The 72,089-nt window shown below is 34.2% G+C and overlaps 4 protein-coding genes across 4 annotated transcripts; 2 read left to right on the plus strand and 2 right to left on the minus strand.

Annotated features, from left to right (window-relative positions):
* Positions 1-5,009: 5,009 nt before the first annotated feature.
* Positions 5,010-8,921, minus strand: LOC122607056. Its single transcript, XM_043779977.1, has 7 exons — positions 8,642-8,921; positions 7,968-8,275; positions 7,072-7,737; positions 6,818-6,946; positions 6,360-6,563; positions 5,858-6,058; positions 5,010-5,126 (listed from the first exon to the last, which is right to left on the minus strand). The coding sequence occupies exons 1-7, from the start codon at positions 8,919-8,921 to the stop codon at positions 5,010-5,012; spliced, it is 1,905 nt and encodes a 634-aa protein (XP_043635912.1).
* Positions 8,922-12,701: 3,780 nt separating this feature from the next.
* LOC122607336 (caffeoylshikimate esterase) lies at positions 12,702-15,695 on the plus strand. Its single transcript, XM_043780291.1, has 2 exons — positions 12,702-13,330; positions 15,080-15,695. The coding sequence occupies exons 1-2, from the start codon at positions 12,785-12,787 to the stop codon at positions 15,527-15,529; spliced, it is 996 nt and encodes a 331-aa protein (XP_043636226.1). The 5' UTR covers positions 12,702-12,784; the 3' UTR covers positions 15,530-15,695.
* Positions 15,696-47,221: 31,526 nt separating this feature from the next.
* On the plus strand, positions 47,222-51,904 carry LOC122607193 (plastidic ATP/ADP-transporter-like). The gene is made up of 5 exons (XM_043780119.1): positions 47,222-48,189; positions 49,266-49,520; positions 49,875-50,018; positions 50,792-51,139; positions 51,286-51,904. Exons 1-5 carry the CDS (start codon positions 47,380-47,382, stop codon positions 51,625-51,627), a joined length of 1,899 nt encoding a protein of 632 aa, XP_043636054.1. The 5' UTR covers positions 47,222-47,379; the 3' UTR covers positions 51,628-51,904.
* A 2,224-nt stretch (positions 51,905-54,128) lies between these two features.
* Positions 54,129-59,199, minus strand: LOC122607797. The gene is made up of 7 exons (XM_043780847.1): positions 58,999-59,199; positions 58,243-58,358; positions 58,000-58,118; positions 57,515-57,677; positions 56,955-57,178; positions 56,487-56,805; positions 54,129-55,610 (listed from the first exon to the last, which is right to left on the minus strand). Exons 1-7 carry the CDS (start codon positions 59,155-59,157, stop codon positions 54,362-54,364), a joined length of 2,349 nt encoding a protein of 782 aa, XP_043636782.1. The 5' UTR covers positions 59,158-59,199; the 3' UTR covers positions 54,129-54,361.
* Positions 59,200-72,089: the final 12,890 nt, after the last annotated feature.

Raw genomic sequence — 72,089 nt, forward strand, 5'->3', positions numbered from 1 at the left:
TGACTTTTCATGTTGTTTAATTCAACCAAAACTGTTTCTAAATATCTTTCACAGTCAGTTCTCATGGTTTCAACAAATAACAAGTCATCATTCAATGATTCAGCAATATCCAATTTCAGTTCTGAATCAATTTCGATATCATAATCCCTTACCTTCTTTAAAATGATATCAACCCATCTTCCAGATACAACATCATCCTTCACCACTGGTTGTTGACTCTCCAATGCCATGAAACACATATCTCTAATCTCTTCTTCATCATCAGATGAGTCATCAGAGAGTTCCCATTTCCCTTCAGTTTGAGCCATCATGCACTTGTTCTTTTCTTTCTCATTATTTTGTTCAAGAGACATGAGAGCAATCTGGGCCTTAAGTTTCTTGTATTTGGCCTTATAATCATCAGTTTTAACAAAGTTTGGGACAATAGGACCAGTTTGGTAGTTCATCTGACTAGATCTGCATTCCTTCATGAAATGGCCTTTCTTACCACATTTATAGCAGGTAAGATTAGCCTTATCCATTGAGATTGAATTGGAAGCATTATTGGACCCATTAAATCGATTAGATTTATGCTTAAACCTATTAAAGGTTTTAGCAATCATGGCAACCAGATCATCATCGTCAGTTTCCTCACAACCATCACTGAGATTAGTGGTTAGACCAGAGTTCAAAAAGTTGTTTAACATTTCCTTCATAGAATGTGACTGGACATTCTCAGTAGATATTAAAGCAGCACAAGGTTGCCCAGAAAAGTTGGCAGCCTTGGAACTCTGAGCATGGTTTAAAGCATCTTGTTCAGCGAGTAATCTTGCTGCATCATTATCTTCAGTAAATCTGAAGGCTCCATAAAGAGAGGCAAGAGTATGGCTATGCAAGGTCTTTCCTTGTCTTAAGACAAGAACCATGTGTGCCCATTTGGATGGCAAAACATCACAGAATTTTTCAAGAAGAATATCCTTATCCTTCTCCACTCCCAAGCCTCTAAGTTGATTAATTAGGCCAGTAAATCTGGTATAAGTACCAGTTAAACTTTCATTGGGAAGAGCAAAGAAGGATTCATACTTCTTGTTGAGAGCAACCTTTCTAGTGACAATGGTGTCATTTCCTCCTTCAAACTGGAGAACTAATTCATCCCACATAGATTTTGCACTTGGAAATAGCACAAGAGTAGGAATTAGTTCCTCAGGTATAGCAGAAAGAATCATGTTTTTCAGTTTGGTATCAAGATCAACCAATCTGCGATCCTCATCTGACCAATGTTCCTCAGATTTTTCCCTGGTGCCTCTTCTCCCAGTGGGGTCGAGAAGAGGGCTAACACCACTGGACATGGGTGTATATGGCCCATCCTTAAGGATTTTCAACATATACCTCTCTATCCCACCAAAATGCAAGAGCATTCTAGCCTTCCATGTACCAAATGTCTCACCATTCCCATCGAATTTGGGAACAGGAGAGTTGGAGTAATGTACATGAACGTGGTTAGCTCCAGGAGTAGGAGGAGGAGGAGGAGGGTTAGTATTTAAAGGAGTAGCAATATTAGGATTAGATTCATTTGGACCAGAACCATTCTCACCTTCAGCAGCCATCGAAGCAGACCTAGGTTATAGAATTGAAACAATTCAACCTGCCTGCTCTGATACCACTTATTAGTCCCAACTATCACTAGATGGGTGCTGAAGACACCTCTATGTCGATGGTGAGTGAACTTTGCAACACGATCAATTAATCTGGATGTGACCAGTTTAGTTTGATCGTGTACCAGGTTAACTGGAATTAAGTATTAAAGTGACAGAATGTTAATACATGCAATAATATAAATGACGAGCATATAAACTGGTGAGACAATATGTAATTTTCAAGTGTATTTTATTTATTACTGTTTAAATAAAATACAAGGTTGTTGCGGAACCAAGATAATACAAGAATGTAAATATCCTAACAACCCATGAATTACAATTGATCTAAACTTGGAAATTCTCCTAAACAATCGAAACACTTAGAGTTGTGAAATGTTTCTTTTTGCGATTGAGAGAATATTGCACAAGTTCACCAATATTGCAGAATATTTGTATTTGCAAAGTTATTGAAACAGCTTGTGCAAGGACCTCTATTTATAGTCGAAGATTGAGCATGGGGATCTCAACTTCGATGTACAAATATGGTTGACAGCACACAAAAGTATTGTTTAAATAATCCTTTGTGTGTGTTAAATAAAGTAAGACAAAAGGTTACTTTATTCAACCACTCTACATCTTTGTATCTTTATCCAAAGACAATATCATTGTCCGGTTAAAAGGATGTAGAGTAAAAAGGTCCTCCTCGTAATCAGTGTAAAGCTTTGTAAGAGCATTTACACTGGAGGATTCTCCAGTTGATTGATCTGGTAGATTGTCAACTGGGCTTCGCTGCCATTGCCAATCTCTATTTTCCATTTGTTGTCTTTGACTTCAACTGGAAGGTCTTCAGATTCTAGTCGTCTGATCTCAACTGGAGGAAGTCATCAGTTGCTAAACCTGTACAATGCAACTGGACTTCTAATATTTCGGACAATTCCTCATGCTCTCCAGATGTCACTGGAGAGCTCCAGTTTAGTTAAAACTGGACCTAACACTTATGTAAAGATGAAATTTAGTGCAGGCACTACAATAAAAATCGAAATTTGGTGAAGAACATTTTTCGCGATGAAATTTCGTTGCCTGAACGGTATGAAGCGGTATAGATGGAGGCATCCCTCCAAGATACCACTAAGCCGCCTGCTACACCACCCCCCTTAGGCATCTTGGCAAAAAGTCTTGGTTAAACATCTTGTACAAGACGCTTTTATGTTACCAAGGCAAGATGCCTTCAAGATGTCATGAACAACCCCCCCCCCCCCCCTTCATTTTTGGATAGCATCTTAAGGTGTCGCATGGCACAAGTCTTCCTCTCCTATTCCGCTTAATTCATACCTCTTAACCTAAAGGTGCATGAAACGACAAAAAGAAAAGAAAAAATCTAGTTTTTGACTTTGATTGATATGTTATCCTTCAATTAGCGATTTAGCGTCAACAATAGGCGTCGATCAAAAGCCATGAAGTTCTATTATTGAAATTTGAAGTCATTAAGTACGTCACATCAATTCCTTGGATCGAAAGTCACTTGTACAAGCTAGATTGACCTAGTTCTCACTAGAGTAGTTATAGAAGTGACATAAAGTATTATAAAAGTGACGGTAAATAATTTGCTTTTACCTAGCTATGTCGATCTTACCCATATTTTTTATATGTAGGCACGACATTTTTCATCTTCCCGTGACACGTTTTTATCTTAAAAATGACCAAGATGAAAATTTATTCCTCTAACCTATACTTTTTAAATTAAGTGTTACTAAAACTCGGATAATTGGATGTTGGTGTGTGTAACGCCAGTTTTTATGTTTGTGTACCTTTTACAACTTACAAATGTGACTTTCGGTTGAATAATAAATGTAAACACTCATATATATATATATCAATGTCTTTTACAGGTTATAGGACCCAATATTGTCTTCGATGGTGTATGGGGTGGTGGTAAGATGTAGATAGATTTACACAGACTACGACATATATGGGCGTATCATAAATGTATGAAGCAGCCAAGCTAGGGATGTAATTCATACACATGTTTTCATAAGTACTTCACGATTCCTGTATATATATGGTGGGAAAACATGTGATATACAGTTTTTTACAATTAAATCAACAATATCTTTCCCAAATAAGATGGTGATTCAAGTTGTTTCATGGGCGGCCTAAGTTGTAATGATATATAGGCTTACTGTCAAGATAAGCTGATTAGTGTTATAAGGTTCATTTGATGGATCGGGTTGCCATCGGATTGATTGGTCCTCATGGTGCAGATTTAATTTTACATCACTTTTTTATTTTTTAGATTTTTAATTTAATATGAATGATGACGTGGTACAGGCAAATTGAGTTTCAGTATACTGGGTTGGGGGCAAAATGAGTCCATTGTGTTGGTTTAGTATATTGGAATATATAGTTTGTTTGGGATCGGTGTGTTTGGGCAAATTGACAATACGGGGCTTAAATGCTGGCACATGCATCCTATATATATATGACAGGTTTAGGTACCTTATGGTAGAAATTGTGGTCCATGGTAATCTTTATCAACACTTTCATCATCGTTTGTTAACATGGTCCAAGTGTTCTTGATCATGCTACTAGTACTACACTGCTTTACTGATTTTTTATTTATTACAATTTCAACATTTAGAAACCGCAAGTCGTTGAGCAACACTTCAGTTTTTAGTTTCTTTTTCCATTTATAATATGCATGTTTGAATTGGGATTTTGATCATGCATTTAACAATTTTGAGACTTGATTATGACTGTTTCTGTCGTCTTTATGTCATTGTTGATTGCAGGTAGCCATCAACGTCATTGTTTCATCGATACAAACAAGTGAGAAAGGAATACAAAACACCGAAAGGCTAGTCTATTAAAATCTAGCTTAAGCTGACAAACTGCTTTCACTGTGGTGAAACAATAAGATTCAAGATCGAATTAAAACGATCATATGTATATAACTAGTGAAGAAAGAGGTGGCAGAAAATATTGGCGTTCATCTGAGGAAATGTGGATAACTGAAAGATTATGCTTATATATGATCAAACCGAATATTATAAGAAATTTCAAAAACACATCATAAAATCCACTGCTGGACGTCGTTTTGCACCTTCTGTTACAACTATGTTATTAATTCTACAAAGAAAACAATATAGTTTATCTAATAATCTAAAAGTATGTGTACAAATGTTGTTTCCTCTTCAAACCAGTATAAAAAAGGGCTAAACCATACGATTAAACGAACTCTGAGACTTACTTACGAATCGGAGTGTGAGCCCTAACTAGCATACTACAATTAACATGGACAGAACCATAATTTACAGGTGATTTTTAGTTAAACACCATAATATAACCCCTAAAACTCATCACCTATATATACAAAACTTTATGAGAAAAAAATAACTATTTATGATCATCCTTACTTGACAGTTTACGTATGAAAGGTAAGATTGCTGCTAGCAACACCTTGGGGCACTCTTCATGAGGCAGATGGCCACAACTAGATATTGCAACTAGTGTCTGCAAAAAAAAGTACATTTTCAGGGTCAGAACTAGCACAATTTATCAGAGGCCAAGTTTCATTGCTATATCATATCCTTGTTGTTTTAACAGTAGTAGAAAGGACATATCTTGTCAGCGTTTCATTTTTCATGATGTGAGCAAAGAAACCTAAGATAATGACCAGAGTTTTATCCTATCACATTACGCTAATAATTACTATTTCTTAGACCTCTTATATAGATGTTTGGCTAACGGGTCAAAATAACTTCGTTTGAAACATGTCATTTTTAGTGTTCGGGTCTAATAAACAATATTGTTCTATCAGACAATATTGTTTACTAGGGTCGGCCTGCAAACACTTTATGTCTATATTTTCTATACAAACCAATAATTAATAAAGCACTAGTTGTAACCACAATAGGAATATCATGATAATAATGTTCTAAACCTTTTTATACAATTAGAAAAGCTAGGCACATTATAAATTGATTTTCGTTGACTTTCATCCGTTTGACCATTCACAAGTAAGTGGTGGAATGAAATTTGGCCTCTGAATATGATTAATTAGGATGTGATTGTGGTTCAATTTACTTGGATCGGGTAGAAATGTAAACCATGACCCAAAAATCCAAAATACAGAATAAAGAGCAGAGCAAAATAATTATTAAAAAAGAAAGAGAAAAAGGAAATGGGAACCTTAAGACTTCTAAATTTTGGTGTGAAATAAAATAGGGATCAAATATACTCACAGAATTTATAAATTTAGATGCCATGGCTTGAACAGATTTTAGAGGAACAAAGGCATCTTCGGCTCCTGCAATGACCATAACCGGAGTATCTTCCACTGACTTCACCAATAAGGATGCATTTTGTTCAGAGAGACACGTATCAGACCATAGTTTCCCAATCTCATACAATGCTTCATCCCAGCCTTCTACATATAGTGGGGCCTACACCATGGAAAAGCGTCAATAAGATCTTATAACTGCGGATCTAATGTCCATGAAAGGTAGAGATGACAAATGTTGCTGGTCAGATGGGTTGTGTAACGGGTCAAAATGGGCGAGTAACAGATAATACTTTTTATGGGGTGGGTCGGGTCGCCCAGAATGTTTTTTCCTTGTCTTTCTTCTAAGTAGTTAGAATGTGAAATATGATTCAATTATTATATTGATCTAATTAAATGATTTAGGAGGTTCCATGGATTAAGAATACACTTTCGTCTACTCTAAATATGTTTGACTATCATACCTTGTAGAGGCTTAACACATCCGTTGTTAGCTTGGTAGCATCATGCCATGCTCTTCGGTTAACAACTTGACAAATTTCCGTTCGGAGTAGAGAATGAACCAAGTGCTTCTTCCCTAAAGAAGTACGCATGAGTATTCTAACCAACCCGGGCACCACTTCTCTTGACAAGCTTACTGTGAGCAATACTACCCCCTTAATATTAACCTGAAAAACATATGTTCTTTTAGTATGTATATAATAATAAAAACTTACATATGTGTACACAAGTAAAAACTAAAGAAGTGAGTTTCAATTTTCACATGATCACAGCCCCATTAGAGGGTGTTTGTGTACTCAATTTAAAAGTGATTATGCCAAATCAATTGAATGCTAAGAATCAGATAGTTGTAACAAAATGGGTTGTAGAATATAATTTATTAGCTTGCAAAAGTACCACTTTTTGGAACAGATTTCCTTACATTAACCGAGTTTGATGATGAGCGGACTCTTTGTGCAGCCTTTAACGCAAGCAGGCCTCCATCGTCATGACCAACAAGTACTACAGAAGAGAGTCCCATCTCTTTACAGAAAGAAATGAGCATGTCTACCTGGTAATTTTTTGCTAAATGTTAATTCCATGTATGTTCTGTTAGTTATGTTACTTTTCACCTTCAGCTGTGATTAAAATAAAAAGACGTATGCTAACTTGCTTAAAAGGCTATAAAAACATTACCTGTGTATCAAGTCTGTAAGGATTAGGCAGTTTATTTGCCTCCCAATCCTCTCGGCTTGGCCTAGAAGTCAATCCCCAACCAGGTCGATCAAAAGATGCTACAATACAATTAACTTGTCGAGACAGCACTGCCATTACATGTCTCCACGAGAACACCCCACCTCCAAAACCGTGTACTAAAACAACCCCAAATTGCCCATTAACATCCGAAACTTTTTGGGCCCATTTACTAGTAATGTACTCATTATGACCTTCATCAACATTACTAACCGGCATTTGTTCAGAAAACGGAGAGGAACTACTTCCATCCAATAATGGAGTGTAAAGAGATGAATCTTGAATTTGAATACTAAAACTCCTACGAAGATGTTGTGGGGTTTTTGGAGGAGAGTTTAAACAAGGATTATCGAGTAGAGTTGTAGAAGATAGTGTACGTGAAGGCGGATTGGGTACGTGAAGTTTGTAGTGAATTGTGAGACCATTCCATACCATAAATAAACTATCAACATCAGCTAGTAGTCTGACAGGAAGTTCACTGTGATTATGACTTATCCGAAGAGGCTTTCGTTTAATTTCATTATCACTTTTATGTGCCCTTTCAGCAGGAGTTGAAGATCGTGGGAGCTTAGCATAGCCGAATGAAAATAAAAATTGGCTCAAACCAACCTGCAGAGTAGTAAGAAATAATGAGACTTTAAATCCAGTTATGATTGCATATAACACATACCAAACCATGTTTCAGAAAGCTAAAAGGCCTCATTTATAAAGTTCCTTTTAGGCCTCATATGTAAAGTTCCTTTTAAGCTAAATTTGATTTGCCTATTTAGAGAAAAACATAATCTGAACCAACCCATTTGCAATATAACCAACTCTAACAACTAAGTTATTGAACATACCGAATCGGGACCAACTCGATTAAACATAAGCTTCCTCCGTGCTCTACAACTTGTTCGGTAAGCAATAACAGTATGCCCAAGAGCAAAAACCACAGATGACAGATACAATACATTCATCCCCCATGATTTCTTCTGAAAAACCCGTTGATTCGAAAGAGAAGATGAAGCATCAGCCTCATGTTGAGAATTTACACTAAAAACACATGCTTTAACCGATAAAACAAGAATTGAAAAAATGGAGCACAATGTCACTGTTCCAAGATATTGCCCATGTGAGAACAAAGGCCCCTCATACATCATATATACACCTACAAAATCATATAAACAAAAAGTTTGATATAATAATACTCAAACAACAAAAGGTTAAAAAAGCAAACTTGATATGTTTCACAAAGTTTACACATAGATAGATTACTGTCATAAGTCATAACATATATGGGTCTAGGGTCTTGGAATGTAATAAACTGAAACTGTTCACGAATATTTATGTTGTTTAATGAACTACTCAGGTTTTCATCTGATGTAATGAAGCATGTAAACAAAAAGCCTATATTGTATATATAATAACTTTCAAAGTGCACATCCAAGCTACAAAACACAATATAATGCATGCTTTTTTCATATGATCATGCACCATTTAAGACTCTAAAGCAAATAATAAAATGTATACATACATGTAATCACGAGAGACCTGGCCACCGAAACGATAGGCACATCCGTCAACGAGCTTCTAAAATCGTATCTACGTAAATGCTCATCAAAACTATAACATCTAATACACGTAAAACTTGAAGTCAAAACATAAGAAACCAATACATCACCAACCGAAACCAAAACCGGTAGCCATAATATCAATAACGAAGCGAACATTACAATTAAAAAATGTAATGTTCGTATAAATCTACGTATCTTTTCATATATTCCTCCTTTTACAGGCCTTCCGCTGGCCGGCATTATGGTTGTTTGTTTTTTAAACTAATTATAAACTTTTTTGCACAATATATATCTAGATAATCTTTTGTATATATTTTTTTCAGGTGGGTGTTGGAAATATAATAGATTGAAGAATGTGAATATATGTGATAATGATGATAATGACAACTTGATAAAAGATGCATGCATGGAAGAAGAAACGACGTCGTACGTATCCACCATGCAAGAGAATATGTAGCTAGATATTGATCAACATGTGGGTGTTGGAGATATAATAAGAGATTGAAGAATAATTAAGAAGGTGAAAATACAGAACAATGAAAGAAACGACGGCGGCGTAATGGCCATATATACGAAATGATTAGTATGATATTAATTGCCGGTAGTCAAATATGTATAGATATATTTTAATTTATTTGTGTTATTGTGTATGTATATTTGGTGGTTCCGAAAGGGATCGAGATATGTATTATGTTTTGGAAAATTTTGAACAAAATGGAATGTGTTTGAACTTTGAAACATGAAGAAGAATTGAAGAAGAAGAGGTCTGGTATATTTTGACGAAGGGGTCGTTTGTTGGATTAAAAGTAGAATTAGATATGTTTGTCAAAATTAGCTTAAGTTAGGAATTGGGGCTAAAATTAAGGCTGAAGCCGGATATATTAAGTTAGGAATTGGTTATGATATTATGATAAAATAGTTCCTTTTCATAATTAAATTTTTCATGTATAACTAGTTTAACTAGATCTATACCCGGTCGTTGACCGAGTTCGAAACAATAAAGTATATTGATAGGCATACAAAACACGATCAGCTTTATCTCATAAAAAAACTTAAACAAATAATCTAAAATTAAAATCGTCATTGGTATAGGACGATATTGTAAAATCTGCAAATAGATTTAAATTTAATTGTCCTAACCAGATCCTCCTTAGTGAGTTACTCGAATTTAATGATTTTGATATATATTAAAATTGTCAATACTCGATCTTACCCGAATTTTGACTTGAAACCAACTTGCAAAATTGGGTTATGATTGTGAAATCTCGATCTGGTAACCCGCCAACTTGATTTTTTTAGGTTGGGGCCAGGTTGACTTTTGGGGTTAATAATTCAACTTGCCAACCCAAAAATATTTGAATTTAAATAATGTTTTTTTAAAGGTCGACCTACCAACTCATTTTATCCCACAACCCATTTGACTTGGAATCAACCTGTCAACCTACCAACACACATGACCCGGGATCAAACTGTCAACCCATTTAACCTGCCTACCTACCTTTATTAACCCATGTGACATGAAATCAACCCACTAACCCACCTGAAATCAACATATTAATCGGATCGCTTAGGTAGATCCTTACTCAGGTCCGAGTTGAAGTTACTGTCTTAAAACTTTTATTAGCTTAAGTTGGGGTCATAAAGTTTTAATCCGCCAACCGTATGCAAATCAACCCGATTAATAGGCCTATTACAAAGTATATGATTTGTCTTAGTTTTAAACCGCTAAGTATAGTCATTATACCATAGTAAGTCTTTACCTTATAACTTTAATATTTATATTATATATATATATATATAATTATTCAACTTAACCATTTATCTTTTAAACATTCCACCAGTAAATAATAATCAAAATTCAAAATGGATGATTGACAAAGCTAATCACCATTACCTTTATCGCATATAGTACCGAACTAATATGTTTGTTTTGGTATAAACATGACATAAAATGGAAAGAAAAAGAAAAAAAGAAAAAAAGAAAAAAAAACTTGTATAGAAAGTTTTTAAATGTAAACTCAAATAATTGTTTTAAACTTAGATTCAAGAAAGCAACACTTTTAACATATTTACTTGACATATGAACTCCTAATTAAACTTCTATATTATAATTTATCATAATGGGATTCAAACAATTTTATTTACTTGACATGTGATCTCCTAATTAAATGATATTGTTTTTTTGTTAAAAATTATGTAAGCCGAACTTCTTATATATTTGTTTAATTCATATTTTAAATATTGTTTAGTTTATAAATGTGTTACTTCATAATACGTGAGCTGACAATTAATATTAGAAGTAGTTAAATTCAAGTCCATTCTCAAATTGATATCCATTACAATAATTTTTTTAAAAGTTACCATGATTAAAGAATGTATAATAAATACATAAAAGAGTTACTATATTTAAAATATTTATATTTGACTTTTAATTTAAAAGGTTGAGATTAATTTTAATTTTAATTTGAGTGGTCAAGATCACATGTTAAACTTATTTTTTTTCTCTTAGCTATGGTAGTCATATATATATATATATATATAATTTTCTAACCTAGATAATTAAGTAATTCATTATCTATTTTGATTATGTAAAATTTGTAAGAAAAGTAGGATGACAAAATCAAAGTTTCAAGCTAACAACGTACTACGAACGAAAGACTCGAATGCTTGGTATGTTCATTCTTCTACCCTCAAACAAAACAAGTGTATTGAAGGTGGTGCAATTTTTGCAAACAATTGAGGGTTTCACTGTTGAAAACTTGATAAAAATGACAATTTTTCTACTCCGTATATTTCAGTATTTTGGAAGATGAGGCTTGTTAGTTTGGGTAAAACAAGTTAAACTTTGGGCTAATGTAACTTAAAATGATAGTGGCCTAAACTCTTGAATAAATATATTGTCCAAACTGTTAAAATTTGGGCTAGTCATACTTGTAATGAAAGTGGGCCGCCACACTACTTTAGTCTTTAGTCATGTTTCTAGCCATATCGTTTTCAAGATTTCTCGGTTTAAGCATTAAACTTTACGCATGTTCATGTGTAATTGTTTGTTTATGTGTAAATTGTTTGGTATTTCGATCGGTTAAACCGGCACAAAGTGCGGGAAATAAAAACCTCGTAATCAACATTTTAACTTATGCAATATTCCAATATTTTTGATACAGTATTTGAGGAAAAGTGTGGTTGGCAATGGTTTTTAAAGGTATTATTACGATCTTCTTAGAATTGAGTTTTGTTTGTTATGTTTGATATTTGATTGCATTACAAAATGGAATTAAATAGATATAAAACAATAAAAATATCTCACAATACTCAGTTACCAAATAATACTCCCCGTGTCGTCATTCTCTAATCATTTTTTATATCTCCTAAAACGTTGCATAGTTTAGAAAATAGAAACTAATGAAATCTAATAATGAGGAATTGGTGGTTTATTGGTAAAGTGTTTAAATTTGAAAAATTCTGCCCAATTCAAGTCTCAATCTTCATATTTGTGGGAATGGATTAGCATAAGGTTTTTAGAAGTCTTTGGTTGCATCTTAGGGTTTTGTGTAATTTAAGAGTAAGCATGTGTCCGATAATTTGTCGTTTAAGAAAAAAACATTAATAAAATCCTTTTTTCGACTATTTCAATCTAATTATCCACTTATGTGGTCACAATGTGTCAAAAAGATAGACGTGTAGCAAAATATACTTACAAAATAGAAGATGATCAAAGGAATTGGTCTCTACTCATTAAAGAAAAATGTAATAGAACGAATTCAACCCTAAATTTTTTATTTCATTGGGGGTAGGTAAGATAAAGACCACAAAAATGGACTAGCCTACCGTCCTTAACTCATTGAACCAAATAAAACATCAAGTCATCCCACTATATATTGACATAACGAATACTAATGACCCCACATAAATTATTCTTCAAGTCAATCCATTCACCACCCAAAAAGTTGGTCATAAAAGTTGGTGCACCAACCACTTTAACCAACTCAACTCACTATTTTATTGCACAAAACCCTCATTTTATTTTCCTACATACACAATTGTCATACAACAACAAAAAAAAACAACCACCACAACCACGACTAAAACCATCATTATCCGCTATGGCACCACCACCTAATCTCCCGCCACTACCACCACCACCACCTTTTTTCTGGGGCGAAACCCCGGAAGAAGAATTTTATAAATTACACGGTGTTCGCAACACTAAATTATATTACGAAACACCTAATGGAAAATTATTTACACAATCATGGTTGCCAATAGACGAAAGCCAACCTATTAAGGGAGTCGTGTTTATGACACATGGATATGGATCCGACACTAGTTGGTGCTTTCAAAAAATATGTATCGAGTACGCTAAATGGGGATACGCCGTTTTTGCTGCTGATTTACTTGGTCATGGTCGATCCGAGGGACTTCATGGGTACCTTGGAGACATGGACAAGGTTGCGGCGGCTTCATTATCGTACTTTGTTAATGTTCGAAAGAGTGATGAATATTGTAAACTTCCTGCATTTTTGTTTGGAGAGTCTATGGGTGGCATGATCACCATGCTGATGTATTTCCAATCGGAGCCTGACACGTGGACGGGTTTGATCTTTTCGGCACCACTCTTTGTGATTCCGGAAAACATGATACCATCCAAGGTAATACTAATTATATTTCTTTGGTAACTTTTATCAATGATAACTTTGAGGTAGATTGATCATTAGAAAATCATGATTAAATAAGCCAATTTGCATTTTGCAACATAACACGAAATAAGTACGTTTGGGTTGAAAATAATAAATTTGGGTCATAAACCGGTAAACACGTTTATTATATCGGTGGAATTGTGCTGAACTATGTAAGCCATATACAATCTAACTTATCATATTGGTCATTTTACTAATTAATTACTCTATAGGCCTGTTTGATTTTTTAACCATTAAGTGACTGAATTGATTAACTGACTAAATGAATAAGTAATGTGTGTATGGATTAAGTCAATATAGTTGTTTTTTATTTATTAGGTAATAAAAAAAAGCACTTTTGATGACTTAATAGATCAAGTATTTTTGATTAAGTCACAACTTAATTTATTAAGTCCATAACAAACGCCACCTATGTCTATGTACTCAAATTATACTGAGTATAAAAAAAAATCAACTTATCATTTTCTTTATGTGGGTTTTAATTTAAAATTAATGGGTTACACGAGTCGACATGACCAACTTATTAATAAAGTGGGTTAAGTTTATGTTTACAATTTTAACATAATTATCAAATGGGTTAAGTTTAAATAGAGATATATAACCCGTTAACAGACTAGCTCGTAACCCGTCACAATTGCCACCCCTATTTTAAGTGTGAGACACTGAGACATGGAAATATAAATTGTATAATCATGTATATTGTAACAGTGGGTTATATGAAATGCTTTAGATACATATATTTAAGATGAAATATGTATTGAGATTTTTCAACTTAAAAGTATAAGTTGATTAGACGGGATAAAGTATCCGTGCATTGCGGCGGTAAGATAGTGGGGTGATAGATAATCGGAGGTGATAGGTCATGTGATAGCCAAATACCTTAGCCGTACGGGCTCTATCATCGGATTTAAAAATTCAACGAAAGTATATCAAATGACATCTTTAATGAAAGATCATGAAATTTTAAGAATACCCATATAATTTTTATAATTTATCGATATACAGTTTTTGAGATAAAATACTTTGAATGAATTAGAGCAATAAAATGATTTATGGAGTAGAGAAAAAACTGAGTGGTTGAGATGTATATAGTTATATTGTACATTATACATTGATAGGTGTACATTGTTGAAAAGTTGAAAAAATTTGAAGGATACAAATGCTTTATAATGTATTAAAGATAAACACGACTAATGTGTTACTCGAATTAACATAACGTATTACCCAATTTGAGAATCCGACTACCTGGATAATTAAGTCGATCAAATTTTACTCTAATTTAGAGAAATTTACCCAAAATTAAGCAAGTTAAAAGAAAGTTAACCAGAATGAAGATATGAATTCATTATTTAAACCGATCTTTATAATTAATGCAAAGTGATAAAAAAAAATGAAAAGCGATCCAAATATCACTTTTGAGTCGTACATCACCATACTATGAGTATAGCACTTTGATGGTATACAAACAAAAAGTTAGTATATGGATGATCACCCCAAAAAAAATACAGTATATCATACTTTTTTAATGAGCAATGACAGAACCGATTTAATTGCTAGCTAGGAAATCTTAAATAAGAATTGTAGGAGTGACTTTGTGAACTTATCACTCATTTTTTTTTAATGATATACCATTTTATTTTATCGTAGATTGTTAACATTGTGGTGACTGTTGACTCCAACTCTGTTTTTGATTAATTGTAGCTACATTTGACAATGTATGGGCTACTATTTGGGTATGCGGATACATGGGCAGCAATGCCAGATAACAAGATGGTGGGAAAGGCAATTAGAGACCCCGAAAAGATGAAGATAATAGCAGTGAATCCAAAGCGGTATACCGGAAGGCCAAGGGTAGGCACAATGAGAGAAGTAGTTAGGGTAACGAATTACATACAAAACAACTTCGACAAGGTGAAAGCCCCTTTCTTAACGTTGCACGGGACCTCAGATGTGATCACATGTCCCACGGGGTCCCAAATGTTGTACGAGAAGGCATCAAGTGAGGACAAGTCTTTGAAGTTGTATGAGGGAATGTACCATTCGTTGATACAAGGTGAGCCCGATGAGGCTGCTAACCTCGTGCTGGCTGATATGAAGGCGTGGATAGATGAAAAAGTTGAGAAGTATGGACCTAAAGTTAACAATAATTAGCTAGCTGATGTGAAGCAAAATATTTAAATTTGCATATGATACATAACTAAAATGAGTTTATGAGCCTTATTCCCTTAATATCTTCATCAAATTGTTAACGTTTGTTTCAATATGAGGTATTACTCTTGGATGGGTCAATGCTAATATAATCCTGCTATTTACATAACCTATACATTATGAAATGGAACTTGTGTCTTCTTTCAAAACAATTCAAAGGGTCATTGCTTTCATATACAAACTACCATGTAACATGTATTATTTATTCAACTCATTACATCGTTACAACTAGTTTCTTTTAAAGTAGCATTTTAATATATATCTTATATATGTATTTGTTTTACAATATCGTGGAATTTGTTTAGAAAGTTTGGTGACATTTAGTTCTGAGTTCGTTCCTACCAATAAGGTTGGTCTTGAGCTTGACAACCATATAAGTTGTTAGAAAACATTAATCGAGCATAGAGTATTGCGATTTGTGTCATACGCACCAACCTCATCCATTGTCTTTGCGTATTAGAGGATGGAATAGGGTTTAGTGAGTATGATCCAATCGATTATACGGGTTAGAGTTTGTTAATTTATGTTACTTATAAGAATGTAATTAGATACTAATACATACAAATATTTATCCGCTAATATTGTGATCATGAGCGTTTGTGTTTACATTACTCAACTTGTTTAACCTAGTTCTGATCTATGCATTACTCATAAGGCCATAATAATTTGTTAAAGGAGAGAAAAATAAAAACAACTAATCCATAAGTTATGGGAAATGATATTTGTACCATATTTTTTACGGAGTATTAATCAACCACTATCTGTTATATTAGTTGTTTAGTATGGTAAATTAATATGAATAAGTGGTATAAATATGGGCTCTATAAGTTATGTTGGGGGTAGGTGAAAACGCGAAATGAAAAATATATCGGCCTCCATTCAAGCTATAACTCAACAACTATCATGGACCCCACATAAATCAATTTTCAACACCCCAATTGGTTAGTGGCAGACCGTAGACCCCACACGGTAGTTGGTCTACTAAACCCTTTTGATAATTTGTCGAATTTTATTGGCCAAAGTATTTTTTCGTCCCTGTGGTTTTTTGAATAAACATTTTTCATCCTCATCGTTAATTTTTGGCTAAAATCGTCCCTGCGGTTTGCATTTCGTCCCTGTCGTTATAACTTTGCCGTTAAACCCCTCACATGCAAGTCACGTGAGGGGCATTTTCGTCTTTTCATAGAGTTAAGTGCAAAAAACGTCCCTGTGCTTTATCGTTTTTGCATTTTTCGTCCTCACCGTTAACAATTCCAGGAAAAAATTTCAAAAAAAAACAAAAAACAAAAATTACCGTACCAATTTAATCCAAACAAAACAAAAACCTATATACCTATATTTGAGGATATGCTCAATCACTTTCAAATGCAACCATGTACATACAATATTTTAAATACCGGTAGTATACCCGTAATACCGGTATTGGAAGATACCCCGCTACAACTATTTCTGATATTTTCGGTATTACCGTTCCGGTATTCACATTTTTTATTTTTTGAATTTTTTAAAAATTATTTTTACAATACTTTAATGTTATTTTTTGTAATTTGTTATAAAGTACCTATTTGTTTTTTTTTTTTTTTGAGTGAATTCTAATTATATTTTGACTATTTTCGTTATATTGTAGTAACTTTTATAACATTTAAAAAAATTAAATTAAATTAGTTGTACCGGACGGGATTAAATTAGATCCTCATATGTAGGTGTATATATAGGTTTTTGATTTGAATTTGTTTTGATTTTTGATTAAATTTTTGTTTGAAAATTTGTTAAATTCAAGGATGAAAAATGCAAAAATGACAAACCATAAGAACGAATTTTGTACTTAACCATAGGTACAAATGGGTAAGAAGACATATATGCCCCTCACGTGCAAGGCACGTGAGGGGGTTAACGGACCCAAGGACGAAATGCAAACCACATGAACGATTTTAGCTAAAAATTAACGGCGAGGATGTAAAGTGCTTATTCGAAAAACCACAGGGACGAAAAAAGTACTTTGGGCAATTTTATTTATCCACAGTATGATAACTTTACGTTACATATGAAAAGCATGAAACAAGTGCATATTTGACCATGAAATTTGGGATTTCACTTGTGTTGTGGAAGAATTAGATCATACTCATTTATATGGATAAAAAATAGATCAAACTACGACTCTATAAAATGGAAGGGATGGTTCAGTTTTGCTTTTTAAATCTACGAGAGTAAATACCCACGCGTTGCGGCGGTGAGATGGTGAGAGTAATAGGTCATAGAGTGTGATAGGTCATAAGAGATTATATGTCATAGAGTATCATAGCCAAATGCCTTAGCCGTATAGACTCCGACCTCGGATTTAATTCTTCGTCGAAAGTATATCGAATGACATCTCTAATGAAAGAGCATGCAATTTTAAGAACACCCATATAATTGTTATAATTTATCGATGTATGGTTTTTGAGATAAAAGATTTTAAAAAAATTAGATGAATAAAATAATTAATGGAGCAGAGAGAAAGTTGTGGGCATTAATGTATGGTACATCATGCATTATCATGTATATATTGTTGAAGGTTGAAAAGTTGAAAGTTCAAAAGTGGATTTGCTTTATAACATAGTATAGATTATGTATTTTTGTTTCAATGTTTTGTTGTTGCCACCAACAATTTTTGGTTGGTTAATAAAAGTTCATGTTTAAATTTAAAAAAAAGGAAAGATGAAGGGAGTGGTGGTTGATTTGACAAGATTACACCCAATCAGAACTTGTCATATGAACCTCTCAATCATGTGCTACAATTTTTAGGAGTGTTCAACTAACACTATGAAGCCTGCTTCCTCTTTTATGGGAGCATCTCATGTCATGTGACATATTAGTTATTATGAGGTTTTTCTCTTAGAGCAAGGCTTTTAAAATCACCTCTTGTATTCCAACCACACTTTTTGGTATCTCAACCAAAAAGTGTGGGCCTCCATGTCTATAATGGTATATATGATAGAGTAAAAAGTGAGCCCTTGTCATTAATAATCTGGTCAGGTTACCAAAATCATGATCGGGATACCATGTGCCTTAAAAATAAAAACCCCTTTTTTCTATCTTTTTATAAGGGGTACTTAGCCATGTGGCAATGTGGGGTTGGCAGCCACTCACAAACAAAATATTTTTGTCATCCAATGTTCATATATCACCCCAAGTTTGCTCGTCCCATTTTTCACGCCTTAATTTTTTTTGACAAAGAACGCCCCTCAGGGCACTGTTTCGAGCGTTCCCGGGGGGGGGGGGGGGGGGATATGGCGTCTTGCTCTGGATAGTCTAAAAGTGCAATTGATTGTTTTTCACCCTTTTCATTTCACCCAGACATATATCTCTTTTTCATACTGTATCTACTCTAAAACTTTTCTATCTTTGTATATCTATCTTTGTGTAAATAATATTACACGTGTTCATATAATTATCTATATATAACTATCTCATAGCATTATTCATGCGCGTATGCTCATAAAGTTTATATCTCCATGTAATTGTATAACGGATGAAGATTCATATCTTCACATAATTGTAAAATCCAAAACTGCATCTAAATAACTCAAAAAATGTTCATTATGTAAAACGTTATCATTGATAAAGATTGACTTAAAAAGTTCATAAAGACTCCTGCATTTTTTGAGATTCCTAACCTAACCAATGTTTTAAATAGGAGTACCGAAGGGTACTTCGATACAAATATCCGGGTGATTTTTCCGGTATTTTCACTATTCATTACCGGCCGGTATTTCTGTTATTACCGTTCCAGTATTTCTGGTATTTTCATATTATTTTTATGTTTTTTAAAAAAATATTAATTAATTAATATTATGATACTTTAATGTTATTTTTTTGTTATTTGTGAACTTTAAAACTTACATTTTGTTATGGAACACTTATTTGTATTATTTTGAGTGGATTGTAATTGTATTTTGACCTACTTTTGTTATAATGTAACAAGTTTTGGATGATTTTTATAAAAAAATTAAATTAAATTAAATTATAAAACTTATATATGTATTATTTGTATTAAGTTTTTTTTTCCCGAAAACCCCAATATATTTTTAATTTGTCACTTCCTTACCATCGAACTTGTTTATTACCTTTTAGGCTGTGTGGTATAAGGCGTTACCAAGTACGCCTACAAGTGGTCCCACACATAGCACGCCTCCTTCATCCGTCCATTTTATCACGCCCATTCATTTTTTTTTTCAAAGAACGCCCCTCGGGGCACTGTTCTGAGCGTTTCCGGGGCATTCTGGGGCGTTTCGGGGCGTTCCGAGGGAGAAAAAGTGAAATTGAAGGAGAAAAAACGCCTTGCTTCGTTCAGCCTTAGATCATTAAGGGTTGTTAAATTGTTCCCTTTAGGTCATTCAATTTTTAAATTTTGGTGACCATATGACAAGACAGACATGAACTCATGACATTGTTTATGTGGAATCTTATAGTACACATGGATTTATTTTAAATGAAAAACCTTTAAAAAACCTAAGGACGATCCTTTTATAAGTTCGATCTAGGGGCTCATTATTATTACTAGTCCACGTGAAGGAAGTAACACATTATATAAGCCCAAAACTTTTAAGTCGCCCGGAAAGAGAGGCGGTCAAAAGGAGACTTAGCCACCAAGTCAACAAACCTGTATAACCATGAATCCATGATTATCATCATTCAAGGTGAGGAGTTTAGCAAATGGGTTGGTCTCGTTTACATAAATCTCATAAAAAGTGATTATGAAGCAAATGATCATGGCTCAAAAATGTGTAAGGGAGGGGGGATATATTTCGGATAGTATAGTCGTTAAACAAAAAATTATGGATGATAATTGCATTACGTAAAATGCAACTTTAGTTTAATTTAATTGAAAATTATTAGTTTTAGATTGGAAATTACTATCCTAAAACTAATCCTTTAGTAAAAATCCTACTGAAAATCATTTACCGGAAAAGGGGATAACATATGCTTACCAACACTTACTTGAAATCAATGGGAAAAATACAAATTTACAAAGTTTTATTATTCAATGAAAATATTTATTTTGAAATATTACCACCAAGTCACATGTGACTATGTGAGAGAGTCAATAAAACAAAGTGGGAATACAATATTTTTTTCAAGGATATGCATGAGTAAGGTCTATCTTGAAGTATAAAATGTCAATGAACTAAAAATTAGTTCTAATTGAACTTGATAAAATGTCAACGAATCAAAAATTTTAATTCGAGAAGTTAAGCTATATAAATAATAAGGTATGACTCACAAGTTGAGATAACAATCAGGAATTCTTGCAAAATGTCCAACAAGTCAATCACAAGCCAATTAAAAGTGTATATGGCCATGAACATAAAAATGACTATCTCAAGAATAAGTTTATAAACTAATATGTACATAATAGTAAGCTTGAATAATAATAAGTACATAAATATGTTGCAACATTTGAATAAGTCTTCCAATTAAAAGATATGCATACAACTTAAACTTATTATAAATATAAACTCTTATAAAAATCCACCAATCAACATACAACTAACCCACTTATTCTTACACTCACACCCATAATACATACATATACTTATTTGCATGTCTTAACACTAGTTGGGAACTAACCCAACACCTCACCCCATGAGTTAACCAACCCATGTCTTCCCACCACACCTCTTAACCAATAAACTCATTCCATACCCTTTATTTTCTGCCATAGCCACGTTTTTATGCCCCAAGACCAGGCCACTCTATCATTTCACACTCAAACACAACACACACACACATGCAATGGGTCTCTCTCAACTCTCTCAACTTTCTTTCTTTCTTCTTCTCCATTTTCGGATTCTCCAAGGCAAAATGGAGCTTAAAACTAACTAATCTAATGTAATAATAAGTCATATGGATCATCTATCACCTAGAGTCATGTACGGTGGAAGCTTGGAGGTGATTTGGAGGCAATAATCATACGAAATCAGCCCTTTAAGGGGACTGATCGGCATCAGCAAATATGGGCCAAGAACAACCCATAAACTCATGATTTAATCATCAAACAATTAATAACTAACAATAATCTTGTATGGGGTTAAGCTATAATCAATGGGAGCATGGATAGGAAGCATCAATAGCTCTCAAACGGCTATATATGTCAAGGTTTTCATCATCTAAGGTTGTTCTCTCAAAACCGATTTCAATACATCTTTATCTATAGATTTTTCAATGATCCATTAATGTTTTTGAGTTTGATTATCAGTAAATATGTGTTTTACAAGTAAATAATGCATTTTATGTTGAGAAAATACAAGATCTTTACATGCATGTTGTTTTTAGGATGATCAAGAGATGTTTTGGCAAGAATCATGTTAATCAATTATGTTTTGTATAAGTTCAGTTGAAAATGATGATGAATGATCTTGAAATTTGTTTGAAAGCTGAATAATTGATATTAAGAGATACAAAATAAAGTGATAATATTGTTAGTGGTAATTTAGAGGCTAAAAGAAGCAACCAACACCATTGGTGAGTTGATATAATCAAGAACATTCTGACAGAAATAATTTTCTACCTTAAATCGGGTGAACTGAACATGTGAGTGCAGATTCAAGAAAAACTTTCAAAATAAAAGTTGTAGATAAACGAGTTAAGTTTAACTAGAATTACTCAAAAATACGAAACCAAACTAAAGATATGATTTTTCTACTAAAACTGGTCAAAACTGCACTTTTGTCTCAATAATTTATCAACTTTAACAATTTTAATCTCCTAACCCATAAGATTCTAGGAGGTCATACTTGGTGGAAAGTAAGTAAAATGTGTCTTGAACTTAAAATAAAATCATGGAATTTTTATTAAGAGCATTATCCAAAGAACTTTTATAAAACATTTGGGTATGCAAAACAGTGACTGTTTTGACCACTTTCACTTATAAAAATATTTAGGGGTAATAAACATTTTTTATAAATTAAGCCAAAAATTACAAAATAAGTGGAAACATATAGAATGTTGTATAAAAATCAGGAGGGTCCAAATAATTGGCCTTGACCCCAAATTTGTGGCCAACATTTCATAAATCTGGTAGATAAAAACAAAAAATTTGAAAGAAAACTAATCATTTATGTAATGGGCTAAAAGATGCACTAAGGAGTTAATGGGCTAGCCCGGCCGAAATAATGAACCCATTGAGCCATAAATCAATAGGCCCATGTGGCCCAATAACATAAATAGCCCAATAACCAATATAACTCATTAAGCCCATAACCCAAATAAGGTTAAGCCCAATAACTAAATTGAACCCAAGTTACTTAAAAACCCATAACACTTAGGCCCAATTGGAAATGACCCATAACACTTAAATGAATTTCGTAAACCCAAGTAATCATACGACATATCGAGAAGTATGTGAGTTAAAAGATAAGTGCAAACAAAGTAACACGAAAGATAATTAAGTGGGATGGACATAAGTAATTACGTTAACTAAACTATAAAGTGATATCACAAATGTTAATTGGTATTAAGAATCGGTTACACATCCAATAATGTTTAAGAGAACATAACTTAATATGGCATTCACATATGATAACCTAAGATGCCAAACGAAACCACAAATGAAGGCAACTTACCGAAATTCTAACAACTTATAACTACATGTATAATGAAAGTGACCTTCTACACCATCAATGTCTACAACCGAAAAGATGCGAATATTAGCAATACACTTGGATCTCATAATTGATGACAACACAATGAAATTGGCATTTCTAGGTAATGGCTTAAGATAGGAACTTATGTATATTAGTCCTCTCGTAGGGATAGTCTTGACTTTGAAATGTGGATAAGGACCATGATGGAATATATGATCAAGGAAGCAATAGATGGGAAGTACCCATTTTGGATAAGTATATATAATGCTCTGCATATCAAGGTGAGTCATAGCCCCCTTTCAAACTATTTTATGTGTTTAACTATCGGGGTGAAAAGCATGATATATATATATATGAAATTGCTTTTATATACATATATATGAAATGATTCTTGATAATATGATTTTGAAATGAAATTGTTTCGTATGTTCAATGTGATAAATGTTTTATGATGAGCTCGAGTTCTGTCAACCCGTTTTCTTTCGGTACACTACTATTTACTTCGAAAGTAGAGGCCTGTAGTTAGAGAGTTGCGCAACTAGGTATCATCCACCCACCCATAAGTGTAACGGTGGAAGGTTGGTTGCCTTTGTGACGACCTTCACCTCCAGTCCGACCATAGTGGTGCTCTAGCTACCTTAAATTTGAATGGTCGTCTCCATGGCACGACCCTATTATTATTAATACGACAATTGATTGACAGCTTGTGCTATAAAATGAATAATATATATATATATATATATATTGTTGGACTTGATAAAATGGTAGTAGTAGTGGCTCAAGCATTTACTCATCAAATTTTACTTGAATTATGCCCTTGTGGCTAAATGAATTTGATATTGAATTATGCCCTTGTGGCTAAATGAAATTGATACTATTATGTTTGGAAGCTATGATTTGAACATACGGTTTGGGTATTGGACCCTATATGGAATCTTAAAAGTTGTTGAATTTGGTGATAATGGAATATTGATAACCGAATGATTTTGGGTATGATATACGATAAATCGATTGATATATTTTCTCTCATAATGATTTGATAAATGAGAACTTTATAAGTTACCATGGATTCTTCCAAGTCTTGAAATGACATTATAGTATTTGGAAAGCTTGATGGTTTAATATGAGAATTTTGTCGGTCTTACGGTTTGGAAATTTCGAAATGTAACAATAATATACTTTCTAAGTGTTAAAATGGGCATGTACCAAGATTTATATAAAACCTATGCACTCACCAACTACGTTTCCGTAGTTGACACTTTTTCTTCATGCTTTTCAGGAATTAGCATAAGCTTTGAGGAATTATTTGCATCATGATTGTTTGCATTGCACTTTGGAGTCGAATATCAAACCTTGTGATGGGCAATGGAATCCGCCTTGATCATTGTAGTATACTATACATGTGCTTGATATTTGTTTTGTGAACTTAATATCCAAGTATGTTGGACTCATTTGTACTTGGAAATTGGTTCACATGCTTGTACCTTTGTAATTTCTTTTTATCAAATAAAGCTATGGTGAATGTTATTTATAATCCTTTGTTTTGAATACTCGACTTTCTGTAAATCTCATTGTTCCGCCTTAGTTGGGGTGTTACAGAAAATGGTATCAAAGCCTAAGGTTATAGAGAACATTGGAGTTCCTCCGGGAATTTCAAAACTATAGCCACTTTTCAAAATGATTTTTATAGTCGAGTCGAGCAGAAGGTTAAGTGGATTAGTTTGAGCTTTACATGGTAGAACCCTAGTTAAATATAGAGTCATGAATCTATGTTTAATTATGAGAGAACCATGTAAAACTCAAACGGCCACTTGGAATTATGTTCAAAAGGATTCCTTTTCAAAAAAAAAAAAGAGATTTTTATTAAATCCGTTTTTATGAGCATACGTGTTGCATTTAGATATTCACCTAAGCATATATAATGATTCGAGACTTTCTATATTTAAGGACTATGCTAATCTAGTAGGATTTTCCCCTTATGCACATTAAAAATGAAATGAATCTAAGATTGAAATATAATCGTTGATACATGCTACTCTATGCTATAACATGTAAATTTGAGCATGATTTGATTGTAATGTGGAGGTTTATAATGTGCAACGTAGAAGCTTGTAATGTCAATGTGAAAGTTTGGAATGTGCAATGTGAAAATTTTGTGAGAAATGCATGCATAAAAGCTTCATGATTCATAATGTTGCACTTAAAGTAGTATATGCCTTTTAAAATAATGTGATTACCATGAGGCATGAAATCACTTGAGATATGATTGTTTAAATTATTGGGCAATGAGGTTGATTATTCATGGTAGATTTGAAAGAGAATATGAGCATGACGAGTTGATAGAAAATTTTACGGACAATAGAGATATAAAAGCTTTCGCCCATAAGATTGAGCTATAGGGAAACTAGCATGTGAATATGATTGTATAGTCATACCTTACTATTGAGATAGTTATTGTGCCCTAAGGTTGAGCTATTTGAGGACTAATACATGGATGATTTAATGATTATATAGTTCTGCCTTACTAGTGAAATAGTATTGTGCCCTAAGTGTCATGTCATCAAATTTACTTACCTATCATTTGACTTTGAATGAAATACATATACATGTGTTTTTATATACCAAAATTATATATCAGTTTCCGTCTTTCTCTTTCCTCGCTTTTTTCACCTTTTTCTTTTTTTCCCCTAATACATATGAACCCTAATTTTTCCCTTCTCAAATTTGATCGATAAAATTACACTAAAGTGTGGAACGGTATGAATCTTTATCTACTGTAACTAAAACATATAGGGGTCAGTTGCTCGATTAGCCCTTTATCCACCCTTAATCAAACATAGTTGTTTTCCAAAATTAATGTTAGCTCTAAAAGGTGACCAGTGAGGACAAGTGGTTATCTAGGTATATATTAAAAGGGTGGGTAAAATACCAGTAAGAAAATAATGGATGAGATTACCCTTGCATATCTATGATTTGGGTGGCGTATGAAAAAGCAATTGAGCCACAGTACGGTCTATGGGATTTGTCTTTATTTCTCCATCATATGTTTTTGTCTAGCTACATTTAAAGAATGAATGTTGTGAGAACATTGAATCTTCTAAGTATCTTGAATGATTCTAAGGGGGAAGGGAGCCGTGAACGAGATGGGGTGCGAGCTGGGGCGAGATGAAGCGAGCTCAGAGGGTATCGGGTACGAGCATGGCGAGCTGGTGAGTGAGATCGTTGAGCGAGCTTCTAGCTCACAGGGAGTTGGGTAAAGAATCCAAAAAGTAACTGTTGTAGGGGGGTTAAACGTAAATTATTCAAATGCACAAGTAGCCGTTTTAGGGGGTTGTTTTGCCAAAAATTCGAAAATGAAGGTTTCTTCTTGTATGTTTAAAATTACAAACCTCCATTGTATATATATACATAAAATCGGTCCCAAATCAAGTATATACACACATAATCAACCCACACATCAAACATATTCCCGGTTTCAAATCGAATGGATCCTAGAAACAATAACACATACGCAAAGATGAAAGGTCGTGGATGGCTAAATCATCAATAACAACCCACACCTCGGCAGCCACAACCCACACGACCACACAATCAACAACAACCCATACCTCGGCAGCCACAACCAAAAACTCGACCCCACCACCAAACTCACGTAGTCGGCGACCCATTTCATACGAGTGGGTGGAGCTCTCAACAATACTATCGACACGAACCAGTGACACCTCTACCACGAAACTCTGTTTCTCAACCAAATCATTCTTATTCTCTCGATGGCCTTGACTCCCTCCCCGGTGCGAATGAGTTTGACCTTAACCTGTTTAAGGATTTCGTTCAACCAAATCAATCTTATTCGCAAATAGAACACGATCAAGACGCCGTGCCCGAAACGTAAATGAAACAGCCACAAGGTAATACCCACTGTTTTCATGATTTGAATTGATATAGATATAGAATTGATAGATGAAGAATTGGTTACTTGATTGTACACCAAACCGAGATTAGGTTAAGAAAGGGAGATGATGGGTGTTTTTGGTTGTTTGTTGGCGATTCTCCGAAGGTAGAGTGAATCTCTTTACGCCAATCGATCGTGTTGAGTATATTATGAATGATAGTGATGCCTTCGTGAGGTCTTATGAATCTCCTTTTATAGGGAGAATTTATCTTGGAAGAAAAGTTAAGCCTCATTAGGGTTTTCCTAAATCCTAGGCCAGGAATATTATTTCCTTAATTATTGGCTGGAAATGATAAGATCAAATCCCTGAATTGTAGGAAACAATTCTTATCTTTTTACCTTATAGCGGGAACCTTCGTGACGAATGACCCTTCGTATCACAACTCCTTATGATAGGCCCTTCGTACCGACAGAGGGGTATGTCATCATTACTGTTATATAGATATAGAATTGATAGATATAGAATTTGGTTATTGATAGATATAGAATTGTCGAATAGATACATATATAGATACATAGATATATTGATTGATAGAATTGTCGAATAGATACATGTATTCATAGATATAGAATTGTTGAATTTGGTTACTATCTTCATACCCATTGTTTATGTTTCTGTCAAATAGATACATAGATTCATAGATATAGTTTCTGTTTTGTGTTCTTGTATGTTTAGATAGATAGATACATGAATAGATATAGATATATGTTTCGAATTGATAGATATAAATATATGTTCTTGTAACCGATTCTGTTTTGTGTTCTTGTATGATTTAGATAGATAGATACATGAATAGATATAGATATATGTTTCGAATATATAGCTACTGATATATGCTCTTGTATAATTCTGTTTAAATATCAAGATGGCCGTTTAAATATCAATTTTTTATTTGTATAAGTTGGATATTGATTCATGTATTTAAGTTGGAATTCATAGATATATAGCTACTGTCCAATTCGAATTCATAAATACATGTATGTATTTTTGAATTGATTCATGTATTTTAGCGGTATATGAATTGATTTTGTATTTTCGAATTGTAATATTTTTGGATTGTTAAATTTGTTTAATTTTGTTGGATTTGTAATATTCTTGGATTGTTTAAGTTGTTTAATTTATATTGTTAAAGTTGTTTTTTTGTTATAATTGTAGACATGTCTTTGGTAAAGCGGTTGTAACGATCTTGGTGTCTTCAACAACGCGTGCAACTGTGCGAGTTGTTTAAGAAAAAAAGTGGCACAGATTTTACTCATAATCGTGCTTGGGAGGTGGTCAGAAAACATGCTAAGTGGTTGTAACAAAAAAACGTCCAAGATGAGCTTTCAAACCATGATGACAACCGAAGGAAGTCAACTGAATCGGGATAATATGAGTCGGCTAGCAATGATGACCCAAATTTACCTAATCTTAATGAAGACTCATCGCCTTCCATTGATACCCAAAATTGTGGTTTGTGGTGATGTAGGAAGCTGAAGATGTTACTGATTTGCTACATGATAGGATGGGAGGTAGAATTCAGGACTATAAATAGTGGTAAGAGTGCAAGAATTAGAACTGGTAATTGAAGAATGATATTGTCGATATATGGTTTGGATATTCACTTGCAAGACTAGTTTTCAATAAATATCAATTTGAATCAGATATAATCTTAGTAAATTTAGTCTTGTTTTAAAATGAGAAAATTAATACAACGGTTAAATTTGAGAGTGTATGTTCAAATATAGACACTTAAAAAAAATTTACCATAATGGTCATGTGTTCCATGTCACCTAATTATCTTAGTAAGAAATAATAATAACTAATAAGATTATGCCAAGTATTTTTTTTAGGCTTCATATATTCTACTAGCTTGTTTTTATAGATCACTTCTTTAATAAAAAATGGATAAAATTTTGTATAAGATTTATCAATAGATTTATTTAAATAACTGCTTCCCATAAAAATTAATCAAAAGTTAACAAATTTTATAAATAAATATAACGGAAACAAATTATATTACTAAATATAGTATTCTTTTTCTTTCTAATATAAAATCTATCTCAAACTATTTAGTAGAGAAAGAATATTATGCATATCTAAAGAGAAAAAGTTTAAAAATAGTTTGAAATAGATTTTATATTAAAGAAAAGAAAAACAAACTTAATAATAGAATTTGTTTCCGTTATTATTTATAAAATTTGTTGACTTTGATTAATTTTTATGGGAAGCAATTATTTAAATAAATCTATTGATGAACACTATACAAATTTTCTTCATTTTTTATTAAAAAAGTGACCCATAAAAATAAACTAGTACAATATATGAAGCTTAAAAAAAACACTTGGCATAATCTTATTAGTTATTATTGTTTCTTACTAAGATAATTAGGTGGTAAGTAACATATGACCATTGTGTACGTTAATTTTCTTTGTAGGTGTCCATATTCGAACATACACTCTCAAATTTAACCATTATAGTAATTTTCCCTTTTTAAATTAGGAATTATCAAAAACAGTCTTGCTAGTGAATCCAAACAATATATAAGCAATATATTGTTCTTCAATTACCTTAGTTCTTATTCTCCCCTACGTACTCTTACCACTCTTTCATGTGTCCACTTCTACCTTCCATCCATTGGGTTGCCAACCAGCTGAACATCTTTAACTTTCTACATCACCTCAAACCGCAACTCAATGCAAAAATATTAATTAAAGCAAAATGAGTTAAGACAAAGTACTCATGGAAGCTGATATTGGGGTGGCGATAATAGGTACAGTGGTGTTTGGATCATGTTTAAGATAAACACAATTGGCTTTATGTGAAACTCGCTATTAGGATCATAAAAATCATCTTCTAGATTCTGTATATTTGCTTCATCATATATATATATGATGGCTTCCGTTTATTAGTCACAACTTAATGACCACATATCTTACTCAAAAGTGGATCATTAACTGTTATCTTGCAATCAGTCACATTTTACTCTATTACCTTATCAACTTTGAATTTAAATTGATTTCGGGGTTCATGATGACATACCCCTATCGGTACACAAGACATATCGCTAGGAACTGCGATACGAAGGGTTGTCCGTAACGAAGGCTTCCGCTGTAAGATAAAGAGATAGGAATTGTTCCCCTATAATTCAGGGATTCGGTCTTATCTCTTAGTCCATTAAAGAAGGAAACGATCCTCCTGGACTCTTATTTCCTAAGACTTAGGGAAACCCTAAAAAGTCTTTAGCTTTTCCTCCAAGATAAAGTCTCCCTATAAAAGGAGACTCATAAGACCTCACGAAGGCATTCGAATCATTATTCATACACACGATCAATCAGGTCTAAAAACATAATCATCGGCACGATCCCAATCGGCCATATATCAATCATACTCGAATCGGTGTAAAGAGACTAACTCTACCTTCGGGGAATCGCCAACAAATAACCAAAAACACCTATCATCCCTCCTTTCTAAACCTAATCTCGGTTTGGTGTACAATCATTTGGCGCCATCCGTGGGACACGCTCACTCAAAAAGAATTCTGTACGCCCACCATAGATGGTAAAGAAAAACAAAGGTGGACCCTTGAGCCGTAGGAGGCCCGCCCTGGCAGTTGGCCAAAGAGCCGCCCGCCACTTAAGCCCAGTAAAGAACCTGAAGGAAGGTTTTTATTTCCCACCATTAGGAGGAGATAAACCTTCCAATGACCCACTTATCATCCAAGCCTTAATATTCAATATCGAAGTACGAAGGGTTTATCTGGATAGCGGAAGTGAATGTGATGTGATATTCGAACATTGCTTTCTCAAACTTCCGGAGGCTCTAAGGGCCCGACGAATGGACCCCCGCGGCCCCTTGGTCGGTTTCTCCGGAGAGCATGCATGGCCACTGGGAGAACTCGATCTAGATGTCACTATCAAAGACGGGGAATACGAAAGGACCGAAACACTGGACCTATCGATAGTACGATCCCCCTCGCCTTATAATATCATTTTGGGAAGAACAGCAATGCGGAAGATGGAAATGGTCCCCTCAGTAATCCATAGGCTTGTCAAGTTCCAATCAAAGAACGGGATAGGCACGATCCGCTCGTCCTATGAGCAAACAAAACAAATTAACGACGTTAAAAGAATGGAAGAGGAGGTTAAGTCCCTAAAAGAACCTTCGGAGGAAGAGAATATCGTTAAAATCATGGTTAATCCAGGATTTCCGGATCAGACCATTTCCATAGGTGCCCAGCTCTCCGATGAGTGTAAACGGAAACTCCAAAAATTACTACAATCGAATATGGACATATTCGCATGGAAATACGCGGACATGACTGGAGTCCCGAGGGTCATTACGCTGGAGGGTAAAACCACCGTAACGGAGCATCGCTTAAATGAACGAAAGCACATAGAACTGACCCATCAGAAGAAACGAAGCCTCTCCGCTGATAGGGACGAAACGGCAAGAAAAGAGGTGGAAGAACTACTAAAAGCAGGAATAATAAGAGAGTCAGTATATCCGATCTGGATTGCAAACCCCGTAATGGTAAAAAAAAAGGAGACGGACGGTGGCGGATGTGTGTCGATTTCACCAACATAAACAAAGCATGCCTGAAAGATTGTTACCCGTTACCCGAAATAGATTGGAAAGTGGAATCGCTAGCAGGACACAAGTTGAAATGTTCTTTCGACGCATACAAAGGCTACCATCAAATACAGATGGCAGAAGAAGATGAAGACAAAACTGCGTTCTACACCAGCAAGGGGACCTACTGTTATCGAAAGATGCCTTTCGGTCTGAAGAACGTAGGAGCTACGTATCAAAGGCTCGTGGACAAAGCTTTCGCGACACAGATAGGAAGAAATCTGGAAGCTTATGTCGATGACATGGTTATCAAGAGCAGAAATGAAGAAAACCTCATAGAAGATATTCACGAGACCTTTGGAAATCTCCGGAGAATCAACATGAAGCTTAATCCCAAAAAGTGTTCCTTCGGGGTAGAAGAGGGGAAATTCCTGGGATACTACATAAGCAACAAGGGCATTCATGCAAACCCGTCGAAAGTAAACAAGTTGAAACAAATATCAGCACCCAAAACAATCAAAGAAGCTCAAAGCCTAAATGGTAAACTTGCAGCCCTCAGCCGTTTTCTCTCTCGAGGGGCCGATAGACAGCTACCCTTCTTTAAAACACTAAAGGGGTGTGTCACGAACAAAGACTTCAGGTGGACGGAAGAAGCAGGAAAATCCCTAGAGCAAATGAAAGAATATATTGCTGACCTACCGACACTCACAGCTCCGGAACCCAAGGAAACACTCTTTGTGTACTTAGCAGCTTCAGCAGAATGCGTAAGTGTTGTGTTAATAGCCGAAAGAGAAAGGCAGCAGATACCGATTTACTTCGTAAGCAGAGTTTTGCAAGGAGCAGAACCAATTACCCAGAACTAGAAAAATTAGCCCTCGCATTAGTCCATGCGGCACGAAGGCTGCGCAGGTACTTTCAGGCTCATCCTATTGTTGTGCTATCCGACAAACCTATAAAGCAGATATTGTCAAAACCTGGAAAGTTGGGGAGAGTAGCCAAATGGGCTATCGAACTAGGGGAACATGACATAGAGTTCAAAGCACGACATGCAATCAAAGGGCAAGTACTGGCAGATTTTATCAGCGAGGTACACGAAGGCAACAACTCCATGACACACTCCGTGTCGATAGAGGTAGTGGGAAGTGTCGAAAATGACACCTGGAAACTATATACCGACGGAGCCGCTAGCTCCGATGGTTGCGGAGCCGGACTTATGTTAATCAGCCCAGAAGAGAAAGAATTCACCTATGCACTCAGGTTCGAATTCGAAGTGACCAATAATGAAGCTGGGTACGAGGCGCTGTTGGCAGGGCTTCGTATCGCAAGGGATATGAAGATACGGAACATCCAGGTATATGTTGACTCCCAACTAGTGGCGTACCAAGTGAAAGGGACATACGAGGCAAAACAAGGTACCACGAAGCTATACCTACAGAAGGTACAGGAGTTAATAGAATACTTTAGCCACTTCGAAATAGAGCATATAAGAAGAAATCAAAACAAAAAGGCAGATGCCCTGAGCAAGTTGGCATCTCTTACGTTCAGGCATCTGGGAAAACAAGTGCTAGTGGAAGTTCTGAAAGGAAGGTCAATTGGAGAAAAACAGATATCAGATCTCGTAGAAGAGAAGGGCAAAACATGGATGACCCACATCTACGAATACCTTGTAAGTGGGATACTCCCGGCCGATAGGAGCGAGGCTCGCAAGATAAGGGTCAAAGCCCCGCAATATAAGGTACTGGATAAAAAGTTGTACAAAAAAGGTTTTGTTACACCTTGGCTTCGTTGCGTAGGGCCTAAGCAAGCGGAGATGATCATCCGCGAGATACATGAAGGAATTTGCGGTGCCCATTCAGGAGCAAGATCTGTCGCTACTGTGACATCCGTCACCAAAACCGGTAATTTATTATAGTCTCTAACTTACATTCCAAATTTCTTGACTAGTCAATATGCCTATATAGTATAACAAGCATAGAAATGTGGTGATCATTTCCAATATGGGATTTCTATTACTTGAATTTCAATAGTTTAGGATTGAGATATTTGATCTTCCTAAACTTAGATGACTATAACTATCCCCGTAAATTCTAGACTTGTAGTTGTTAGTCATATTTATTTCTAGACATTGATAAATTAGTATACACTATTTAGTGGTGAACGAAATCAATAATTATAAAAATAATATATAATTAGTATAAGTAGTAAGATGGTAATAATAATAGTAAAATATCATATGTTTAGTAAAAAAAATAAAATTCGGTCATATATATATTTTAACATTTACGGTGAGCAAGGAATTTTAATTCCATTAGAATTCTTATGATGCATTAAGTCTAATCATAAACTAACTAAAACACTTATCTCCATATATATATAATAACTATACCCTAAATAAATATAAAAAAAAAAACCAAAACCCTTTTTTGATTCTTTTTTTCTCTTTTGTCGATCAACAACCAAAGCACCACAACATCAAAAAAAAAATTTTTTATTATTAATCATCTCATTGTCAAAGCAAACTTTGGTAAGTTTAATTATAATTCTATTGAATCTTGATTTAAATTACAATTAATAATAAAATTCTTAAAGATTATATTCTATTCTTTTTTTAAGGTATCTAAGAAGAAGATCATCAATCTTGGGGTAAAATCACTTGTATTCTCTTTTCATATATATTAGTCTTTTTATTTATTAGTATAAATATATATATATAAGCATATCTTTTTATTTATTAATCTTTATTTATAAGTAACCTATTTGATGAATATATATTATGGCAAATTTATAATAATGAATGAAAGGGTTTTTTTTAGGGATACATCAAAAGCTTGAAGTATAAATCGTATTAATGTTAAAAGTTTATGTATTTATTGTATTATAATAATTAATGTAATTAGAGAAATTCAATTATGAATGCATGAAAATCATAATAACAGATGTAAATAGGTGTTTGAAAGATTTGAAGGTTTATATATAAATATTAGTTGTAGTAGTCTTTAAAACAGTAAGTTTGGGTTATTTCAGAATCTGGACAGATTCGGTTTGTTAACTTTGAAAGGTCGTATCTTGGTCATGGAAGATGGTTAAGTCACGTTTTTGGTGTCTAAAATTAAGTTCAAGAAGTCTACTTTCTGGTGGAAGTGGTTTCGTGTCAAAATATGAGGTTTAAGGTTGTCAAACGAATTTTATAACAAAACTGCACAAAGCTGAGTTTTCCGAACAGATTTTGGTCGACTTCAAATAGTCATATCTTGGTCGATTTTATGAATTGGAAAATTATTTTTTCCAGAAACATTTTTAAGATGTTAAGAGTGTACAGTAAAAATTTGGATTTTTTTTAAGCTTTGAAGGCCCTTAACTTTTATAAAACTTTTCTGCGCGCAAACAGTGAATTTTCTGACTAGTATGTGATTATGGAATTTTTAAAAAATATTTAACGTACGAAATAAATTAAGTAAAAATTCATGTAAGTTTATAACACTCTAAGGTTACAGTAGTTAAGATTTAAAAACTTGAATTGTTTGTCTCATCTTAATAAAAAATATAGATAAGGTTACCAAAAATTTCAGCGAATAAGAGCTTGTAGAACTAAATCATAAATCATTAAAACAAATACTCTATATTAAGTTATGTGACTTGTAACTTAATAATAGATGACAAATCAGTTGGGAATATTTTGAAAGTAGCCATATATGTATATATCATCAAATACGGGTTATAATGGATGGTTCTTGACCATGTCCATAATTGTAACTTGTTCATATATATGTTGTGTAGATTCTAGCGACCTTGTTGGACTTTGCATAACTACTTGCTTGTTGAGGTGAGTTTCGTGGCCCCTTTTTATTTTATTTCTTTGGGGGAAAATGATGCTCAAAACACTTTTCATTTATTTACTAGTTGTGCCAAAACTTGTTTGTTTTCATGGACAAATACGTGTAATTATGAAATGTGTATGTTATCTTGCTTGTATTGATTTCTTTGATGCAATAGATGTCTTTTGATATCTATTGAAGACTATTGGAAAACTATCGACCAACTTTATACTCCAGCTGGTAGTTGTTGGTATTTAAAGCATGATTGAGTTGTTGGCAGGAGTGATGGGGATTGTGTTGTTGGATAACTATGATGGCATTGATCAGTATTTAGTATGCTACTACAGGTTTATATTTACACTATTGTTCAAACCTCATATATCATGCACAACAAATTCATTTGTATTCCTTTAAACCTACGAACTTACCAACATTATGTTGACATTTTCGAGCATTCATTTTCAGGTAATAACAATGCTTAAGGAGATTGAGTATAAGGACTTTAGGAAGACCAGTAAAAAGATCCTTCATGGACTCCTAGATTGCATTTGAACATTCAATACTATTTGCTACTTCTTTTGCTATTTGAGGCGTGTTGCCTAGACTTATCCCGCTTGTGGAAATTACTTCTATTTGGATTTCATTTAGTATTTACTCTATTATAAACTCCATGTGCTATGCCATAACTTTTCGTCATATCCTACGATTCCGCCTAAGGTGGGGTGTGACAGCTACGAAGGCCATGCGACTCGGATATTTTTGGCCAACAATGCACCAAGACTCCACGGCCTTATTAAAGAGCTGCGAAGCTTGTCAACTGCGCACTAATGTTCCACGACAACCGAAAAATGATATGATTTCAGTAACCTCGGCATGTCCATTCATGCAGTGGGGAATCGAACTCGTGGGACCCCTTCCCGAAGGTCAGAACAAAAAGAAATTCCTGGTCGTAGCCATTGATTACTTCACTAAGTGGGTGGAAGCAAATCCACTTGCCACAACAAACGGGGATCAGATAAAAAAATTCGTATGGGAACATATCATATGTAGGTTCAGGGTACCACATACAATAATATCTGACAATGGCCCACAATTCGCAAAGGGTGTCTTCCCTGAATTTTGTAACAATATGCAGATAAAACAATCGTTCATATCTGTATATCATCCCCAAAAAAATGGGCAAGTAGAAGTGACCAACAGGGAAATAATAAAAGGTATAGAGAAGAGACTCGGACGAAGTCATAAAGGATGGATAGATGAACTGCCATTGGTCCTTTGGGCCAATAAAACAACATCCAAAAGAAGCAATGGGGAAACCCCTTTCAGTTTAGCGTATGGGACGGAGACTGTAGCACCTGCAGAGTTCCAAGTCTCCACATATAGGACACTGAATACCGAAGGAAACTCGGAAGAATCGAGGATTGACCTCGACCTATTGGAGGAACGACGAGAAATCGCAGCTATCAGAGAAGCTGCCTTCAAAAAGAAGATTGAAGGGTACTACAATAAAAAGGTAAAACCTACAGCATTCAAAACAGGGGACTATGTACTGCGGTTAAATAGCGCAAGTGAGGAGGAATACACCGGAAAGTTAGGCCTAACATGGGAAGGCCCATATCGGGTGCGAACAACGTTCGGGAACGGAGCATATAAACTGGAAACACTTGAAGGAGCCCCGGTAGACAGAACTTGGAACAGTTCGAACCTAAAAAAATTCTACTGTTAGATTTTCTCTCTTCTCACATAAGCATTTTTTATGTATTTTATATAAAGCAGAAATCCTGCAATAAAAAAGGACCAGTAGTCTTCAAATATCACACAAGAGACGGCTATAGTCCTACACATACATGGTCACGAACCATATTAAAGCCCCATGAGGGACATACAAAAAAGACTAGTCATTTACAAATAAGAGGATCGCAACCTCATAAAGGGAAAAAGCTGACAGGGACGCCTGAACAAACGACCCTATAAATACATAAATATAACGGAATCCAAGTAGAGGGCATACAAGTCTGATACAACTAAATTTCATATAGCTAATCAAAACGGGGCTTAACAACAAGAAAGTAATACGCCTCGGGATCACGAAGATGAGTGATATCATGAATATAGTTACTATGATAACTTGCCAGCTTAAAAATGGATTGGTCGAATGCCTCCTTCACCTTTAGGTATTCTGGAGACTTTTCGGAATGGGTAGCAGAGAGAATCCCTTTCTTCTTGGATGCATTCACAACAGCATCAATCAAAGCAACAACCTCGGGACCCGTTGCAAGAGTTTCGCAGACGTGAGGAATAACCTTCTTCACAAATGCCTCCACTTCCTCCCGTAGACACATTTTCTGCAGATCCTTCTGCAAGATCTCATCATGACGCCTTCCTAAACTAGCCCAGAGCGCTTTTACCTCCACGTCTTGTTTCGACAACCGCTTTTCAAGCACGGCGATTTTGTCAAGTAAATTCCCAGCCATCGACTGCGACTTTTTCAACATATCTTGAGAATACTCGTATTCTCGGCATAACCCACGGACCAATAAGTTTTTCCGTTCACTCATTTCTTCTGATGCCAGTTCTTTCTCCATAAACTCACGAGAGGAATTACCTGAAAAAGATATGGGGGGAACAACAGTAACACCTTTTCCCTTCTTTGCCAGAGCATCATCCATAGGAGCAGCCGATGATCCAACCTCTGCCGCCTTTCTTTTTGAAGTCATGATAGTGGAAGACGATAGAAATTAAGCAAGAAAAGTATGATAGCACGATGGAGAAATAAGAAAAATGCAAAACAAAGTTATTTAAAGTGACGGTTGTATACTTTTATAAGGGAACAGTCAGTATACCCTAATCGTCGATCCAGCACTTTGGGATACGTGCACTGACAACGAGGACTTTAGGTTTTCCCACTTTTTCACAAACACCCCCTGAGCAAATATAACAATTTCCGAATAAGTCCAATGCAATGATTGTTTGGCAAAAATCATCACCTCGGACTAGGGGGCTTGATGATATACCCCTATCGGTACACAGGACATACCGCTAGGAACTGCAATACGAAGGGTTGTCCGTAACGAAGGCTTCCGCTGTAAGATAAAGAGATAGGAATTGTTCCTCTATAATTCAGGGATTCGGTCTTATCTCTTAGTCCATTAAAGAAGGAAACGATCCTCCTGGACTCTTATTTCCTAAGACTTAAGGAAACCCTAAAAAGTCTTTAGCTTTTTCTGCAAGATTAAGTTTTCCTATAAAAGGAGACTCATAAGACCTCACAAAGGCATACGAATCATTATTCATACACACGATCAATCAGGTCTAAAAACATAATCATCGGCACGATCCCAATCGGCCATATATCAATCATACTCGAATCGGCGTAAAGAGACTAACTCTACCTTCGGGGAATCGCCAACAAACAACCAAAAACACTTATCATCCCTCCTTTCTAAACCTAATCTCGGTTTGGTGTACAATCAGTTCAATATTAATATCTTCTAATCATCGACATCAATACCAGCTGTAGGTGACGATTCAATAATAATATCATCCCCCTTTCACTCATTTGTTATCATCTCAGGTAGAAGGTCATCATGTTGACAAACATGCATAGAAGTCAATTTTACAAATGATTCAATAATAATATCATCCCCTTTCACTCATTTGTTATCATCTCAGGTAGAAGGTCATCATGTTGACAAACATGCATAGAAGTCAATTTTACAAACATTCTTATAACCCTCGTTCAAGGACGGCTCCATAATGGGGCAGTGTGGGCAACTGCCCCCATTTCAATTTTGGTATAATGTAATTTTTTAGAGATATATTTATAGTTTTATTCTTAAATAATACTCGTAACGATAAACAGAAAATACATTATACAAATAAATGTCACAATCATTGTCATAAGCCTCTTCTTTGGAAGTATGTTACTTATGTTGGGAGCATTAGTTTTGAGATAAAATCTTCTATTGGTAAAGTAAAAATCTTCAATTATTTTGATTTTTAACGAAGTTGAAAAAGAGAAATTGAAGAAAGTGTTTTATTTGTTTGGGTAATTGTATCAAAATTTATCACATGCTCTAAAATTGCAAAGAATAATATTCGAGTTAAAGATAGATGTTCTCATAACTGGCACCCACACAAAATTATTTTAAGGGTCCATTTTTTCTAAATTCTCCGTTGAGAGTTAATTTTTATTTAAAAATTTTTTTCCTCTCAAAGATGAATCTAATAAATATAATAAAAGACTTTTAAATTTGCCCCCTCAAAAAAAAAAGTTCTGATGTTCAAAAAGTTCTGGCTTCGTCTCTGCCCTCATTTAAAAATACTACAAACCATTAACCAACTTCCAGTCATTGACTACCTGATGTTCAGGCAAACAATAATACACCTTTTTTTTATTGGTTCTTCTGATCATAAGCCTTTTAAAAATATACCAAATGAGTTAATTCCATTGCCCTAAAATCAATATCAACTCTTGTAGTTCTTATCCCGGCCATTGTGATACGCAAATGGTTTTGGACAAAATATACCATCAACGTCAAAACGATTGCAGAGGAATGGCCGATCGAATGGGAAACTTTTAGTGGAAAAGGAATGTCATTTAACCAACTTTCGTGGGATTGCATTTGTCTATTTTGATAACTTTGAGGTTAGAAATCAAAAGTTGATGGTAAAAATACCTGGTTTTACCTCATGTAAACGACAACTATTCCGTATGGACGCATGCATGGTTAGTGTTAGCAATCCAAGTTGCAAAACATTAGTTGGTTTCCATTTTGTTGACAATTGTTATCTTTGATATATATTTTATAGGTTTAAGGTAATTAAAATAAAACAAATATTAAGGAAAAACAAATAAAACAATAGATTTTTCTTCACTGAAAATCAATGTGCATCATAAAAATCATCGTGCATTAATTGCTATGTGAATCTTCGTACATCACTTTAACCATGATCTAAGGGTCAAGATCTTGTTTTATTTAATTGTTTTTACTTTAATTAATACCTGTTTTACAATAATCAATCTCAGATTTTATAATATATAATTATTTACTTTAACTTTATAGTTGTTTTTACTATATATATTTTATGTGAATTTATTGAGAAATATGATATAAACATAAAACGTGTAACGCTTGGAACTAACTTAATTAAAAGAATTTATTTAATTTAGAGAAAGGTTGCATTAGACAATGATCCATCGATTCCATATTTCCATGTTTAGTAGCTTTTATCCATTAGGCTCAGGGATCTATGTTATGACAAGTACTATACAAAATCGATCCCCATTTATAATTTTCAGTTCAATGTTAGAAAAAAGCAAAAACAAATTTACATCAAACTACCAAAGAGAATTTGACTCGGTTGTTGGACACTTGGATTAAGCTAAACCTTGGGCCCAGATCTATAAACCTTTAATTTACTAGGCCCAAACCATCTCTGATCGTGTTCTTAAAAGTTACTGTAAAAGTTAAGACCATTTAGTTGAACCAAAAATATACGTAAAAGACATAAATGAGTGTGTCTTAATGTAGTGCATAAATTTACAAAAATCAATATTAATCTAATTTTGCTTGAGTTACACAAACTTTACAAGTCACATAATAATAATACTTCATATATTTATTTCATATACGATTTGAACTTACAATCTTTATGTTTAGACAAATTTAAACAGTGACAGGGTAAAACTATCTAACATTGCTTATCATATACAAGCATCATATTTTAACAAAAACGTAAATTCTTCTCATAAATATTTCTACGAATCCTTGTACTCAGACATGTAGTTCGTATAAAAGAATATGAATAAATGTGTCATTTTTTTAAAATTATTTTTTCTCTGGTACTTTGAGCCTACAAACCCATATGAGATGAGTAGTGATTAATCTTTTTAATTGATCAACCAAATAATTCTCTTAATCATAAGATTAAGGCATATGAAAAAATCAAAGGGTGATGAAAAAAGATAATAAATGAACTGAATTAGGCATATCAAATTTTTGTGGTAGAAAGATTATTAGGCAAAGTTTTTAAGATAATCAGTTATTTTTCATACAGAATTGAACAAGAAAAACAAGGAGAATATATGTTAACACCTCTAATCGTTTGAGGCTGAGCTTCGCTAAAATATACTAACAATTTTTTTAAAAGACATACATATTATTTATTTATTATTATTAAAAAAATGTAAGTAAATACTTACATTTTTTTAAGAATAATAAATAAATGATATGTATGTCTTTTAAAATAATTGTTAGTATATGTGTAGCTGTATAGTACTACTCCTTTTTAACTTTTGATAAAAACTTCACAAGTAATGACAGGACTCCATAAAAATATCATACGAGTAATATACAATAGAAACAAAAAGGTCATTCTAATTACAAACAACATGATATCTTACATTTTTTAAAGTTTTTAATACTATAAAAAGATATTCATTGATGGTCCATGTGAGGAAGCACAAATTGAAGAAAGAAGTAAGGGGGCGGTTTCAGAATCTCGAGGAGTATATTCAAGGGATAGTTGCACATAATACGTTCGTGGATGAAGCTCCACCATCCGACAACCATACCATATCTAAAGGCCCATAATTCCCATATCCCTTTCTATACCAAAAAATATCATATTCATAGCCAATCCTAATTACAGACTACATGTCTACATATATGTATTTGAGATATAAAAGTGCATCCACTATAAATATAAGACTTCCAAATATATTTCATGTAATGTAACATCATACTAGTATATTTCATGATATACTTTTTAATTATATAGATTACCTACATTTTTTACTAGTATATTTTTACTACATTATAAGACATTTAAAGTGATGAGTTTCAAAATTTTAATGCTAAATACAAGTATTTCATATCTACTCTAAACATATTTTTAAGGCGAAATTTAAAAATGCAATTAGTACATCTCACTATGTATATCAAAATTGATTTATTATGATGTTTCTAATAACATATGAATAAACGTCGCGCTAATTTTATATTATAAATTTGGAGTTTAGCTATGTAAAAACTTGTAGTTTTATAATAAATTAGTATTGACATCATTGAGATATGGAAGAAAAGGCGTTAGAACAATTCAACAACATTACAGGGGACACTACTCGTATTGTGCATGACCGAACATGTAGTTTAGACAAGAGTTAAAAGGTTGATATTTTGGAAAAAGTTGAACAAAAATGTAGTGACAATGATAAAACATATATATAATGTTATCATTTGATATAATTAAATTACATTTCAATTTTTTTTTACTGACTTACAAACCAAATATGATTATTTTAAGAACTAAAATATGAATTCCACTGAACATAGTTAATTAAGTCCAGCAGTGACCAAGAAACCTTAGATGTAGGATGGGTTTCATCCGCTTCGGACTTTGATTATTTAACATGCTATCATATGTATATTAAACTTGATATATGACTTTTATATGAATTTTGACTTATTATCATTGATTTGGCTTATCTCAAACAAATTTTTTAGCTCCGCCACTGAAGTCCAATATGCATCTTAAAACTTTAAATCTAAGTTTTTCTAAATTTTGATCCCGTTAACAAATTTTTAGTTATTTTGAAAACACTTTATAAGCCAAGCCACTCTTACATATGGTCTCATTCATTGAATATTCTTCAGATTAGGGGTGACCAAAAACCGAACCGAAAACCGAAAAAACCATGAAAACCGAAAAAAACGAAAACCGAAAAAACAAAAAACCATTGCTTTTGGTTTTCTAAAAACAGAAAGTTTTTGTTCTGTTTTGGTTTCTAATGAAAAACCAAACCGAACCAAAAATATATAATTTTACTTTATTTTATATTTATATCATTTTATTATTAACTTTTGATAAATATGTTACTATATTTGCATTTTTAGGTGTATATAATAATATCATATATATTTTAAGTGAAAATACACAACAAAATTAATTTGTTTTAATAATTGTATAATTAAACAACGCGTAAAAAATATAAATAGAGTGTATAAAATTTGTTTGAAGTTTGTACAACTTACTTTTATGGATTTGTTGTCATTTTTGTAGTGTTATTGTTACTAATATTTTTTTGAAAATTTGTTGAAATTAATTAAGGTATAATTATAGGGTATAAACTTATTAACTTTTGAAGCTCAATTTGACCAAAGCCACAAATAGTTAAAAACCGACTAAAACCGGAAAACCGAACCAAAATAGACCCAAACCGAAAAAATCGAAACCGAAACTCAATGGTTTTGGTTTTCAAAATCCGAATTATAATGGTTCGGTTTCGATTTAGTCAAAAACCGAACCAAACCGAACCGTACTCATCCTTACTTCAGATTATGCAATTTGTTAGTCAAGCGAGAACAACTATACATAAAATTCAAAGAACAATGGCTTCCTCGTGACTATGCACCTTATCAATCCATGGTTGTGATTTAATAGTATTGCATATTATATATAGGAAGAAATGAATATGAGGTTGTACATTTGTCCCCCATCTAAGCTTAAGTAGGGAACATCCCATTTAATACTTGTCACTAACTTCAAGTTAACAATGTACTAAAAACTTAATACTTAATGAATATGGTTCCCGCGCAATGCGGCGATGGTGGTGGGAAAGGTGGTCTATGGTGTCGGTAATGGTACTATTGGTGGTGGTGACGGTGTCAAGTGGTGTCGGTCATGGTATATTGTGATAGTAGAACTTTTTAGAAAATAAGGGCTTAAAGTGTTAATTATTTTAATAAAGGTTTAAACTATAAATTAATTCATTAAAAGCAAATTTGGTATTTACAAAAATTTCTTTCCATAATGGGTGTTTATTAAAGATAATTTAATAATTTCGTATGTAATTATTTCTAAAAATGAAGGTCCGATAATAATCTTTATCTTTATAGTGGAATATAGATAGCGAATATCAATTTTCAACATTCAATTTATTTATTAACATTAAACTAAAAAAAATCGACCTATTACTCAATTAAGTAACAGGGTCGGCCCTGCATATGGGTAGGCAGGGCGACGGCATAGAGCATGACTTTAACGGGGGCATACAATTTGTAGTCCATGTTACACTATAGTATGTTCATTAACGACATTTTAAAACCAAGAAATGTTTAACTTGGTTGAAATTGGTAGGTTAAATAGAAAAAAGAAGAAAGCAGTTTTAGTTTTATGTCCAATCAGAAAATATAGTGGCCTGGCGGGACAGATATATTAGCCGCAATTATGGAAAAATGAAGAAGATAACTTACCAAATAGATTTACAGCCTTTTATTATTACTATTGTTTTTTGGGTCCCTAGTTTATATAAGACCCTAACTTATTTTGAGTCTTTAGAATTTATCTTGTAATTATTTGGGGATCGTCTTTATTTTACTATTGTGATTTGTGAATAGCCTAGGCACCTATTATGTTAAATTTTCTTATTGACAAGTATTACTCTTATTACTGTAATTTTCTGTTGAACAACTAATTACGTATTACATACACTAAATTTAGTTTTATTAGCTCTTAAAACTACCCTAAAACGTATCTAAGATTTGAACTTTTACAAACATTTAAAAATGTAGATATTTTAGTTAAGCAGATTATTTTAGTTAAAGGTTGACAAATGTTAGATTACCACAATATAACATATTTTACTTTAAAAGATTAATGAAAACATCATTACATGTATGTGATTTATGTTGATCTTAATTATGATTTGAAGTTATTTGCTAAGTTTGTAAAAATGTATTTATATAAAGAAAAATCGACTTAAAAATGACCGTTCTTGTTTGATATGAGTTCAAATCTCTTAAACTAAACGTGTTGTTCGTCTACAAAATTTAATAAGGGCATATTTAAACTATCAAGCCCTAAACATCAAAAATCTAGGACCGGTAATTATCATGCGAAATGTTATTACAAAATGAAACTTGTCACCTTCCCATCCAAGCCCGAGTACATGTCCACACTCCACACCTCCAAGGCTCCAAGGACACTTTTTCTTTTTTGAATAGTTTTATTTTCAGAAAAACTTTATTAAATATCCTATTGGGCAAATAAGTCTTTTTACTAGTGCTTTCTTTTCTTGAAAACAACAACCTATCACATGAAGTGTTTTGGTCCAAAAAATATCACGCTCTATATTTGTTTATTGAAATGAAAATGGATGTGTAACATACTAATTCCATGATACTTTTTAGCTAGAAAATAAATTAGGGAGCAATATACACATGACACTTTAATATTAGATCGAATATGTGAATGTTAAATTTAGACCATGACTAGTTACTTATACCAAGAATTTAAAAATGTGGTTAATTTGTGATTTAGTTTTACACACGATATGTTTTCAATAATTAGTTCATTTGACTAATAGACATTAGACAATGAGTAATTGTTTTATTTATAAAAGTTAGGTTCAAGAGAAAGCATTTCATATAGTAAAACAAAGTCCCATAGGCTTTAGATTATGATAGTGTCGTAATAATTAAGAAAGATAAATATTGATAAGATTTTACAGTGTAAAGTCTTATGAGGTATGTAACTGGTTTTAAACAAAAAAGTTTTGATATTTGAACTATAGATAAAAGTTAATTTCTTTGCCAGAACTTTTGCATGACATTTATAGTGATTTATGCAATAACGATTCTTTTAGACAATTTAAATGAAAGACTGTTTTCTAGGATTCTTCTAAATTAAAGGTCAAATATTTCTAAAAACTAAAAAAGTTAACGTAGAAAATTCAAATATGGGAATATTCATCATCTTATTACAATTCGATTAGGTGAGAATACTCTCTAACAATAACCAAGTAAAAAAAAAACAAACAATAAAAAAACAAACAAACAATGTAGTCTAAACTTCGTATTATATATTGGATTTGTACTTAAAAACAACACAATTATATTTGTATGCATGTTAATAATAGTCTCTACCAATTATCCTTAATTAACTTAACAAGTAGTAATTTATTTAAAACTAAAAACAGAAAACAATAAGGGTTCGTTTAATTTGAAAAAACATCCTCTATTTTTCATTTTTATTTTTCTAGAAAACATAAAATTCAAAAAATACATTTAAATCATAGTTTTCTAAAAGTATTTTTCATAAAAATAAAAAACATTATTTTACATTAATACATGAAAAATTGGAAAACATTTTTTATTTATTGTTTTTAATTTTCACTTTCTAAATTTTAAAAACCTCATATTATATTAATCACCCCCACACCCTCGTCCTGTCCCCTATCACCCTTTGTGCACACCCTCGTTACCCCCGCCCCTACCCATCTCTGACCTCCCACTTAACCAAGTATATTAAGATTAACCTAAAAATCTTTATATATTTGGTTAAGATTAGCCTAAAAACTCTTAATATAGGCGAAAATGATAAATCCACATTAAGATTAATCTAAAAGTCTTCCTAAAATTATAAGAATGTAACATGTTTTACACATTAATTCTCTTTCTTAATCTTGCTCCTTGATTTTTTCACATATCATCCATTATTTAATTAGAAAAATTAATTATTTTCCGCCTACATAATCTAATTTAGCTTTTTAAATAAGAAGAATCCATTATATATTAAACAGCCCAATCTCTCTGTAAAAAAAAAAAAATTCTGATTTTCTGATTCTGCAAATTCCAATTTTGTCTTCTTTCACCACCACCAAAGGTTTTAGGTCTTTCCTTTCATTTCTCTTTTACATAAACCTCCTTTTTCATTACACACACTCCTTCACATTATCTTCACACCTCTCTCTCTATTCTTATCTTATCAAGTTTCTTGAATTCAAGAAACTTGAACACACACAAATAAGAGTCTGTGTGTGTAGGTGTGTGTCTGCGTGTGTGAAAATGGAAGGTGTAATTCAAACAAAAGCCACCCTTTTATCCCTTCCTTCAAACCCACAAACCAAAATCTTCCTCAACAAATTTTTACACCAAAAAAAACCATCTTTATCTTTAATAAATACACAAAAAAGATTCAATCTTTTTCCAAATCCCTTAAATTCAGCCAAATCCACATCTGGGTTTTGTACAAATCTTAATGGGCATTCAAAATTTCAAAGCTTTTTTAAAAACCCAGAATTTTTCAGCTCAAAAAACCCCAGAAATTTCCATGTCTGTCAAGCTTCTGCCGCCGCAGCCGGCGGCGGCGGCGGTGAGTTGGAGGCTGAAAGTCCTAAGATAATGGGTATTGAAGTTTTGACATTAAAAAAGATTGTGCCATTAGGATTAATGTTTTTTTGTATTTTGTTTAATTATACAATACTTAGAGATACAAAAGATGTATTAGTTGTAACAGCAAAAGGATCAAGTGCTGAAATTATACCATTTTTGAAAACATGGGTGAATTTGCCAATGGCAATTGGATTCATGGTTTTATATACAAAGTTGTCAAATGTATTATCAAAGAAGGCACTTTTTTATACTGTAATTCTTCCATTTATTGCGTTTTTCGGCGCTTTTGGATTCGTTTTGTATCCACTTAGCAATTATTTTCACCCAACTGCACTTGCTGATAAGCTTCTTGGTGTTTTGGGACCTCGGTTTCTTGGACCGCTTGCTATTATGAGGATTTGGAGTTTTTGTTTGTTTTATGTTATGGCTGAGCTTTGGGGGAGTGTCGTTGTTTCGGTTTTGTTTTGGGGGTTTGCAAATCAGGTATATTACTGTTTATTGAGTTTATATTGATATTGAAGTGAAACTGTGTTTGAATTGCGAACTTGGTTAAATTTATTGCTTTTAGATGGTAATTGTTGTGCTTTTGAGGATATATGCCTATAGCAAAAAGATTTTTTATTTTTTTATTTTTCCCATTGAAGATTTGGAAATTCTTTATAGCATGTGTTATTTGTCTGTATGCATATATACATACTTAGAGCCTTAGAGGTGGTACCAAAGGGAGGGCAAGAGGGGAAAATGCCCCTCGAAATTGAAATTTTACCATGGATTTTTTTCAAATTTTTAAATGATGTCTGCTTTTGGATTTGATTTTCATGAATCTTTAATTTTACCCCTTTTAAATTTTTTTATGGGTACCACCTCGGTACATACTTATATAAATGTATACATTCATATAATCATATTTATACATGTATATAAATAAATAGTGTTTTTATAGCTGAAAACCTTTTCTTGTGATAGATGTACACATTCATATTTATACATGTATATGGATACAGATAGTGTTTTTTTTAGCTGAGCACCTTTTCTTGGGACTTTATAGTGAGTGTGAACTGTTTCTAAACAGTTATCATTTTCCGTCTTGCACTCCTTTGTGGCCGGAGGTCCCTATGGAAGCAGTCTCTCTACCTTTGTGTAGAGGTAAGACTGTCTACAACTTACCTCCCCCATACCCCGCGCAGGGATTGGGTCCTGTTGTTGTTGTTGATCAGATTTTGAGAGTAATATAGACTTGCTACAGTAAGAATGAGTTTCGATAGTAACTGTAAAACTAGGTACCTATCCCTGACTTTAAATTTTCAGTCCATTGCAGTTAATTATGCTTCTGTATACTTACGATATACATACATGTTTATAGATACATGTCTGTTCATGTGTGTATACAAATGAATCGGCATGTATGAACATGCATGAGAAACAAAGAATTATCCATACTGCTATTGTGCCAATCCTTGTTAAATGAAATGTTTGACTGTGACCACTCTCTTGCAGTTTAACTTTGCCACTATAACTGTAGATGGTTCTAAGTTTGATCATTTATATATTCTGTGTAGATTACAACCGTGGAAGAAGCCAAAAAGTTCTATCCTCTATTTGGTCTCGGAGCCAATGTTGCATTGATTTTCTCGGGCCGTACTGTGAAGTACTTCTCGAATATGAGAAAACATTTGGGTCCTGGAGTCGATGGATGGGCTATTTCTTTAAAATACATGATGAGTATTGTCGTATTAATGGGGGTTGCCATTTGCGGTCTTTATTGGTGGGTCAATACATATGTTCCTCTTCCTACCCGAAGCAGCAAGAAGAAGGTAACATCTCAAATCTGAAGTATTTGCGCATTGAAACTAATTATCTCATCATTTAACTTACTTTAAGAGTTTAAGAGGCTTTAGTTTTTATATACAACTGGTATCTACTTTTCCTAAAAAATATGCTGTTGTTCATTTTGCCCATTAATTTTTAAACATTCAGAATTTTCTACACACTAAATAGAAGTGATTGGCTGATTATCAAATTATTAAACAACTGAAGTACAGCAGAAGCATTATTTTCTATGACCAGTTTATTACAACGAATTCTGATTATCCTATTCTATGAAAGTTTTGGCTCTCATTATATGTTTATCCAGTGTTCAAAATAAAGGTTGAATGCTTGTATTGCAGGAGAAGCCAAACATGACTACAATGGAGAGTTTGAAATTTTTGGCATCATCACCATACATCAGGGATTTAGCTACATTGGTTGTAGCCTATGGAATAAGCATCAATCTTGTGGAAGTTACATGGAAATCTAAGCTCAAGGCTCAGGTAAATCTTCTGTTAATGGGTGACAGTTTACACAAACGATAGTCATATATAAATAAAAAAGGTAGGGGCAAAACCTGGATAACTAATATAAGAGTACGAAAACTTTTATTTAAATAGTGAATTCATTTCCAAAGAAGGTTCTAAATACATGAGAATGCTTTGGGTGATTTATTAGGCCTTTTGACATGTTTTTTTTTTTTTTCTCAAGCATTTGATTTTATTGCTTATTGTATTGGTTTGAACAAAAGATATAACTCACTTTCTTTCTTTTTTTCTATTCTTTTATTTGACATATGTGGGGAGGATTTTGATCCATTTACACATAAATGGGTCGAGTTGGAATATGTTTTATCTTAAACGGGTCAGATAAGAGAATGTGTTGACAAGGGGACAGTCAAATGGGGTTGAATGACCAAACCAGGTAGAAAGTTGTCTAGACGCCAAATTGTTCTACCAATGCATAACCTCCAGATTTTCTTTGTTATAAGAAGTAGATTATTACCATAACATACTCGTAATAAATATTGGCTTCATATATGAAGCATTTTTTTATGACAATTAGAAAAACTCAAAAAAATATCTGCTGGTCAACCCATCTCGGTCCCGGTTGTCATCCTGTTCGGACGGTGCTAAGAATGACCTGTGTCAATCCTAAACCTGTTTTGACCTGTTACCGAACCTAATAATGGCCTGTCCATCTTGCCACCTCTTCTATGCATAGTCAAGATATTTCCTCGGCTTCTTACCCTCTTTTTTTGCTGTCTTTAACACAGTTTCCTAGTCCGAATGAGTATTCTTCCTTCATGGGTGACTTTTCGACGGCAACTGGAATAGCAACATTCACAATGATGCTGTTAAGTCAATGGATATTCAACAAGTATGGATGGGGGGTTGCCGCCAAAATTACACCCACTGTTCTGCTTCTAACTGGTGTTGGGTTCTTCTCGTTGATCTTGTTCGGTGATCCCCTGGGACCAGGTCTCATGAAATTCGGGATCACTCCCCTTTTAGCAGCGGTTTATGTTGGTGCAATGCAAAATATATTCAGTAAAAGTGCAAAATACAGTTTGTTCGATCCTTGCAAGGAAATGGCTTATATTCCATTGGATGAAGACACCAAGGTATGTCACTTAAAGCTTCCCATATAGCGTACAATTAATGTTTATTATTTTGTTTTGTGGGTCCCATTTATATAGTGCAGTTTTGGAGGTGTACATATGTATGTTGAAGCTGATTATCATATATAATTATCATTTTTCTTGTTCAGGTTAAAGGTAAGGCGGCCATAGATGTTGTGTGCAACCCGTTGGGCAAATCAGGAGGAGCTCTGATTCAACAATTCATGATCTTAACATTCGGTTCACTTGCTAACTCAACACCGTACCTTGGTGGAATACTTCTAGTGATTGTGCTCGCATGGTTAGGTGCCGCCAAGTCATTAGACACACAATTTACGGCACTGAGACAAGAAGAAGAGTTGGAGAAGGAGATGGAAAGAGCTGCAGTCAAAATCCCGATTGTTTCCTCAAATGTGGACACAAACGGGTCATTGGGCAGTGATTCAAACAGCAACAGTTCGACAGAAAGCTCGTTTCCTAGGAATGCTTGAATTTGAGAATCGTGGTTTTATAGGATATAGCGTTTAATACAGGTTAAGATTGAAACTAAGATGTTTTACAAGCTCGTATGCTGTTTTGTGTAGGATAATAATGAGAGGAAAGGCAGGAATGCTGTCTACTTTTAAGTCTTTAAGGTTTATGGAAATGAAGATTTTCTATTTGTTGTAATTTGTTGTTTTCTTCGAAGGGTAAACAGAGGAATTGTATGCAGTAATTCTTTTAGTTGAGCTTGATTTAAGAATCAATTCTTCAACATCTTTTTGGACATGTCTAGTTGTCTACCAGTACTTTTATTATGTTGTTCAAACAGCAAGTTTATGCAAAATTGCCTTTTCTAAGGAAAAGGGGCCAGTAGAAAATTATCATGGTCATCCAAAGTTATCAAGATTCTTCGTTATGTGGAGTCGCACTTCCTACATTATTTGGTTGTCAGTTTTGATTTTAGGGGGAATATTTTTTTTTCCCGGTGGTGTAAATTGACTTCAAGAGACGGCTTTGGTTGTTTTAGTTCAGTTCAGGACATGCTTCTTCCCATAACACATGAACAAGATGCAACAAGATTCTGCACTTTTATAGGTTTTCGAGTGGATAAATTCAAGATGTTATTTGCTTATTTGTTGGTGAAGTCAAACTTTTAATATGTGCTGCTAGAGGTGAACAAAAACCGGTTTCTACCCAACCCGACCCGAAACCGAACCCGAACCGGTTTTTCGGTCAACGGAACCAAAACCGGGTTTGAACCAACCCGACCCGGTTTGAAACCGGTTTGGGGTCAAACTTTGACCGGTTATTGACCGGGTTTGACTCGGTTTTTTTGACCAAAAACCGAACCCGACCCGAACTCAACCCGGTTTCTAACCGAAAATAAAACCCGAAAACCCAAACCGGTTTGTAACCGCCGGGTTGGGTCAAACCCGAACCGGTTTGGGTCAAACCCGGTTGTTGACCAGTTTCGGGTTCGGGTTCCAACCCGATTTTTTTGTACACCGCTATGTGCTGCTATAAATTTTATTTTTTTCTAGTTCTTCAAGTGAACAAAATATTGTTGTGGTTAGTGATAGTAGAAAATTAGATTTTAGAACCGTGTCCAACATTGGACACGGGAATTACGATATTATCTTTATACATTTAACTCATAAAAGTTATAACAATGATAGTGACGAACCTGTGATTATTGTACTATAACTTGCAAAGTATAACACTTAGCCGTATATCTTCAAAGTTATAAGCTTTTATGAATTAAATGTATGAAGATAATATTGTAAGTTTCGTGTCCAGTAGTTGACTATAAAGAGCAAATCGTAAAGAATTGTATTTCATAGGGGTGGCAATGTCGGTGGGTTTGAGCCAACACATTTGCCTAAGTTTTGTATTTATTTTAGGGTTTTTCTCAAAATAAAACCCCGTATACTTTTCATTTTGTCTTTTCAAGTCATCGAACTATTTTATTCCCTAAGTTGTCCAATTGTCTTATCTAGGTCATCGAACTTTTAAATTTCCTATTAGGTCACTGAAAAAATGTTATTAAGTTTTACGATAGCCTTGGATTGCTTCCCTTACTATGTCATCAAGTGCTAAAGACGTGGTGAGAGCTATTTGTTTTGTATGGTGGTGGTCGATTTGGGAACACATGAATAATGTGTTCTTCAAATCGACTAGATCAGGCGTGTATGAGGTGTTCACTTCCATTGTGTCGTTATGTTTTATTTGGATGTCTAAACACCGTAAGTTTTTTAATTTTTCGTGGTCTACTTGGACTATTAGTCCAAGTCTTTTGTTGTAAATTGTAATCTTTCGGTATCTTGCCGAAAGCTTTTCTTTAGTATTAATAAATTTTAGCTATTCAAAAAAAAAGTTTTATCATAGCCACTTCCATCTTTTATGTCGCCACGATCATTTGACAACTTTTAATTATTTAGATAGACAATTCGACAACTTTTAATAATTTATGCGAATCAAATATGAATACTTAGAAGTATGGATACCCACAATTACTGCCTTTAGTAGGTATTATTCGACTTGATTTACAAAGTCAATAGATTAGTGCTGTTTATGTTAGTCAATAAATTAGTGCTGTTTATATAAGAACAAAATCAGTGCTGTTTATAAGACTACCTTGCTTTGTTCATAGATAGAACCAGTATTAGTTCAGTGCATATACTTTTACCATTTATTTAATGGTTTGTTTATCAACATTTTCTTCTCATATTTGTCAAGTTCATATAACTTAAGACTCAAGATACAAACATAATTCTCATAACAGACGCGTTAACAAAACCATCATCCGTTAAACCTATAAATTCTAAGACTCAAAGACTTGTTAATGCAAGTACAGTTCTAATGCCGTCTGGAGTGTCAAGACTAAAAATTGTTGTGATCCTACTTAAGAAACATGCCTACAAAAAGCTAGAAACTGAAATAGAAGATATTCAACACTAATTGTGTATGCATTTTGAGCAGTTAAACATTAAAGCTATTAAACTCGACGCACTTGTAAAATCATGGAATCTGAAAAAGAATACTCGATATAATTTTGTTCAATTTATATGCACAACATGAGTAGAACAGGAAACCGTTATTACATCTCTATACTTGGCAGAACCAAGCATAGCACAAACCAATCAATCAAACACAAATGCAGACACTCACTAGTTTTCACACCTTTATTCAGCCTAAAAAGAATCCATGCACATACACACTAGACTGCAACTAACAGTTGCAAATTTATATCTTTACTGCCTTCTTGATTACCTTGAAGGAAGACTTGATGAAATTATCGTTTCCTCCTTGGTTTTCTTCATCATCACTGATAACTGCTGGCTTTCTTCGAATGCAATCGACCCCCTTTTTCATCCCCAAAATAATAGATGGTGAAGATGGAATCCGTCTCAAAACCCGAGCACTTTCACTTCTTGCAACATCCTTAAATTTCCCAATCTTTTCACTTCTTTCCTTTACTTCAAAACTCTTCCTTCTACTAATTTTTGTTGACGTGTTATCCAATTCACTGACATTACTTTTTCTCGAAAACATCTTGTAAGGCGATGGGTTCCTTGGGGCAGTTTTTGTGGCTTCTTCCTCCTCAATAATTTCAGGTACCTCATTTCTCGAGATTTCTTTCCGGGGATACTTTTGATCCATCTTTTTTGTTCTGTCATGGTCCAATTGGCTAACACTGCTTCTTCTTGGAATTATCTTGTACGGAGGGTTCTTAAATATCGTTTTTGTAGCTTCTTCAACCTCATCGACTTTGGATACTTCACCTTTCATTATTTCTTTCTGGGGATACTTTAGGTTCATCTTTTTAATGATTTCATCAGTCTTTTTTGTATCAAGATCGCCAACTTGAGTGTTTTGGTCATCACCTTCTTCCTCCAATAGTATTTGAAGCCATTTTTCAACGTTACCTTTTCCACGTTGCTTTCTGCTCTCTTCATCCTCGTTTTCTTCTTCTAACTCATCATCGACTGGAAATCTGATGTCGTATGCAATTCCTTTTTCTTCTATTTTAAGTTGGTGAAGCTTATTGCCGTTTTCAATGTCACTTGCATTATCCACTTTATGCTCTTTTTCAATCTCATCACCATCCTCAATTTCTGCTTCAGAAGCTTTATGCTCCTCTTCCAAAAACACCCTTAGTTGCTTGTGTTCAGAGTTGACACTTGGCAAGTAAACAGGCTTTTCGTCTTTTTCTTGCTTGACAGTTTCTTTTCCATCTGGTTTGCTTTCGGGCTGTTCATAAACGATCATTTGATCATCGTTTCTGTCACATAAGATATCATCCATTCGTGATCTTTTTCTTGTTTGATCCCATTCAGGTCTGATTTGATTCTCGAGTTCATCTCTAAGCTTAAACTTCTTGTGGAGTTCTCTTTCTGATGAGTCACACATTGCCTTTTGAGCTTCTAGTCTTGCCATGAGTGAGTTACTAGCTGCTTGATTTAACCTAGCTTGTTCTTTATAAACGACACTTCTGAAATAAACATAAAAAAATAAAGATTTTAGCAATTAGTTTGATATAACAAGTGGAAAATAGATATGGAAATTTGAGCACGTATAATGAATGAATTGATCCAGGTTATGCCTGCATTGTCAAATGGCAATTTTGCCACATTTACTTAGGATTGAGACAATTTCGAATGTATTAGTCAAAAGTTATTTAGTGACGGGATTTGGGTTTTAAATGGCCCAAAAGTTATTTTTTCAAGGCTTAAATCATTTATTCCAAATATTACGATTTTTTTTTTTGTAACAATATTGTTTTATGAATCATTTCAACCCATTAACTATAAAGTCTTAGAAAATGGACAAGAAAGTGCTTGCATATCAACGCAAACTAACTTGGCACATTTCACCTGTACCAGATATGACCCGTTACCCAATCTGTCCAATCCGCCCGAACTCTCTGGGTAAAAAGATGGCTTTTCAAAAAAATAAATGGTCATTTCAACCCATTAACTATAAAGTCTTAGAAAATGGACAAGAAAGTGCTTGCATATCAACGCAAACTAACTTGGCACATTTCACCTGTACCAGATATGACCCGTTACCCAATCTGTCCAATCCGCCCGAACTCTCTGGGTAAAAAGATGGCTTTTCAAAAAAATAAATGGTCATATTATATGAGCATGCCAAGCATGTTAAGAGGTCACCCAAAGTGTGTATTCTTGATGCAAATACCTCCTAAACTCATTTTTTTCAAAACCTTTGATAACTGAAGCATATATTGGAAGAAAAAGTCCTGACACCTGCGCAACCCATTCTAAAAAAGTAATCGATAACGAGTAGTTAGCCACCCTCAACCGCCCATTTTTCCACCTCACTTATAAGAAGTCATTAAGATTCTTACTGGTGCATAGCGTCTCTTATCATCTTCTCTAGCATTCCTTTATACGATGATTGTGCTTCAGCTAAACGCCTGCATTTTTCTGCACGTCGTCGTTTTTTAATTAACAGCAATTCCAAGTCTTGGATTGAAGTTCTTTCTTCTTCATTCTTTTGTTTTAGTTCCGTCACTTCTTCATCATATTTCTCGATCTCTGCTTGTTTCTTTGCAGCTTCGTCTCTCTGTCTCTGCGAGTCCCTAGCAATGACAATGGCTTGATATGGGTTCGTAACCATGTCTGGAATTTCATTTTCTTTGGAAATATTTCTTGATTTTTTTGCAGCTGTATAACATAAAAGAGTTCAGTAGTGTTAATTTGGAATAAATTTAACATACAAGGAAACAGGCCGTGTTTATTCACTATCTATAGTGCCAAATGTATAAAATACCAAAGTGAGGAATATGCATTTCACATTCTTTTTATTCTTTTACCTATAGGCGAATTTGTAGTGTGTCTTCTGTTGATATCAATGGACTGCAAAGCTAACATAGCTTCATTATATTCCTTTCTAGATACAACAATGGCAGCTGGAGCAAGGCCAGATATCTTTTTCGACTCATTGAAAGGTTGCGGAAAACAATGTGAATCAACTGTTTGAGATGCGTTAAGTTCTTCACTCTCACCATTGCTAAACAACAAATAGAATCCCCTATGCCTGCCAATAAAAAAAAGCACAATTTAAGCATGATGTGTATGCAAGTTACAGTCATTAATAAAAGATGCAGGATAGGGTAAGGCAAGTCCATAATAGGTGGGTTGGGTCAAGAATGATAACTTTCAGGTGGTACATGTAGGGTTTAATGGAAAGAAGTTTATGTTATGAAAAAACAACTTTTACATGATTTCCAATCCATTGGGCCCATTTGCCGTCGAGCAATTTCTTTATAGAGCTTAATATAACCCATCTCGACCCATCACCAAGTGAATGGGTTAACTTTGCCAAATGACCCATTTCTAGTAAGAAGCTGATAAAGTTTTGACAATGCTTTACCTGAAATCCGAATTTGAAGAAGCAAAGATAGACAAGAACTGGTTAACCGATATGCCCACTTGAAGATCCCACCATGGAACCAAAAACTCGAGCTTATTATGCTTTTTCTTGCACACTTGCCATTGTAACAACCGTAGATTGCTTGAAACAGTCAATCCTCCCCCTGTAATCCACCCGAAAAAGTTATAAAACATACACAGATCTGTCAACATATATAGATTGGAGGTGGGAGGAACATGGGCAGGTCGGTGGGTCAGATGATAGGTCAAAATGGGTAAACTTAAAACGCCAGTCGAAACTGGCTAGATGGTTTGACTTAAGAGGTTGAAATATTTGTGTACACTTTGAGTAGATAAACTGAAGAGGTTGAAAGCATTTGCGTACACTTTGGCCGACTTTCAACTCCTTTGACCGGCTTGACCCGTTTCATTTCAAGTTAAGTACATTTTACTAGTTACAGATACATCATTATAGTCAATAATTACTTGAGCAAGGAAACCAGTGGTCAATATCCCAAGCAAGAGGAGAAGCAGAATCAGCATGGAAATACAGAACATTGCCATACGGGTCTACTCTGAACGCCTCTGGATCAAATCCAGCATTCCTGTAATATCACACAATAAAAATCAACTATTACAACTTAAAACCTCCTTCTAAATTCAAATATAAATCAGATATGCACTTAAATTAACAAAGCTAAATGGGGCTTAGTTACAAGTGTTAATTACCCAAGATGGTTGAGTTGCTTCCATAATAGGCTCACAAAAATCGCGGGTCTTGCAGAAGGTTTTGCTTTGAGATCTATAACTGGAAACATCTGGTCTAGCTCGTTAGCTCTCGTAGCCTAAAAGAATAGCATATATGTATAAACTTTTAGTACAAATTTTTCCGAAAGTTGAAATGAAGCAGTATACTCTTTTACAAACTTCCAAACTCTCTGAATCATGAAAATTTATCCAAAGTAATCAAATAGTAAAATTCATAAATCGATCATAGGTCAATCGAAATGGAGGTGCCACAAGTTACATACATACTTACAAAAATGAACATCCAACAAGACCCTAAACGGTTTAATTTCCATAATCAAGACCAAAACAGATGAAACCTGAAGCCTGGAACCCGAATCTAAAAATCGAAAACCAAACCTAAACCCAGATCCCAAAACTCCAAACTCAAAAGCAAACCCAAAACCCAAAACCTGAAGACGAAACCCAAAAACTTATACCCAGAACCCGAAACTCAAAATATCAAGCTCAAAATGAAAAACCAAACGACAAATCCGAAAACCCAGAATCCAAAACCCCAAAGTTAGAGTCTTTATAAGTATTTAAAAATACCCAATTTACATATACTATAAACGGAAGCCCTAAACCCTAAATATTACAAAATTTATAATTGTTTCAAGATTATGAAATGCAAATCCAAATTACAGTTGTACATATACATGATCTATAGATACAAAAACATATATCACAGTGTAATACCTGATGCGTTTGAAGAGCGTAAGGAGTGAAAGTAAAAGGCGGGCCGTTCGAGTAAGGACCAAACCCTCGATCACGACAGATCTTAGCATAAGCTTTTGGGTATCCGAGCCCTTCATCGACTCGTAATTCGTCTGCGGAAAACATCAAATCATCTGCCATCTTCTTTTTCAGGTGAAAGAAAGAAAGGAAGAAAATCTTGAAATGTGAATAAAATTGAAGAAATAAAAATGTATAGAGATAATGGGAACTGAATGTAACGGTCAAATTAGTTGTTGGAATTTTTTGAATAAATGAATTCTTTGGGGGTGCCACGCTGGCAAGCGTAACGGATATATTTAGATATCATTTAGTGTTTGGGATTAATTATTATAATGATGATGATTAAGATGGGATATTTGGATTTTGTTAGTTTGAAATTTGTCAAATTTTGATTATTAAAAGTATCTATACTATATTATAATAATTATCAGTTTTCTCTTATAAAAATGTTAGATGTAAAATTACAATTTTACCTTTAATAAATTAATTTACATCATCAATTCATTATCTTATAAAATATCTCTATAACCCTTTATATCAATTACATTAAATCAATTACTTACACCCACCACCTCCAACAGTTCGTCACCACCACGACTGCCGTCACTACCACCCGTCGTCGTCACCACCAAAGCGCCGCCACATCGCGCGGGTACAATGCTAGTTTAGTTTAATGGTTAGGATTTTAAAGGTATTTACTAATGTGTAATGATATTTTAAATATTGTTTTAGGATAAATTAAATAAATTAATTCACTTGTTTATTAATTTTTCTTCTACTTATATAGCCTAAAAAACATTTCATTCAATTATGCATATCTTTTAACATATTGATCATGTACCTTCTTAACATACTTGAATATTAATTATTTAATTTAATTGTGTTAAAAAGGTGATACTATACATAATCCTAACACATTATGGGCAAGGGTATAATGTTGGAATTTGCAGATATACCAATTTTTTACAAGATAACAGGTCACTCACAACTTGCAATGTTGTCTCCCAATCAAAGTGTCAAAATTTACCAAACTTTAATACTTTACCAATGTGTGAACCTACATCGGAAGGTATGCATGCTTCCCCCCTCATCTTACCTATCTTTTTATGTATTTGTAACATCTTTGTTGATTACTTGACTAAAATTGGTTGAAACTTGTTTATTCCGGATGCTAACTGTTATGATCCGAGCACAAGGAATTTTGGTTGTTTTTCTTCTTTATTTGGTGGTCATTTTTTCTGTTTTTTCTTCCCTCCAAGTGTTAGCTAGATATTGATGTGTATTGGTATGTTATGTAGAGCCTTTATATAATGCTTATCGGAACCTAAGGTAGAAAAATGGTGATGAAAGTAGACTATATTGGCTAACTTTATAGCTTCATGTATTCTGATTTATTAAGTTTTGTTTTTCTAGATTTCACACTAACACTGCATTCTTGAGATTTTTATTTGAAAGAAAGGAAAAGAAAAGAGATGAAATCTTACCTTTTTGCATTCTTGAGATTTTTTCTTAATGGAAAAGAAAGTATAGGAAAGGAAAAATTATGGCTTTTTCATCCAAAAACCTTCTGGCCATTTTTGGCCAGATTAAAATTCTTTGATTATCTCCTCACCCTTTAAACCAACCTCACAAACAAGACCCATGATGATGATCGATGCAATACTGATGATTGTAGCAGTAGAGGAGCTTGCTCTTAACATGGTGGAGACTTAAACCTTTATCCTTTTAGACTACTATTACCTTATTTTGGAACGGGTGGTTGCAGGTGGTGGTTGCGTGGTGGAAGGGGTGGTTGCAGGTGGTGGTTGCGTGGTGGAAGGGGTGGTTGCAGGTGGTGGTTGCGTGGTGGAAGGTGGTGGTTGTTAGAAAATGATCACGTAAAATGAACGTATGTTCGAAAAGTATTTAAGCCTACGAGGTTACACCTCAACGTGAATGTAACTATAAATTGATTAATATATTAAATGTAATTTATTAATTAATTTGATCACGAAAAACTAATGAAGGTTCGTTAAAAGTTAACGGTACTTAACTAACGGACTTAACGGAGAAGAGTTGGAATTAGGAAACAATTAGGAAACCCCTCTAGAATGTTCTAGAAAGGGGGGACGGTCGACTAGGGTCTCAAAACCCTTAGACTTGGCCATTAAGTTTCCTAAACACTATAAATAGAGGCCTAAGTTAATTGTTTTTCACACACAATTAATTAGGTTTTCTAAAACCCTAAAAATCTCTTCTCTCTCCCTCCCTCTTGGTTCGTTCGACATCAACAAGAAAAAAAGGGGTTTTTGGTTTTTGTTTGGGTCGAAATTCTTAGCTAAAAACAAAGGGTTGTTCGGTTGGTGATCAAGTACTAGCATACATACGTCCCAACGTTGAGTGTGCAATCGTAGAGAGGTTAATTTAAACCTTGTTCTTGTTTTAATCTCTCCATTATAAGATACATATTCTATACTTTGGTTAATTAATTAAACTGCATAGATCTTGTCTTCCGTTGCGTGCTTTGTGATTTAATGTGATAAATAGTTATATAACCCAACAGTGGTATCAGAGAGCCTACTATGTATGTTTTTTGATTACCAAAAGATCAAAACTTGAAGCGGGGTTAGGGTTCTTGATTTAAAAAAAAAAAATTTCGATTATATATATATATTGTTAAATTGATTTTGTAATTTAATTACATTATTTAAATATGAAAAAAGTTTTAAATATATATATATATATATATGGATCAAAATTTTCCAGAAAATAAAAAAAAAATGTTTTTTTTTAGGGTTCCTAATCCAAGTTTTGATTAATTAAACATGTTTATGTGATAAATTGCATGTTTATATGTTGTACCTTTAATTTTAATTGTTAAAAATAAGTAAAACTCATGAATTTTTCATGCAAATCATTCATGATTCTTACTTAGATATATTGATATGAAATCTTGATCATTAGGGTTAATTATGCTAGATAATTGTATAATTAATTGTGTGACAATGTGAATTTTTCGTATAAACTTTCTGTTTTGCGACAGTTTACTAAAAAACTCATATCTTTTAATCCGTAATGAGTTAGAGGTCGTGCTTTGAACTGTAGATGCTCAACACATAGGGCTAAAACTTTGTAGTTCTGGTCGAAATCTGAATCGGACCAGAAACAGGTCTAAACAGGTCGTGAAGCTACTGGAATTTCCAGAAAGCAAACTATGTGATTATATGATAATTGTTTGTGATGTATATGTTTAAGGCTTACGCAATCATGGCAACTTGATGTATGTGGTCCTCTTCTTTGAAGGGGAGCCGGATTAGACATGAATGAACCATAGTGACATGTTTAGGTGGCCTAATATAACTCGTTGCATGCTTAATAGTTATAGTTTATGATTTTGCATATTTATTGTGATATAAATTGTGATGTAAAATTGTTTTTGAGAAAAGATAAACTTGACTAAGCAATATCGAAATAAGAGATTTTTTTAATAAAATTGGAGTCTTACAACCTTGGGATACACCGGCTCACCCATTTGAACAAACTCTAAGAGAGGTATAAGCCGGAGTGCGCTAGCCTTCTAAAAGGGCGGGTTTTTAATTGCGTTCATCGCAAACCTTTGCCCTTGCGCTTCTTTGTGCGTTCAAATGGAGCTACCGAGCTCTCTCATGTTGCTAAGACTATACAAATGATTTTATTAAATATTATGTTTAGAAGATATGCATGAATCTTCAAAACATAACTTTTTGATCACATATCAAATTGAATGACCCAATAAACTTAAGTCATTTGCCATCCAATTTGTCAAGGACACATGGGGTCGTTGTTTTACTCACTGGTACACAGTGGTGAAATGGCGATTGCATGGCAAAACCCATTCACTGGTACACAGTGGTGGTCAATTTTGCACGTTCTTAGTTGGACGACTTAAAGCGAATTAAGCGGTGAGACCTTGACCCGTGGCAAAAGATGGGACAAAACATGACTACAAAGGATCACTTGATGAATCGAGTGTCTTACGTAGGTCCCATACTTTCTAGGAATTGCACTTGTAATGCAATTACTGATCGTCACTTACCTTTTGAGTGCAATTATTTCTAGCAGATCAACTGATGAAATGGTTGCACGTCAATTGGATCCTAGCCTTAATGAAATTAATTGTTTATTCTATAAACATTTGGGTAGTTAATTTCTTAAGGATTGATTATCGAAAATACTGATTTTTTAACTTAATCTGTTTTGTAGATGGCGATGAATCCCTCCACAAACACCAATGCTTTTCGGCAAAAGATTGAAAGAAAAATTCTTTCTGGACAAAACTCAAATGATCTCATTCATAGACCGAGAATGGTTCTAAATAACTATGAAGTCCTTGATGAGGAGAGATCAGTTGTTCCTAGAATTGGTGCTGCAACTAATGAGTTGAGTGCAACCAATACCGCAATTGGAAGGCAATATTTGTATGAATTGCATAAAGCAATTCTTAGCCTTCAACACAAGCAAGGAACACCGGTTGAACCTCATATACTAAAACTGAAAATGTATTTTGAGGAATTGGAAAAGCTGAATAATGCTTATGCTCCTCCATTTATGATTGGAATAATTCTCTAAGTCACTTTCTAAAGACTTTGAGAATTTTGTGAGCAATTATCGTTTACATGGGATGGGTAATACCGTTACTGAACTCCATGCCATGATAAGTGAGTATGAAAAACAGCTTCCAAAGAAATTTTCAACACCCAAAGTTCTTGCAAACAAAGGGGGGAAAGTCCAGAAAAGAAAACAATCAATCGCCAAGGGAAATGAAATGCCTTTAACGAAAAGGGGTACAACGGCTAAAGTCCAGAGCTGTCATCATTGTAATGAAGTCGGGCACTGGAATAGGAACTGTCCTAAGTATCTTGCCGAGTTGAACTCGAAGAAGAAAATATACTAGCGGCGCTAGTACTTCAGGTATCTTCACCATTGAATTATTTTCCTTAACTAAGCGTAAATCGTGGGTTTATGACACTGGCTGTGGAACTCATATCTGTAATGAATTACAGGGGCTTAAGAAAAGGAGGAAACTGAAGCCCGGAGCTTTGCAGCTGATAGTGGGCAATGGTCTACCAGCAGCTGTTGAAGCGATTGGAGAATTTCATTTAGTTCTTCCTTCCGGTTTAATTATTGTTCTAGACAATTGTCATTATGTTTCAGTTTCTTTGTTCAAAGACAACGGATTCATTAATTTTTTTAATGATATTGGTATTTCAGTTTCCAAATATAATGTTCATTATTTTGATGCTATTGCTTTTAATGGGTATTCATGAAATTGATATGCATGATTGTGTTTCAAATAATTCAATGTATAATGTTAGCAAAAGAGCCAAGACTGACTTGGACTCTACCTATCTTTGGCACTGTCGTCTTGAACACATTGGCAAAAACCGCATTGAAAGACTTCAACGTGAAGGGATCTTAAAATTGAATGATGAATCATTTGATAAATGCGAGTCATGTGTTTCCGGCAAGATGACACGAAAACCCTTTAAGCATTCGCCAGAAAGGGCTAAAGATCTTCTTGGACTCATTCATACCGATGTTTGTGGCCCATTTAGACATGTGTCAAGAAAAGGAGCTAGCTACTTCATTACTTTTACGGATGATTTCAGTCGTTATGGTTATGTTTACTTGCTTAAACATAAACATGAAGTCTTTGAAACATTCAAAGAGTTTAAAAATGAAGTTGAAAATCAACTCGGTAAAACCATCAAGATTCTTCGTTCGGATCGAGGTGGTGAATACTTAAGTCAAGAGTTTAAGGATTATCTTAAAGCATGTGGCATTGTCCAACAGCTTACTCCTCCATACACTCCTCAGCATAATGGAGTGTCTGAAAGGAGAAATCGAACCTTGCTAGACATGGTGAGATCAATGATGACCCGTACAACTCTCCCATTTTCGTTTTGGGATTATGCTCTAGAGACTGCTGTACGCATTCTCAATATGGTTCCAACCAAGAAGGTTGACAAGACACCGTATGAATTATGGCATGGTGATGTCCCTAATTTGTCTTACTTAAGAGTCTGGGGATGTGAGGCACTTGTGAAGCGCGATACGCCTGACAAACTTGAACCCAGTACTACTAAGTGCATCTTTGTCGGATACCCTAAGGAAACGATGGGTTACGACTTCTATGATCCCGCCAAAAACACTATTCGTGTTGCTCGATATGCTGAGTTCTTTGAAAAGAAGTTAGTTCAAGAGAACAGTGGGAGGATTGTAGAACTTGATGAGACTCAAGAGGAAGATGTGTCACCTTTTGAAGATACTAGCAATCATCAACTTGGGGGGGGGGGGGAATGTTCAAAGTGATGAACCTCAAGTCGATGATAATGAAGCGATTCCACTTCGTAGGTCCGAAAGGACAAGACGTCCTACCGAAAGACTATGTCTGATGGTAGAAGAAGACGTTGTTGGAGATCTTGATGAGCCTCCAAATTTCAAAGCTGCATTATCAGATCCGGAATCTGACAAATGGCTTGAAGTTGCGAAGGTGGAAATGAAATCCATGAAAGACAATCAAGTCTGGAGCTTGGTTGATCTTCCACAAAATGCTCAAATTGTTGGGTGTAAGTGGATCTTCAAGAAGAAGACGGACATGGATGGAAATGTACACACCTATAAAGCTCGTCTCGTGGCGAAAGGTTATACTCAACGTTTCGGTGTTGATTATGAAGAAACCTTTTCTCCAGTTGCGGACATTAGAGCTATTAGGATTCTCTTAGTCATAGCAGCGTACTATGACTTTGAGATATGGCAAATGGATGTTAAGACTGCCTTCTTAAATGGTTACTTGGACGAAGAAGTCTATATAGATCAACCGGAAGGTTTTATTGATCCGAAACATCTCAACAAAGTATGCAAGCTTCAAAGATACATTTATGGACTAAAGCAAGCATCAAGAAGTTGGAATAAACGGTTTGATGAAGAAATCAAAAAGTTTGGTTTCGTTCAAAATCCCGATGAGCCATGTGTATATCGCAAAGCTAGTGGGAATAATGTTACTTTGCTTGTCTTGTATGTCGATGACATATTAATCATAGGAAAACACATTCCAATGTTGCAAGATGTTAAATCCCATCTTGGAAAGTGTTTTGCCATGAAAGATTTAGGAGAAGCGGCATTCATTCTTGGAATCAAAATCTATCGAGATAGATCAAGGTGATTAATTGGACTAAGTCAAAGTGCTTATATTGATAAGATCTTGAAGCGATTCAAGATGGAGAATTCTAAGCGTGGGTCTATACCTATGCAAGAAAGACTTAGTTTATCTGTCAAACAAGGTGCTACTACGCCTAGTGAGGTGGAGCGTATGAGTAGAATTTCTTATGCTTCGGCTGTAGGATCTATTATGTATGCGGTTAGATGCACTAGACCCGATGTGGCGTTCGCGCAAAACATCGTAAGCCGATATCAACAGAATCCTGGTGAAAGCCATTGGATTTCTGTTAAAAATATTCTGAAGTACCTACGAGCTACTAAAGATATATTTTTGGTGTTTGGAGGAAATCCAGACTTAGAGCTCAAAGTGACCGGATACCGTGATGCTGGATTTCAAACTGATAAAGATGACACGAAGTCTCAATCAGGATTCGTCTTCGTTTTAAACGGAGGAGCTGTGGACTGGAAAAGCAAGAAGCAAGCCACAGTCGCCATGTCTGCAACAGAGTCTGAGTACATTGCCGCCTCAGAAGCCGCAATGGAAGCAGTCTGGATAAGGAAGTTCATTAGCGGGCTTGACGTGATCCCCTCAAATGAATTACCCACTGATTTGTATTGTGATAATACCGGTGCATTAATCATTGCCAACGAACCCGGAGTTCACAAAGGTGCCAGACATTATGCTAGACGATATCACTATGTTCGAGAGCAGATCGAACTAGGAGAGATCAATTTACTCAAAGTTCACACAGATTTTAACTTAGTTGATCCTTTCACAAAAGCTTTGTCTAGGCCCAAGCTTGAAAGGCATGCCGAGGGCATAAGACTTAAATTAGCTAGTTATTTCATGTAAATCTGTTGTTTCAGTATTTGGATAAGGGATGTTGAACAATTTATATTTTCTATAATGAAATAAAGTACTTGATATGTTTGATTTCATTCAATATTAAATTGTGTCATATATTTGCATGTTTAATCCTTGAATATTTCATTTAATATTTTATATATTATTAAATATTCTAAATTGTCCATTGTCGATTAATTATATGGGAATATAATTAAACGAAGACAAATGTGAGTGATTGGTTATATTCTTGGAATATGTAATGGATGGTTCCCACCAAACTCACATGATATCCATAGCGGATGCATATCAGACTACCCCACTAACGAATTATCACTTTATTGATCGACATCATTAAGTGAAATTCGCAAATGGTTACTTTTATAAATCCTTTGACTTGAGATACAAGTAGGTCAGCATATATGAATCGCACTTACTAGATATAGTTCTAACTCACCTCAATAAGGGGGTACATAAAGGGCTATTTTCAGAAAGCGTCGTGAAATATGATGACTGACACGTGTAGTCAATATAGGATTTGTTCCTTCAATTTGAAATTGAAGTATGATACCGTTTGGCGCCCTCATTAGGACTAATTAAGATGTTTGCATGGCCGTGCCCAAATAAATCCAGATAGTTCTCGATTATATTTGGTAATCATTAATTAGTTGTAAAATGAGAAACATAATCGTTAAATTATGAAATGATCTCGATCCATATTCATATTTAACAAAGGTATCTGAACAAAGGGATAATAAATGCCTTAACCATTTAAAACTGTACTTAAATGTTTTCGGGAGCATTGGCGTGTTGCTAGACGCTTACCAATGTTATTACCTTCATTCGTTACGAGCTCAAGTGGGAGCTGTTAGAAAATGATCACGTAAAATGAACGTATGTCCGAAAAGTATTTAAGCCTACGGGGTCACACCTCAACGTGAATGTAACTATAAATTGATTAATATATTAAATGTAATTTATTAATTAATTTGATCACGAAAAACTAATGGAGGTTCGTTAAAAGTTAACGGTACTTAACTAACGGACTTAACGGAGAAGAGTTGGAATTAGGAAACAATTAGGAAACCCCTCTAGAATGTTCTAGGGAGGGGGGACGGTCGACTAGGGTCTCAAAACCCTTAGACTTGGCCATTAAGTTTTCTAAACACTATAAATAGAGGCCTAAGCTAATTGTTTTTCACACACAATTAATTAGGTTTTCTAAAACCCTAAAAATCTCTTCTCTCTCCCTCCCTCTTGGTTCGTTCGACATCAACAAGAAAAAAAGGGGTTTTTGGTTTTTGTTTGGGTCGAAATTCTTAGCTAAAAACAAAGGGTTGTTCGGTTGGTGATCAAGTACTAGCATACATACGTTCCAACGTTGAGTGTGCAATCGTAGAGAGGTTAATTTAAACCTTGCTCTTGTTTTAATCTCTCCATTATAAGGTACATATTCTATACTTTGGTTAATTAATTAAACTGCATAGATCTTGTCTTCCGTTGCGTGCTTTGTGATTTAATGTGATAAATAGTTATATAACCCAACAGTGGTTTCATCCAATCTGATAGTTGAGCTTTTTATTTTCCTTTTCAACTCAAGAATGCATTTTTCTCCTATAATTTTCCATCTTTTCTTCCCTTATCAAATCTTCCCCTTTCTTTTCTTTCAATAAAAACTCAAGAATAGAGCATAACACATGTGGATGAGCCGATGAGGTTATTGATGCATTCTTGGTGAAAGATTTTTCATGTGATATTGATTTGTCACGCATAAAGAAAAGGTATGTCGACTAACTATTTTGCGTTTGACCTTCTTTTTCCTTTTTTTTTCTTACGAGATATTGAATGCAGTGAAGATATTGAATCTTGTTATCTTTATTTGGATAGCAATTCGAGCATTGCATTTACTGTTATGCGTCCAAATGATAAGATGACAACTTCTTATATATGTGAGATGTTGAAGAAATTTATGATTCAAACAACTAAATAAAGAAAATAAGATAGATTTATCTAGAAATCAAAGGATTTGTTATATATAATTTGGATTCAATACATAAACTAAAAAGATTACCCATAAAGGAAACAAAATATAAAATATATCTACATCTTGAATGAATTTTGAAAATATCTCTCTTGTGATTTTCTGGTGAGAATATGTTTTTTTTTTCTTCTGCACTCATTGTAGATATAGGTCTCTGATAATATAACCGTTATAGAAGATCCAAGTGAAACGGGTATAATGTAGTTATAACACACACATAATTGACCCCTCATCTTTAGAGAAAATACACTCCAGACCATAAGTATAAACCATGATTTGTCTGGAATTCTCTTTACAAACCGAAGCTAAGATTGGCAATCTAGGACTAGTTCCCAACGCATGTTGACAGGCATAAAATTCTAGAAATTGTAGAATTCAAATGAACGTAAAATTTCTCTCACAAGGACAATCCAGTCTCTTTAGCCTTAAGCATACCGGACCATAATTTGTAGAGGTGTCAAATGGGTGGGTTGGGTAATGCTTCAGAATTGGCACTTGGTAGCTAACTTTAGCCACATGCGCAATTTCCATATGCACAAAAAGGCCAAGGGTACAATGATGGAAATTGTTGCTCCTCACTAAAAAAACACAAAGAAATACTACTTGAATCTTGAATTTCAACTTTCAATTTGGCTTTAGCTCTCAAATTGTTCAAATTGTTTAGACTTGCTATACAGAAAGGTAAGCAAACTAGCTGCAATTGTTAAACTATCAACGAGCGAAATCTTCATGCCATCCATTCTCTTGCTTTTATTTTTATGTGGAGACTACAGACGGTTGATGGGGTTGATGAAGGAGAAGGACCAGTGGAGCCTATTATTTATGAAGACGAGAGAGATGACGAAGACAATGAAGAGCATGAAGCAGTCAGTAATGTTAGGATCTTGAAGAAAGTAAAGGCATGATTGACTATTAGTACCTTTCCCCCATTATCTACTCGTTGTAATCCTGATGCCCTTCTAACCTTGTATGCTTATGGGTGTATACAAGTAACTTTATACCCTGGCCAAAAGCTTACTATCTTTTGATCGATTTATAAACAAAAACCGCGAGTGATGTATTTTGAGAATATCTATATTTGGAGTTAGCAGGTTTGACACATTTCATTATGAATTTGAGGTTTGGTAATGGGTAGATCTTGGATTGATATCCACATTACACTTTTAAACATCCAGTTTTATCCGTATCTTGTGCTTACTGTAACCGCTCCCTCTTCCCTCTTAGTACCAAGAAGCCTCTTACTTTTCTATTAAGAAATTCTGATCCATCAACACCTTTTCCTTGCTGAGAAATCAAGCTCTCAAGACAAACTAATAACAGTCGTAAAAACTAAAAAAGGGTATAAAAGAAATTGTGGAACTTAAATGTTTGTCCTTATGTTGTTTTAAAAGAACATAGTGATTAAATATTATTTAGAGTTTGAAGGTGGAAGCGAAAATTAAAGAGCACCTGCTTACTAATGTACATTCTTTAAAATGTAAATTACTCGCGAACATCAAAAGGTCTAGCATACGTTGTCGCGTTAGAAAGTTACCGACGAATAGATATTCAATTTAAAAGCATTAATGAAAGTGGGTCCCGTAAAACTTTGTTTCATTTTGTCAGGACTAGACAACTTTTAACTTTTTCAGTAACTTTTGTCATGTGTTTTGTAGTTGGTAAAAAAAGGCTTACAGTTACAAGCAAGCGAAACAGAAGTACCTGTATTTTGCCGACCCTCTTGCGAACAAAATTAACTTTTGGTATGGTCCATTAATACCGGATGGAAGTTTATGTATACATACTCAAAATAACCAATATTCAAAAAGTGTTCAATTCCAAGCACTATGGATTACAAGATAGAGCAAAGTCATATAGATGTGCAACTTTTCCATATTTCTCTTCATTTTGACTCTTTTACAAAAAATTTTTAACTTAAGCTATTGTCCATTAAGACCCGCTCGAAGTTTATGTATAGCCCAGACATACTCGAAATAACCAATATAACAAAAAGTATTCAATATAAGCATTAAGCACTAGGATTACAAAATAGTGCAAAGTCATATACCTAATAACTGTTCAACTTTTCCATAACTCTCTTCATTTGCTTTCTTTCTATCTACTATCCTCATCTTGCTGCGACCTTGGGCTTAAGGAGAATGAATCACCTTCCACTTCTCTTGCTAAGTATCCTAAGTCTGTAACTGCCTTCGGCGGCTTAAGTACAGTAGAACCTTTCCAGCAGTTATTATCCGCTGCACCCGTGCAAGGTTTTCCTTGGTTTCATCATGTTTAAAATCATAATATGGTAATCCTTTGAAAATCAGGTGATCATGATCGAGTGATAGAAAGCCTCATAATAAAAATGGTCATCAGGCAATGCTAAACAACTATTTTGTTTCTCCCCGCTTGATACTATCTTTTCATGAAAAGAAACAAAATAGTTGTTTAGCATTGCCCGAGGATCAATTAATGAGAGGATTTTTTCCACTTACCCGTGATCGCCTGATTTTTGAAGAATTACCATATTATGATTTTAGACATGATGAAACTAAGGAAAACCTCGCACGGGGGCAGAGGATATTAACTGCTGGAAAGGTTCTAGTTAAGCCGCCGAAGGTAGTTACAGACTTAGAAGACTTAGCAAGAGAAGTGGAAGGTGAATTCATTCTCTTTAAGCCCAAGTTCGCAACAAGATGAGGAATTGAGGATAATAGATAGAAAGAAAGCAAATGAAAAGAATTATGGAAAAGTTTAACAACTATTAGCTATATAACTTTGCCCTTTTTGTATTCCTAGTGCCTATATTGAATACTTTTGTATATAGGTTATTTGACTTATTTCGAGTATGTCTGGACTATACATAAACTTCCAGCACGCCTTACGTCTTAATGGACAATACGAAGTTAATATTTTTGTAAAAGAGTCAAAATGAAGATACTTATGGAAAAGTTGCACAACTATATGACTTTGCCCTATATTGTAACCCTTAGTGCTTGGAATTAAATA

Source organism: Erigeron canadensis, chromosome 7 (genome assembly GCF_010389155.1).
Source record: "Erigeron canadensis isolate Cc75 chromosome 7, C_canadensis_v1, whole genome shotgun sequence".
In the NCBI taxonomy this organism is placed as follows: domain Eukaryota; kingdom Viridiplantae; phylum Streptophyta; class Magnoliopsida; order Asterales; family Asteraceae; genus Erigeron; species Erigeron canadensis.

Excerpts from the sequence above, each read along its gene's own strand:
- LOC122607056 (XM_043779977.1), bottom strand. The coding sequence starts at position 8,921 with ATGCCGGCCAGCGGAAGGCCTGTAAAAGGAGGAATATATGAAAAGATA. Across the intron at positions 7,738-7,967 it reads ATCGAGTTGGTCCCGATTCG|GTTGGTTTGAGCCAATTTTT; the intron begins GTATGTTCAATA and ends ACTACTCTGCAG. Across the intron at positions 6,059-6,359 it reads ATGTGTTAAGCCTCTACAAG|GCCCCACTATATGTAGAAGG; the intron begins GTATGATAGTCA and ends TCCATGGTGTAG.
- LOC122607193 (XM_043780119.1), top strand. The coding sequence starts at position 47,380 with ATGGAAGGTGTAATTCAAACAAAAGCCACCCTTTTATCCCTTCCTTCA. Across the intron at positions 48,190-49,265 it reads TTTGGGGGTTTGCAAATCAG|ATTACAACCGTGGAAGAAGC; the intron begins GTATATTACTGT and ends TATTCTGTGTAG. Across the intron at positions 50,019-50,791 it reads AATCTAAGCTCAAGGCTCAG|TTTCCTAGTCCGAATGAGTA; the intron begins GTAAATCTTCTG and ends TCTTTAACACAG.
- LOC122607797 (XM_043780847.1), bottom strand. The coding sequence starts at position 59,157 with ATGGCAGATGATTTGATGTTTTCCGCAGACGAATTACGAGTCGATGAA. Across the intron at positions 57,179-57,514 it reads TCTTCAAATTCGGATTTCAG|GCATAGGGGATTCTATTTGT; the intron begins GTAAAGCATTGT and ends TTTTATTGGCAG. Across the intron at positions 56,806-56,954 it reads CACTACAAATTCGCCTATAG|CTGCAAAAAAATCAAGAAAT; the intron begins GTAAAAGAATAA and ends TATGTTATACAG.
- LOC122607336 (XM_043780291.1), top strand. The coding sequence starts at position 12,785 with ATGGCACCACCACCTAATCTCCCGCCACTACCACCACCACCACCTTTT. Across the intron at positions 13,331-15,079 it reads AAAACATGATACCATCCAAG|CTACATTTGACAATGTATGG; the intron begins GTAATACTAATT and ends GATTAATTGTAG.